Source organism: Nicotiana tabacum, chromosome 22, assembly GCF_000715075.1.
Source record: "Nicotiana tabacum cultivar K326 chromosome 22, ASM71507v2, whole genome shotgun sequence".
Taxonomy (NCBI): domain Eukaryota; kingdom Viridiplantae; phylum Streptophyta; class Magnoliopsida; order Solanales; family Solanaceae; genus Nicotiana; species Nicotiana tabacum.
This window is the reverse complement of record NC_134101.1, coordinates 121,800,372-121,861,319: the sequence shown is the minus strand read 5'-3', so window position 1 is coordinate 121,861,319 and position 60,948 is coordinate 121,800,372. Positions and strand designations below refer to the sequence as shown.

At 38.9% G+C, this 60,948-nt stretch overlaps 2 protein-coding genes and 1 non-coding gene across 3 annotated transcripts; 2 read left to right on the top strand and 1 right to left on the bottom strand.

Moving 5' to 3' along the window:
* The first annotated feature begins 6,036 nt into the window (after window positions 1–6,036).
* Window positions 6,037–9,305, top strand: LOC107830369 (RNA polymerase sigma factor sigD, chloroplastic). The gene is made up of 5 exons (XM_016657904.2): window positions 6,037–6,524; window positions 6,784–7,014; window positions 7,093–7,233; window positions 7,530–7,730; window positions 8,931–9,305. Exons 1-5 carry the CDS (start codon window positions 6,099–6,101, stop codon window positions 9,210–9,212), a joined length of 1,281 nt encoding a protein of 426 aa, XP_016513390.1. The 5' UTR covers window positions 6,037–6,098; the 3' UTR covers window positions 9,213–9,305.
* A 261-nt stretch (window positions 9,306–9,566) lies between these two features.
* On the top strand, window positions 9,567–9,638 carry TRNAG-UCC (transfer RNA glycine (anticodon UCC)). Its single transcript has one exon. It is a non-coding gene; the product is annotated as a tRNA-Gly (tRNA).
* Window positions 9,639–12,975: 3,337 nt separating this feature from the next.
* On the bottom strand, window positions 12,976–24,115 carry LOC107830370 (uncharacterized). The gene is made up of 6 exons (XM_016657905.2): window positions 23,979–24,115; window positions 23,385–23,826; window positions 22,884–22,961; window positions 21,971–22,070; window positions 13,892–14,034; window positions 12,976–13,269 (listed from the first exon to the last, which is right to left on the bottom strand). Exons 2-6 carry the CDS (start codon window positions 23,682–23,684, stop codon window positions 13,063–13,065), a joined length of 828 nt encoding a protein of 275 aa, XP_016513391.1. The 5' UTR covers window positions 23,685–23,826; window positions 23,979–24,115; the 3' UTR covers window positions 12,976–13,062.
* Window positions 24,116–60,948: the final 36,833 nt, after the last annotated feature.

Below are 60,948 nucleotides of genomic sequence, written 5' to 3'. Positions count from 1 at the left end.
AATCAAGTTTTCCAGCCTCTGCTCAGAAAATTCGTGTTGGTATTTTTTGATGACATCCTCATCTATAGTAAGTCTCTACCTGAACACCTGACACATCTGGAGGCAATGCTCAAAATCCTAAGAGCTCAGACCTTGTATGCAAATAAATCTAAGTGTTCTTTTGGGCAATCAAAGGTGGAGTACTTAGGCCATGCGATCTCTAATGAAGGAGTCTTTACTGACCCTGAGAAGGTCAAGGCTATGGTAGACTGACCCACTCCTACTACCTTGAGAGGTTTGAGAGGCTTTCTGGGATTAACAGGCTATTACAGAAAATATGTGCTTAATTATGGAGTTATTGCTAAACCCCTGACTGATTTGCTTAAGAAGGAAGCCTTCAAGTGGAATGAGGAAGCTACAGCTGCCTTTGAAGCTCTGAAACAAGCCATGATCAACACCCCAGTCTTGGACTTGCCTGATTATTCTCAAGATTTTATAGTAGAGACTGATGCTAGCCAGAATGGTATAGGTGTTGTGTTATTACAAAGGGGAAAACCATTACTTATTTAAGTAAAGTACTTGCTCCTAGACACAGAGGAAGGTCTATTTATGAGAAAGAATATATGGCTCTTTTAATTGCAGTAGAAAAATGGAGGCACTACTTGCAATATAAATATTTTATAGTGAGAACTGATCATTACAACCTCAAATTCCTACTGGAACAAAGCGTGACCATTGCCATTCAGCAGAAGGGGTTAACTAAACTACTGGGACTTGATTATGAAGTTCAGTATAAGAAAGGGGCAAAAAACAGAGTTGATGATGCACTCTCCAGACAGTTTGAGGGTTAAGAAGGTGAAATCTTGTCTGATCCAGCTGAGTTCATGGCCATTAGTGTAACCATTCCTACTTGGATTCAAGAAGTCAGTAATAGCTATGGAGGGGATACCTATGCAGCTGCCTTGATCTCTGAGGTAACAGTGGCTACTCAAGGACCTCATATATACCATTACACACCTGGAGTATTGAGAAAGAATGGTAAGATTTACATAGGGGATCATGGTCCACTCAGACAACAGTTATTGACAACCTTTCATGACTCACCAATTAGAGGGCATTCAGGCTAACTTGGCACTCTAAAAAGGCTTTCACAATTATTATATTGGCCTGTTATGAAACAGATGGTGATTGACTATGTATCTGCTTGTGATGTGTGCCAAAGAAACAAGGAAGAAAATGTTCATTACCTAGGCCTACTGCAACCTCTACCCATTCCAGACCAGGTTTGGAAACATATCACCATGGATTTCATTGAAGGGCTACCAAAGTCCAAAGGCAAGGAAGTGATTTTTGTGGTAGTTGATAGGAGGTCAAAATTTGCTCACTTTATGACTCTTACTCACCTTTACACTGCAGTGAATGTGGCTATCAAGTTTTTCAAGCACATGCATACCCTGCATGGATTACCTGACTCTATAGTTTCTGATAGGGATAGGGTGTTCTTAAGCAACTTCTGGCAGGCACTATTTAGGTTGTTGGTCACTCAACTTCATTATAGTACTGCCTATCACCCTCAGAGTGATGGCCAAAGTGAAAGGGTGAATAAATGGATTGAGAATTATCTTAGGTGCATGACTTCTCATAGGCAAGTACAATGGAAGCAATGGTTACCCCTAGCTGAGTGGTGGTACAATACAAATTTTCACACCAGCTTAGGGTGCACTCCATTTGAAGCCCTATATGGCTTTACTCCACCACAGTTATCAGTTGGGCCATTGTTAGATACTATTGTCCAAGCTACTAGTGATGCTGTTATGAGAAGGTCGCAGGTTCAACAACTGTTGCAGGATAATTTGATAAAGGCTCAAGAGAGGATGAAGTTATATGCAGATCAGAGAAGAACTGAAAGGGAATTTCAGGTGGGCGACATGGTTTTTCTAAAGCTCCAGCCTTATAGACAAACATCCTTAGCTCTTAGAAGGAACCTCAAACTTAGCTCCAAGTTCTATAGGCCATACAAGGTCATTGCCAAGGTGGGGCAAGTCGCTTACAAACTAGAACTATCTCCTACCTCCAAGGTACACCCTGTATTTCATGTTTCTCTATTGAAAAAGAAGGTGGGATCCAAGGTCACTACTCAGACTACACTGCTACATACTGGAGAGGATGGAAAGTTTTGGGTTGCTCCAGTTGCTATTTTACAAAGGCAAATGGTTAAGAAGGGAAATGCAGCTGTTGTTAAGGTCTTAGTACAGTGGTCGAACTTAGCTCCTGAGGATGCCACTTGGGAAGATTATGGAGATTTGAAATCTAAATTCCCTCATTTTGATCCTTGAGGTCAAAGATCCTTTCAAGAGGAAGGGAATGTCATGGTCTGTAGAGTCGTTATAATTAAAAATGGGGCAGAGTTCAATTACAAAAGGCGGAAGGACCTCCTTGTAAAACACGAAAAATTTAGATGGTTGAAATTTGTTTAGCAGGTATAGATCAAGGGCTCAGATTAATTCACAAGGCATCAAAATAACGACTGCATGGAGAAGGGAAGGCAACGAACTTCTGGTAACTGAATCCTTCTCTCTCTTCTGATTTCTCTTCCCTCAATCCAAATTCTCTTCTCACCTAAATCTATTCTTCTTCTATTGTAGATTTGAGCTCACCATCTATGGCGTTCATAACTTAGTTTGTTTATCAGTTCATTTTCTTTATTTTTAGTTGTAATACTTTCATTTCAGTCAATAAATCGAAAATTGTCCCAAAAATTACTTGTTGTTAAATTTCCTATAATTGTGGTTTTGGTTTGAAATCGAGCTAGAGCTTGACATATCCTTACCAGATGCACCAGGTTTTGGACAATTAGTGTCACTAGTTGATTTTCCAGGGTAAAATTGTAAGCTAGGTCCTATCCTTGTAGCACCACCTCCAGCCAGGATGTCGGGGAGTGGTCTGGTGGTAGTGGCAGCGATGTCACAATGGTGGGTTGTGGTTGATTTTTTGTCATTTTTTTGCTTTTTTATTTTTCTACTTTGGGTAATTGGGGGGAGGGGGTTATGTTAATGAGCCGGTTCATAATTTCTTCTTTTGGTGTCAAATTTGGGTCAGTTGAAAGGTCGTCGGTTAGTGTATTTGCAAAATAGATTCAGAATTAATGTGATATCTATTTGAGTGGACGAAGGGTGTCATGTCACCTGAGATTGGGTGGGTTCTCGGGTGAGGTATTTGAGTGTCCATGGAGTGTGGTAATTTTTCCCCATTAGAGTAGTCCGCTGAGAGAGAGGTTGGGACACGTAGGTGTTTGGATATGGGTAATTATTTGGGCTGGGTGTTTCCAATTAGGTGTGGACCCTAATTGCTTGTTTAGTACCAGCTTGGTAGTCCAATGCCATAACTTCAACATTATTTATGTCTGAGGTTGGGCAATGGGTAGGGGCCTCCTTGTAGGCATCCTTAAGTGGCCCAGAACACATTGGTGTCAGCTTCATCCGGCCCCATTCCCGCCTTGCATTTGGTGTTATACTTTTGTTGGGGCCGCGTGTATTGGGTTAATGGGAAGTGGGGGATGGGCTTTTGTTTATTGACAGGGCCGCTGCGCCTATTGTAATTTTTGGACAGGGTATTAGTGGACTTAGAATTGTATTGAGCAATTTTGATTTCCAGAAACTTACTTGAATTTGCATCAAACATTTTTACCTGGATCTTTTGTGCTTTTGATGCATGATGCTGATTGTTTCCATTTCCATCGTTCCTTTCCTTCATTTTTTGTTGACCTCTTTTCTTTCGCCTGGGGTAGGATACTGTCTTCCATCCATCCTCCTCCCCTTCCTTGATGTTTACCCCTGAGTTTTTCGGTACCTTTTGTGACAGTGGTGGTTGGAATTTTTTGAAGTTGCAATTTTTGGTTGTGTGACTAATTCTTCTACATGTTGTACATAACGTACCTTCGCCTTCGTAAATCACTGCTTGCTTGTGGTCTCCAATTATTACTGATATTTTCACTGGGGTTTCCAGGGGTACTTGAATATTGATGCGTGCGTATCTTCCTCTAAATGTAGAGGAGGTGCATGAGTCAATTTTGAGTAATTTGCTAGTTTCTTGCCAACTTTTTCCAGTATTTCTTTGTCGTAAAAGTCTGTTGGTAGTTGGGGTAGACGAATCTTTATGGTTATGGTAGAGAGGATGACTTCTTGTGGCACAAATTTTGTTCCCATTTATGTACTGATAGGAAGTTCCCAGAGACCAACCATGGCCCTAGATGTAGTTCTTTAGCCATATTTTCTTCTAGACTAAATTTGACAATAAAGAAATCTCATCCTAGGTTAATCAAGATTAACTGTTCAGATGGTTTTCATAAGTCAATTAGTTTAGAACGAAGATAATGGTGAGGCATTCTACGCCCAAAGACCTTTATGATAATAGAGAAGCGCCATGAAAGATATAGGCGGTTCTTGTCTCCTTGGAAAAGGGCGATTGAGCCTTCAATGTTTTTTCCTTTATTATCTTTGATGTTTGTGGTGGAATCCTCGTCGTAATATTCCGTTTGGCTAACTGCCGGTTTGTCGAGAAGCATTTCTTTATAGGAATGTGGTGTTGTTTCTTCCACGTCCATGTGGTTGTTCTTATCCAGCGATTCCGGTGGTATGATTGGTGATATAGTGGTTGCATTCATGTGGGTATTTTTGAGAGAGAGTTTGTTACCTCTCAATGGAATTAGTACTTAGCAAAACCCTCGCTTTGTCTTGCTTGTTCTCACACTTATGTTATGACCTATGCAGGGAAAGCCGGATTATTACAATTTGAGATGAGGAGTTGAGCTATTCCCTGAAAGATGGACAAAGATAATTCGTGTAATGCATAGCTTATCATACTCTTTTTGAAAGCTAATTCGTGCAAAATGACTTATTTATTTTAAGGGCGAGTTTGCTCAGAATATATTATTATAGGGAAAGTTAAATTAAAATTTCTAGTGTTCAGTTAAGCGCTAGGACGGGTAGGTCACGCCAATGCATCGGCCATGGCTATAATCATGCCATAACGCACAATTCCTTTTTATTGACGAATTATATTTGAGTAGAAATAGCAAGGATTGACCATAATAACAATTTAGTGGCTAGATCACATTGACATGTTCTTTTCTCGTTACACTCTATTATTAGTTATTGGTCGATGGAGATGAGTTAATTTTTATATCTATAGATTGATTTTTTATTAATAAATTAAATAGTAATGTAAAATTGCTATGATTATGCAAAAATTCATGATGGAAAGCGTTTTCTCCTTTAATTGGCCATATACAATATGAATTCGTGTGGATTCCAGATACGGATGCTTAACTTTTTTCTAAAGAAAACTTGTATGGGGTAAAATCGGTTAGCAACACGTAGATGAATGACGAGGTTACACGTGAAACTGAAGATACATAATATGTGAGCCAGTAAATAGTGGCCGTCGGATACAAATATGTGTTCGGTGCTGTATAAATTCCGAAGATATAGGAACCGACAGTGAAGATTTGAAAGGAAGACATCGGTTGAATAAGGCAACATCAATGAACAACCGTTACAAAGAATCTCTGTATTAAAGACCAACCGTTATACAATTATCTGTGGGGTTTTATTCTCATTCAGGGAGGGCTTGATTTTAGGATCTTGTCTCCCTTAATAGAGCTACAAATAGAAGAATTTGTATCCACTAAGGGACATGAAAATTCTATCCGCAAAAGCTAAAATCAGTTCTTATTCTATAAAATTGCTCTCTTTATTTTATTCTTAAGATTGTTCTTCTTACTGCTATCGGAGAAGCTAAACTCATAGCCAGACTTGTATTTTCTTTTAAGTTATTTTTATAATCTTATTTCTGTTCTTATTTATTTCATATTTCTGGATCAAATTAATTCGTGTGTCTATAAATCACGTTATAAATTTAACTGTACCATTTACGGGTAAACAAAACTAAACAATATAGAAGAGAAAATAAAAACAAGTTAGTCTCCAATAATGTAAAAGAAAGAAAATCCAACTAGTAAACCAGTGCACTTGAAAATATCTAGTAGCCACAAAGTATATCTACGGCAGCCTCTGGCGCTTAATCAAAGAGGAAAAAATTATTTTAACTTTGACATTTCTATGGCCATGGCTGCATGGTCATGTTCAAACCAATCTCCAGCTTCACTCTTTCCTTATCCTTCAAATTTCTATACTAAACCCCTCATTCATTATCACCCTCTAGCAATTCTCTATTGCCCCAAAAATGGTTCTTTTTTGGACGCAAGTTATGCATTGGCAATTGAAAGAGCTAATGAGGTACTGAGAATTGAAGCAAAATCTTTGGTTTTTGAAACCAATATTGAGGAGGAGAGTAGCAATAAGATTGAGATAATAAATGAGAAGATTGAGTTAGCATTGAGAAGAAAGAAGAGGAGGAAAAGAAGAAGGTGTTATTCAGAATGTTTGGACATGGATAAAGGAGATAAGATTTCCATTTCTAAACCTGTAAAGACAGGTCTCTACTTAACCCTCAAAGAAGAGTCAGAGTATTCTTGGTACCTCAAGGTGCGACTCTGAAAATCATCAATTACACTAATTCCTGCTTCATAGAACTATACAATTGATTTAGTTCGTTTACGTAAAAACTGTCTTTTTGTAGTATTATTTTCTAATAGCTTAAACTTCACAGAAATCAACTTTGTAATAGAGCAATTTGATTGGCCAGTTGAAAATAAATACTACTACATGTCCTATCCTTAGAACATGTTTAACTACTACATGGCTTTTTAGTTCATAATTTTTTTCCCCTTAAATGTTGTGGTAGGAAGAAGCAAGAATGGAGACATTGAGAAAGAGGGTTGAAGAAACAAGTGAGATTGAAGTAAATCCAAATCAATTAGCTAAGGCTGCAGGAATGAGCAGAAGAAGGCTAGATAAGGTCTTGATTAATGCTAAGATATCACAAAAGAAGATAATTAAATGCTATACAGGGCTTGTTGTATCTGTTGCAGCTTCATATCAAGGCAAAGGATTAAGCTTACAAGATCTAATTCAGGTTTCATAACTGTAATTTGGTTTCATTGGCATTGGATATTCGGTTTTCCTTAATTTCTTCACTGCCAATTAATTACAGGAAGGAAGCATAGGTCTACTTCATGGTGCTAAAAAGTTCAATCCTAACAAGGGGTATAAGCTTTCTACTTATGCTTATTGGTGGATTAGGCAAGCTATTACTAGAGCCATAGCAAACAAGTCTCGAGTTATTAGATTACCGGTAAGCTAATGCATTATTAATTAAGGTCTTCTGTTACTAGTATTAATTTTCGCCATTGTGATGAGTGTCAAATTTTGTGATGGTTCTGGGCAATGGCCATCAACTTCTGCAGGCAATGAAATACTGTTAATTCAGGCTCATTTAGTCTATTAACAATATGCACATTAGGCCAACTTCTTCATGGACTTTTCCGGTTAAGTAGATATATGTAACTGCCTTTCTCCTTTCTTTAAGTACATGACTGCAAGATAAAACTTGTAATTAGTGAAATGCATTGGTTAGTCTGTTATATGCAGGGGAGTATATCTGAGCTTGTGCCAAAGATTTGCAACGCCAACACTGAGTTAAGCAGAAAGCTACAGCGAATGCCTTCCTACGATGAAATTGCAGAAGCTCTTGATATGGATGTTTCAACTGTTAGACTAGTTATTGAGAGAAACCGAGCACCAATTTCCATTGATCAAATAGTAACTAGCCAAGGATACATGTCACTGCAGGTTTGCCGCAAGCCTTTGTTGTTTCTACAATTGTTTTTCTTTGATTAGCGTCGTTAATGAGAATTATTTGCTTATAAGCTGCTGGAAAATATTAGTCTTGCCTACATGGATTAACTTGTCTGCACTTCATACCTGTAGTACTTGCAATGAAAAGAAATGAACTACTAGTAAGTGAAATATAAAAGGTAGCATTTTTCCTCAAAAAGGAAAATAATCATAATAATAGAAATTTCCTTTTAACTAGTAACTAGTAATAGATAGAGTAGGAGGAACTAATGCAATATAGTTGAGGAAAACACATAAACATGCTACTAGACACCTTTCATTTATTTTCTTATTGCTCCAATTCTTATAGGGGATGATTGTTCTCAAGAAAATTGGGAGGAAACAGAGAGGACTAATTCACTACGTGCGAATAGATGGAAAGAAATGAAGGGGAGAGGATAGGAAAGACATACTTTTTAATCTTTTTGCTAAAAGATAGAGCATATTTCTCCTTTCTTTGTCAACTATTTAACCACATTAATATTAACTTTATTATTCCTTGTCCTTCCATTATTTCATACTTGGTTTTTCCACCTATTTCCTTTCCTTCATATTTTAATCAGTTGACTTAATCCAAATATATGAAGGGGAGACTTGGAGCAACGGAAACTTGTCTCTGTGTGACCTATAGGTCACGGGTTCGACTATCTGTTATTTTTTGCATTTCGATCATCTTACTATCTTATTATTTATGTTGTTTTTACATTGTTTCTCGGTGTTGTCCCATCTTTTTTTCTTTTTATTATTGTGGTGCATATGTTTTTCTGAGTCGACGGTCTATTAGAAACAACCTCTCCACCTCCACAAGGTAGGGCTAAGGTCTGCGTACACACTACCCTCCCCAGACCTCACTATGTGAGATTATACTGGGTATGTTGTTGTTGCTGTTGTTCGAGCCGTGGAAGCAGCCAATAATGCTTACATTAGGGTAGATTGTCTACCTCGCACTCCTTGGGGTGCGGCCCTTCCTTGGACCTTGCATGAACGCGTGATGTCTTGTACACCGGACTGCCCTGACTTAATCCAAATAGATCTAGTTATTGAGCTAATATTGATCATGCTTGACTGATAATTACACACGAAAAACCATGGAAATGCCCAATTAAGTATAAGTAAAAACTCATGCCTTTCCTTCAAATTTTGATTATCTTGCAGGATATTATATCAGGGCCTGAAGACATATTACCAGAAGAAATTTTGAAAAGACAAATGATGAAACAAGACCTGGAGAAGCTTCTGCACAATGTGTTATGTGATAGAGAAGCAAAGATTCTGAAATTGCACTTTGGCCTCAATGGAGATACCCCTCAATCTTTTGAGGAGATTGGAAAAGTACTTAAGCTTTCGAGAGAAAGGATCAGACAGATTAATTGCACTGCCTTGTCAAAATTAAGAGAAAGTAGTATGTTAGACAGCTTTAAAATGTACATAACATGAATATATTCTGTAAAGCCAAGACATTTGTTAACATTATCACACGCAAAATTGAATTGATATATAATACTAAAAGATCAACAAAGAGTTAATGCAGAACCTTTTGCTCTGTGGTTTAATGATTTATTTAATTACTTTGGAGTTAACTTAACCAAATGGAGAAAAAGAAAACTTTATAATCCAGTAAAACTATGAAAAATCTACTAAGCTGAACGTAAATCTTTATTATGAAATGAATCAATGTCTAACTCTATTCTTAACTCTTAAGATAGTTAAAAAAAAAACCGTTTTGGATAACCAAAAGTTAAAACAAGTTTGGAGCAATATATATTATTAAGAAAATATAACATGCAACTAGCGTTTGTAGTCCAACGGTTAGGATAATTGCCTTCCAAGCAATAGACCCGGGTTCGACTCCCGGCAGACGCAATTAAATATTTTGATAAGTTTCGCAATTGTTCCTTTTTGCTTTCCAATCATTTCGAACTCATCCATGGGAAAAATAAACTGTACATTCTGTAACTCAAGTCCATATGGAATGTAGTTGCATACAAATTTTTTAACCATGAATTGTTTGGCCAAATCAAGAAAAGGGTGTGTAATTGGAAAATGTTACTCAAAATAATATGGTTATTACAAGTTGTCTAAGTGTAGACGGGTGATTTTCCCTATCTTGAAGGGTGGACACCGAATTGTAATTTCATGGATTTTTTCGTTGCTATACAATATTTGAAACTTAATTACCAAATTTGTTCTAATTTTGTATATTACCCACCCTAAACAAGGATTACTTACAAAATATATACATTCCACCTTAAAAGACTCCAAATCCATTATTAGTACATTCAATCAAGGGATTTAGTTACACTTTCTTGTTTTTTCTCTCCTCTCTCCTTCTTCTCTCCGGATCAAACTTATATTTAGGGATTTTTGTTTGATAATTGTTGCAAAATACATTCGTCAAAGCCATGAGATACTGCTGAAGTTGTCATCTTTCTTTTTTTCTCTTTATTTTGCTGGTGGATTTAATAATAGAATAGGTGTGAATATTTTACAACCATTATTAGGCGGTGGTGGCAGTGTAGGAATAGAATTTCTGCGATCAAATTGGTAAATAAAACATCTGGGTTGTTGCCTTGATGGAATCTGCCGGGTTCGACTCCCTTAATTCTTTACATATATGTTACTATTTATAAAGATAAATAACGGATACTTGAAAGAGGAATTACATTGAGGAAGCAGAGCAAAGAACCAGCCAATGAACCCCCGATAGCAAGGAATGCCAGAAAATGGAAGCCAAATATAGATAAGGGAATATTTTTAGAATGACAAGCTTATTTCAGAACAAGTAGAGTAGACCTGCTATACTACTTAGGCAGCTTATACAGGAAGTTTATTGCATTGGTTTTTGAAGACTAGATTAGCAAGGGGTTTGGAGCATTTTGATTGTTATCTTAGCTAGAATGTAAGCTGATGTAATAAGATTGTGATAGAGCATATTTTTAGTTGAGTTGCTGGACTTGGTAATAAAAGTCTCTTTATTTACCCAAAAAAATAGATAAGTGAAACATACATCAGTTTTCTATTCATGTTGAACATATATTGACACTAGAACTCATTATCAGTTCTTGAGACCATCTTGCAGTGATTCTATGTTTGAGCATATACACCTATGTCTAATACAACACCTCATAGTCGTGAACTCAACACCTAAGCTACATGGCATGCATCATTCAATCATATAGTAATATTTTCTTGTTTGGAAATGAACAGTTTTGTATCATCAAAAATACATGCCTTGGCAGCAACAAGCGTTTGTAGTCCAACGGTTAGGAAAATTGCCTTCCAAGCAATAGACGCAACTCTATTTTTAATAATAGGGTTCGTCAAATTTTCCTTTCTCGCTTTAACTCTTTTCCTTTTTGCTTTCCAGTCACTTAGAACTCATCCACGGGAAAATAAACTGTACATTTTTAACCCGCGTCCATGTAGAATGTGGTTGCATACAAAACTGGGGCATTTTTCCTATCTTGGAGCGTGAACAAGGAATTATAAAATCACTTGATATGTAATTTTTATGGTTGTCTTATACAATTTATGACTCTTTCTAAAAGTAAGGCGCGGGTTTCTATAAATATCTTCAGAATTTAAAATGCAGCGCCATTATCTATTTTCAACCATTGCAAACACCATGCAAATTTTCCTTCTCATCTTCGCCAACTAATTTTCGAGATATCTGTTCCAAACATTGGTTAATCAAAAGGTGCCCCTGTACTTGAATAATATGATACCTCGTTGACACGGTAGAGGAAAGTGTCCCAATAATACTGTTTTGTGTAGGCTTGCTTCTTGTTGGATGTTGGGAGATAAATTTTGTGTTGTTTCTTTACTCTATGCTTAATGGTAGATGCAGCTGGAATATTCAGTTTTAGTACCGAAGAGCTATATGAGAGAAAAGGAAGTATTCTGCCCTCCACAAGTCTAGAGAAACAAACCCACCTCGTTTTTTTTCTTTCTAAGAACACCTCGGATTGGAATTCCATTTTTCTTTCATAAAAGAGAGTTATAAATACTGAATGAATCATGCAAGGTTTTCGGGGAATTTTTTTTTTTTTAAAAATACTAGCTTCAAAAGTTTGGAGGGAACCTTGGCGTAGCTAGGGGTGTACAAAGGAAACCGACAAACCGCACCAACCCGATAATCCGAGTCAAACCGAGAAAAAAATCCGACTATAAACCCGACTATGGTTTGGTGTTGGAAAAAAAAAACCCGACCATAATTGGTTTGGTTTGGTTTTAACTAAAGAAAGTCAAACCGAAACCAAACCAACCCGACATTACATATATAGAAATTTTAGATATATTTAATATATAAATATAATTATTGTGATGTAATTTATAAATATTTCTTAAAAGATTTCATAGTTTTATCTTTTGAGGTATTATTTCAAGGTTGGACTTAGAACTTTTGAATGTTCTAATAAGTTTTATAGCCATTAACATTAGTAAATTAAGTAGTGCTAGCAAAAGCCCAAACCAAAATCAAATCAATATTAATGCTAACAAAAGATATTCAATTCAATACTATGAACGGAAATGTATTGAATATCTATTTTTTGTTTTGCAAAAATTTAGATAAAAATGCATGACATTTTTATTTTTCCGTTAGCGTTTAGTCATGTAATTAATACTCCCTTATTAGTCTACTTATTTTAGCATGACTTAGTACTTTTAGATTATGTTTATTTTTATTATGGCTTTTTAATTAGCAATATTTATATTACATAATTTTATTGTCTTTATTGTTGAATATTTTAGAATAATGCCATGACATATCTCATATTTTGTATTATTTTCTTGGAAAATACTTTATATAATTGTATCTTACTAGGACTAAAAAAATATTTTGAGCACAATTTATTTGTTTTGTTCTACGAAGATTTTACCGGAAAAAAAAAATCCGAAAAAACCCGAATAACCCGAAAACCCGAAAAAAAACAAAAGTGAAAAACCCGAGTTTTATTGGTTTGGTTTGGTTTTTAGATTTAATAACCCGACACAATTGATTTGGTTTGGTAATTGTAAAATCCGAACCAACCCGACCTATGTACACCCCTAGGCGTAACTGGTAAAGTTGCTGCCATGTGACCAGGAGGTCACGGTTCGAGCCGTGGAAACAACCTCTTGCGGAAGTGCAGGGTAAGGCTACGTACAATAGACCCTTGTGGTCCGGCCCTTCCCCGGATCCCACGCATAGCGGGAGCTTAATGTACCTGACTGCCCTTTTTTTTTAGCTTCAAAAGTTTGATTACTTGGCTATACATACATACATGAGTATAGTACATGTCAACTATTACTCCTTGTGCAGATTATGGAGAATATACAAGGAAGCAGAAGACAAGAAGATACACACTGAGTAGCTCAACAGATCAGTACCAGTGGCTATAGTGACCATCTTGCTCCTCTCGAACATCTTGACAAGAAGAATCATGACAATTACATGTCCCACTTTGGTTTTTAGTTCATCAAGCGAACTGATCTTCATCCATTTTGGCCTCTCCTACATGGCAACATCAACTGATTGAAACTGGAGAACAAAACAGAAAACCCTATACCTACAAGCGCACATGTTTTGTGGTTGATGTATGCAAGATGCATTCATCTTCACAAGTTTACATGTTACAGCACCAATTTCTGGTCATTTGCAAACTAGACTAGAATTTCAAATCTCCAACGCTCGTATAGAGGGTCATAAGAGTAGCAGAACAAACGAAAGAATATTACTAGCTTTCACGAAACTTATGCTTCTTGTGATTATAACAATTTTCAACTGTTCAATTAAATCTTTAATACCTCTTTTGTTAGTCTTTTAGGGATATTCAGAGTAAAACCATGTTTGTTAGTACATTATGATTGAAAAGTGAACCATATTAGATCATGTGACATGGCTGCAATTCCAGCTTAAACAACTCTCTTCTAAAAAAAGTAGTTTCCATTTTGAAAGAGAACCATCATTTTTGCCATCTCCAGTTTTCTTCTACAGTAATCAAACAGGATTGAATAAACTGAAGTTTATGAAGAAGGCAACAATATATAGTGGAAGTATAAGAAACGTAAAATTGGTAAAGGGAATTGAGAAAGAAATAAGGTACATAAGTCAAGAAGATCCTGAGTGCGACTACCTTCAGAGCAAACATCCCAAACAAGGAAGACTGCTTGAGGGCACGATCACTGCTTGGATGCACATCAGGAGAGACATTAGTGATGAACAATCCATACAAGCCCATCCCAAATATTAACATCACGGTCCCAGCAAGATAAACATCTGCATTACAAGGATAGTAAACTCAGGAACACTTAAAGAAGATATTACACGTTTAGATGTAAGGTACTACACACCAGGTAAAGTGACATTTTGGTTGGAAGTTCTGCAACTTTTATGCAAGTGACAACTGAATATTCTTTCACAACCACAATTTTTATATAACTAGGCCGTGACATCAAGAGCAGTGCATCGAATCCATCGGAAAAAATACTTTGCGGATAATTTACAGGACAACCAGAGGAAGTTACAATAAAAGTGCAAGTGTACACCAACAAAGCCTGGAATAAGAGAAAGAGTAACAGGTCGTATACTGAAGCACCATAGACTCACTTTAAGGGAGATAAGAAAAGGATTTTCTATCCATCGTCTGAGAGATATTGAAGCACCGTAGATGACTCACATTAGGAGATGAGAAAAAGAATTTCTATCCTTCTTCCGAGGGATATTTCAGATGAATATCAGATTCTGGTGTAACTTTCAGAATTTTCCATACAGTTCTGAAGTGTGATAAGCTTTTTCTGGACTGATAAATTTTGCATATAATCTTCCACTGTAAGTGACACTAAGCTAGAAGACTGCGAGTAATCCAGATGATATAGCAGCAACTAACTCTAATGCCGTGAATTCAAGAGCAGTGCATTCAAACCAAGGTAGAGTTACTTCACGGATAATTTACAAGAAAACTAGAGGAGTATCAATAAAACAGAGTTAAATTTCAAAGTATACACCAACAAAGCTGGGAACATTAGAAAGAATAACAGGTTGTATTGAAGAATCATAGATGACTCACTTTAGGGAGATGAGAAAAAGAATTTATATCCATCGACTGAGATATATGATAAGAGCAAACCTGTTGTTGTATGTGAAAGAAAGAAAAGTCAAAGAGAGAAGACAAATGATAGGGGGAAGAATTCATCTTTGAATTCTTTTCTTATGACGTAAGCGCTTACGTCGGTAGGTTGAATTCTTTTCTTATAACGTAAGTGCTTATGTCGGCAAGTTGAATTCATTTCTTATAACGTAAGTGCTTACGCAGGGCATTCAAATGCCTATAAAAGGGGTATGCATTTTCACTTGCAAATGATCCCTCAACTTCTTCTTTCTCTTCAATTAATAAAGAGCTATTCTTTGCGTGGCTGTGGAGTAGGCAAAAATTACTGAACCACGTAAATCTTGTCTTGTGCAATTTATTGATTTTCTCTTTTAAATATTTTTTCCCTTCTATTATCCTGACGCGCTTCCCAATAACTGGTATCAGAGCACAGACAGTGTAACTCTGGCAGAAAAGCACGGTATTGGTGCATGTACTATTCACAAGAATAGTGCAACACTATTGATCATCATTACTAACATTATTCATTAATAGTGATATATTCACCAATTTTTGTGTGAAAATGGCATCGGAAGAAGGGAAGGTTAAGATTGACAAGTTCAATGGCAAAGATTTTGGATTCTGAAAAATGCAAATAGAGGGCTATTTGTACCAGAAAAAATTACACTTACCTCTGACCGAGGTAAAAACCAGAGAATATGGCCAAAGCGGATTGGGATCTATTAGATCGTCAAGCTCTTGGTGTGATTCGTTTGACGCTAACACGAAATGTGGCGTTTAACATCATTATCGAAAAGACCATTGCATACCTGATGAAGGCGTTATCAAATATATACGAGAAGTCATCTGCTTCAAACAAAGTCTATTTGATGTGTCGATTGTTCAACTTAAAGATGATAGAAGGTGGATCTGTCACGGAACATATCAATGAGTTTAATATAATATTTTTTTCAATTGAGTTCTGTTAATATAACATTTGATGACGAAGTCACGACATTGATTCTACTATCATCTCTACCGGAGAGTTGGTATGCAATGGTAACTGCAGTTAACAGTTCATCGGGAAGTACCAAACTCAAATTGAATGATATTAGAGACTTGGTTCTAAGTGAAGATATTTGCCGAAGAGAATCAAGTGATTCCCCAGGATCTGCTTTTAATACCGAAAGCATGGGGAAAAGCAACCAAAGAGGACAAAGTCATGGTCGTGGCAGATCAAAGTCAAGGAGAGAGGGCAATCAAAAGAAAGAAGAGTCAAAAGAGAAGAAAAATAATAGGTGGAAGAATTCATCTTTAATTTTTTTTCTTATGACGTAAGCTCTTACGTCGGCAGGTTGAATTATTTTCTTATGACATAAGCGCTTATGTCGGCATGTTGAATTCTTTTCTTATGACGTAAGTGCTTACATCGGCATGACATTCAAATGCCTATAAAAGGTGTGTGCATTTTTATTTGCAGATCATCTATCAACTTCTTTTTTCTCTTCAATTAATAAAGAGTTATTCTTTGTGCGGCCGTGGAGAAGGCAAAATTTGTTGAACCACATAAATCTTGTCTTGTCTTGTTCAATTTATTACTTTTCTCTTTTAAATATTTTTTCCCTTCTATTAGTCTGACACGCTTCCCAACAAGATATTCAGATGAATATCAGATTTTGGTGTAAATATCAGAATATCCCATACAATTCTAAACTGTTGATAAGCTTTATTCTCGACTGATAAATTTTGTATATAGTCTTCCACTAGAAAGTGACACTAAGCTAGATATGTTGGGAAGCATGTCAGACTAATAGAATGGAAAAATATTTAAAAGAAAAAGCAATAAATTGCACAAGACAAGATTTACGTGGTTCAGCAATTTTTGTCTATTCCACGGTCACACAAAAAATAGCTCTTTATTAATTGAAGAGAAAGAAGAAGTTGGGGGATGATCAACAAACGAAAATGCAGACCCCTTTTATAGGCATTTGAATGTCCTGCCGACGTAAGCACTTACGTCATAAGAAAAGAATTCAATCTGCCGACGTAAGCGCTTACGTCATAAGAAAATAATTCAAAAATGAATTCTTCTGCCTATCATTTTTCTTCTCTCTTTGACTTTTCTTTCTTTTGGTTTGTCTACTTTTCTTTCTTTCACATACAATAACAGATTGGCTCCTATCAATCTCCCCCTCAAACCTATGTTACATCAAGAAAGAAAATTTAAAAAAAGGATTTGCTATTCTCTGATGGTGCTTTCACGCTATCAGTCTTGAAGGCTAACTGAGGCAGTGCACAGCCTCAGTTTGTCAATACCGACAACTTTGGTCAACATGTCTGGCGGGTTCTTTGATCCTGGTATTTTTTTCAGGGAAAGAGTTCTTTCACTTATCAACTCTCTGATATGATGATACCTCAATTGGATATGTGCTTTGATCTTGCATGAAATACTGGATTCTTGGCAAGATGAATTGCATTCTGGCTATTGCTGAAAAGCTCACAATTGTCCTGCTCTTTACCTAGCTCTTTAAGAAAATTCTTAAACCAAATCATCTCTTTTCCAGCTTCTGAAATTGCCATGTACTCTGCTTCAGTGGTGGATAGAGCAACACTTTTCTGAAGTCTGGACATCCAGCTAACAAAAGTACCACCCAAGGTGAACACGTAGCATGTGGTACTTTTTCGACTATCCAGATCGCCGCCTAAATTTGCATCAGCAAAACCTTGTAAGATAATATTGTTCTTTTTAAAACAAAGTGTCATACCTGAGGTGCCTATGAGATATCGCAATATCCATTTTACATCTTCCCAATGCTCCTTTCCTGGATCTAACATGTATCTACTGACAACTCCAACCGCATGGGTTATGTCAAGTCTAGTGCAAACCATATCATACATCAAACTTCCTACTGCTGAAGCATATGGAACTTTGGACATGTACTTACTTTCTTCATTTGTCTTAGGTGATTGGTCCTTCCACTGATTAAGATGGCTTCCGAGTGGAGTGCTTCTGATCTTTGCATCATGAAGAGTGAACCTGCTTAGTACCTTCTGTATGTACTTTTCTTGAGACAATTTTAAGGTTCCTTCATACTTGTTTCTGTTAATCCTCATATCAAGCATTTGCTTGGCTGTTTCTAAGTCTTTCATTTCAAACTCCTCTACCAGTTGTTGCTTAACCCTGTTGATCTCATTTATGCTAGATCCTGCAATTGGCATATCATCAACGTACAACAGTAAAATGATATAGGATTCATCAAAAATTTTGATATAACAACAATGGTCCATCTCACATCGTGTGAAACTATTATTAAGCATGAATCCATCAAATTTCGTGTACTATTATCAAGAAACTTGTTTCAAATCATACAAACTCTTCTTCAACTTATACGCAAGGTTTTCTTTTCCAGAAACTTGAAAACCTTCAGGTTGCTTCATGTCGATGTCTTCTTCAAGGTCAACAAGCAAGATAGCAGTTTTAACATCTAGCTGCTCCAAATATAAATTTTTAGCAACTACGATACTTAGCACTAACCTGATAGTAGTTAATTTGACTACAGGAGAGAAGATCTCGGTGTAGTCAATTCCTTCCTTCTGCTAAAAGCCTTTTACTACTAATCGTGTTTTGTACCTCTTCTTACCATCATACTCTTCCTTGACTCTGTACACCCACTTGTTCTGCAATGTCTTCTTTCCTTTTGGTAACTATATAAGTATCCATGTTTTATTCTTTTGAAGAGAATTCATCTCTTCTTTCATGGCTAGCTTCCATTTATCAAAGTCTATCACCTGTATTGCTTCAACAAAATACTCTGGCTCACCAGCATCAGTCAGAAGTAAATACTGAAGAGAGAGAGAGTTAACCTATCTGGAGCATTCATGACTCTTTTAGATCTGCTTAATGTAGGTTCAAGAGTAACTGATCCCGAATTTGATTCAAGTCCTGACTCCAGATTTGGTTCTACATTTGATTCTATCTCTAGTTCCGATTTTGATCCAAATTCAACTTCTGGTTCTTCATCTTCAATTTCAGAATCAGTTGTAAACCCTTTAGCCACTTCAACTCAACTGTTTCAGATGTATGTTTGTTAGTGCTGGTTGGTTCTACTTCAAGCTTGTCCTTCTACATCACATTTTCATTATAAGTGACATTCCTGTGTCTTAGGATTTTTCTATTCTGATCACCCCAAAATCGATAACCAAAATTATCATCACCATAGCCATTAAAGAAACATTTCTTGGCTTTAGGATCAAGCTTATCTCTATCTTTAGAGTTTACATGCACATAAGCAACACTACCAAAAAATTTCAGGTTTGAGATAGTTACCTCCTTTCCTGTCCATACCTCAGGTTTAACAGCTTACCCCTGTTAATGAGGTAAGCTGTCGTGTTAACAACCTCGGCCTAAAAATACTTCGACAATCCAGAATGTATTCTCATACTTCTGTCTCGTTCATTCAGGGTTCTGTTCATCCTTTCAACAACGTCATTTTGTTCCGGTATTCCAGGAACTGTCTTAATCATTATGATCTCATTCTTAGAGCAGAATGCTTTAAACTCTTGACTATCATACTCTCCTCCATTGTCAGACTTCAGACATTTTAACTTTAAACTTATCTAATTTTCAACTTCAGTTTTCTATCTTTTAAGGGTAACAAACACATCGAATTTATTTTTGAGAAAATAGACCCATACCTTTCTTGTGAAATCATCAATGAAGGTGACATAATAGCGTGACCTCCCCGAGAAGTTACAAGAGTTGTTCCCCACACATCTGTATACACTAGTTCCAGCTTCTCTTTCTTTGGCGTCCTTCCTGCCTTTGAGAAGCTAACTCTCTTTTGTTTCCCGTAAATGCAATCTTCGCACAAACCTAATTCAACATGTTTTAGGTTTGACAACTTTTCTTTGGATGCCAACAACTTCATGCCTTTCTCACTCATATGCCCGAGCCTCCTGTGCCACAATGTTGTATCACGACCACGATCAACTGTTGCTATAGTATCTTGTATTGCAGTTGCATACAGTGTTCCCTTCTTGAAGCCTCGTGCCATAAACAAATTTCCTTTGGTTAACTTTCATGATCTGTTACCGAATGCTGTTGTATATCCTTCAGTGTCAATCTGACCTATAGATATCAGATTTTTCTTGAGGCCAGGAACATGTCAAACATTTTGCAATTTCCATAGCGTGCCTTGTGAAGTCCTTATATGAACTTCACCTTTCCCGACAATGTCCAAAGGTTCCCCGTCTACTAGATAAACTTTCCCGAATTTTCTAGCAATACAATTATGCAATAATTCTTTACATGATGTAGAGTGAAAGGAGGCACCTGAGTCTAGAATCCAAGATTCGACTAGACTGTCTTGCACAACAAATTAGTGCATTACCGACTTGTTCAACAATCACATTTGCTGAATTTTCTTCCTTCTTCTTCTTTAGTTCTCTGCATTGACTACTGTTGTGACCCTTTTTATCGCAATTCTAACAAGTAATGTCCTTGTGATTTTTGGATTTCCCTCTTCTCCTTGACTTTGATTTGCCATGACCATGATTTTGTCCTCTTTGATTGTTTCTCCCCCTACGTTCGGTATTAAATTGAGATCATGGGGAATCACTTGATTCTCTTCGGCGAAGATCTTCGCTTAGAACCAAGTCTCTAATATCAATTCAATTTGAGTTTGGTACTTCCCGATGAACTACTAATTGCAGTTACCGTTGCAGACCAACTCTCCGGTACAGATGATACTAGAATCACTGCCATGACTTCGTCATCGAATGTTACATTAACAGAACTCAATTGAGTTAATATTATATTAAACTCATTGATATGTTCCGTGACAGATCCACCTTCTATCATCTTTAAGTTGAACAATCGACACATCAAATAGACTTTATTTGAAGAAAATGGCTTCTCGTACATATTTGATAATGCTTTCATTAGGCCTGCAGTGGTCTTTCGTTAATAATGTTAGACGTTGCATCTCGTGTTAGCGTCAAACGAATCACACCAAGAGCTTGACAATCTAATAGATCCCAATCAGCTTTGGCCATATTCTCTGGTTTTATCTCGATCAGAGGTAAGTATAAGTTTTTGTGGTACAAATAATCCTCTATTTGCATTTTCCAGAATCCAAAATATTTGCCATTGAACTTGTCAATCTTAAGCTTCCCTTCTTCTAATGCAATTTTTCACAAAAAAAAATTATGTGAATAGTGCGTGTGAATAGTAACGGCGAATACTATTTCGTGTAAGAAAAAATATCCCAACCGTATAAGGTAGACAACAATCACTATTGGTGAATGTACTATCACTATTAATGAATAGCATTCGCAATGATGATCAATAGTGTCGCACTATTCTTGTGAATAGTACATGCACCAATACCGTACTTTTCTACCAGAATTACACTATGTGTGCTCTGATATTAGTTGTTGGGAAGCGTGTGAGGCTAATAGAAGGAAAAATTATTTAAAAGAGAAAAGAAATAAATTGCACAAGACAAGACAAGATTTACGTGATTCAGCAATTTTTGCCTACTCCATGACCACACAAAGAATATCTCTTTATTAATTGAAGAGAAAGAAGAAGTTGTGGGATGATCTGCAAATGAAAATGCAGACCTTTTTTATAGGCATTTGAATGCCCTACCGACGTAAGGGCTTACGTCACAAGAAAAGAATTCAACCTGCAGACGTAAGCACTTACGTCATAAGAAAAGAATTCAACCTGCCGATGTAAGCGCTTACGTCATAAGAAAAGAATTCAAAGATAGAATTCTTCCACCTATCATTTTTCTTCTCTCTTTGACTTTTCTTTCTTTTGTTTTGTCTATTTTTCTTTCTTTCACATACAACAACAGGTTTGCTCCTATCAAGATAGTGAGAATAATATTAGATAAAATAGCAGCAAATAACTCTAATGAAAAGGAAAACTATTAAGGCAGGATAGGATGGGATAGCATATGCACTGGGATTTTGCCCAAATAATTTCAAAGGACCAGTAGTCATCAAAAGAGAGGTCATTAAAGATCCATTGAAATGCAATCATTGACTGTCTTCCCTCACTGAGGTGCTCTTCTACTATTTTCTGATTACAAGCAGCATGATCATTCAGAAACTCACCTATAGCTTCAACCAATCGCAGAACCATTTGTCCTGTGTGAATTCCTTTGACACAGCTGCTCCAATAAACTTTGTAAGCGTCAACAATGTAGACACAACCCTACAAAAGAGAGTTTAACTGTATGAACAACTCATAGAACCGGTAAAAATGGCAGTATCTCCTTTCCTGATGATGATATGCATAAGAATGAAGAATAAGATGCAGATTAGCAAGGATTAAGCGTATGAACCAAAACCAATGTTTTATGCCTTAAAACACTAGAGAAATGCTTTTAAGAACGAATGTACCTAAATAAATAATTAGCCGAGGATAACTATATTGCACTTAAGTAAACTATGGTCAGAGAATTAACTGATTGTAGAGGTTAAGATAGAGTTGCCCAACAGATGAAGGATAAACAGTATATTACATCTGCCACTTCATCATTTGATATATTGGTGCTATAAGCTAGTGAAAGACTACAAATTTTCGAAATGCAGCAGAAATGAGCACGAATAGGACTTCGGAAGTGGATTAGGAATAACCGACTCCCGTAGATACTATGTTTTCTATCGATGCAAGTGTATGATAACTGATCAAGAATTACAATGGATTAATGTTAGTCTGATTCTCAACAGGCCATTTTCATCATACACTAAATTAAAACTAATCACCCTTTAGCATGTAAAGATCAAATAAAATCTATGAACCAACATCTTGTCAGTTTATAGATTATCTATTTTCTAGAAACAACAAGTGCACTAAAGTATACAAGTTCATGCCTTAATTACAGACTTAAAAAGAAGTCTTGCCGTCATAAATTTAACCAGGAAACACAAAAATATAAACTTTAAACACCTATAGCAGATGATATCCATATATTTTCGAACTTCACATTGAAAAAAATAAGGGAATGCTTGACAAAGGAATTACATTGAGGAAGCAGAGCAGAGAACCAGCCAATGAACCTCCGATAGCAAGGAGTGCCAGAAAACGGAAGTCAAATATTGCCTGCTCAAATACAGATGCGCAGTGAGCAAGAGATAATATGAAGCATACATCAGTTTTCCACTCATATTAAACAGATATCAATATTAGAACTCAATTCAGTATCAATTCTTGATACCACCCCAAAGGATAGAACAAACCATATCACTCTCCAAAGTCCAAACCTCAAGAATTATCTTCTGGTTGACAAACTAATAGGCTTTGTAAGCACGGTTACCAATTCAAGCAGATTAGTATTTATTCTTTCTTTGACCGAATAGATTTAAAACCTCATAATAATACTATAACTCTGTATTAATTCTTTAGACCCCCCAAAAAGAATGAAACCCACAACATCCTCTAATCCTCAAGAATTAGACAGTAAATAAACAAACAAATACTAGTAATAAGTACTATCAAGAAAGAGCAAAAAGATCAAATTTGTACCCTTTCAATAGCTGATTCGGTGTGCTGAACAAATCTAATAACTGGGTTTCCATTAGGATTTGCCAAAGCATAGTTGAATCCAGTATCCGGGATTTTAGAAGACTCAACAAAGGGAACTTTTGGTGGAGAATTAGTTGAGGATAATACACTCCCACTTTGTGTGGATGAAGATGATTCATGAGAAGGCGTAGCTGATGATGATGCAAATAAAGTAGGCAAACGTCTGTAATTTCTTGGAACTTGAAGGTTAGAGATGGAAAATGATACGTGCGCAACTGAAACTGAACTTAATGAAGCCATTGAAGCTGATCACAGAGATAATAAAATTGAGATATTTTTGTGAAGAAGAGTTGGAACTGCGTTTCTCAATCAGGCTTTGGCGCGTAGTAGTAAGAGTAAGCCACTTGGTTTGTGCTTCCGTTTTCTTTGTTGGAACAGGAACCTATTAAGTTAAAAATTAAATTACTTAATTGCCCTTTAAAAACCTAAAAATACCAAGCTTACAAAGAAAATTGAAAAACCCAATCTTAGCCAAAGGACGCATTGCAAAATTAAAAGACACAACGCTTAGGCCTACTAAAAACTCCAGGTTACCCGATGCTTCAGATTTGAAAAAGAGACATGATTGTTATTGAAGTTGTTCCTCCCTGCCTTGTTCTTCTTCTCCACAAAACAGTATTTTGGGGGTTTTAAGGCAAAACATCCAAACAAACTTAAGGTAAACGATTATGTTTCTTTGTGCTCAATTTTTAAAGAAGGATTGTGCTTTCTTCATTCTTCTAATTCAGTTTGAGATTATTGTGTTCTGACTTTTAGAAGTTCAGTATATGTGCGTGCGTATATTTTGTTCTTTGGATGGGTATCCGGATTGAGATGAGAAGTTACTATTCAGTTAGGTGTCTAATGGTTGAACCAGTGTATTATAAAAAAACGTTTTTTCCAAACTATTTTTTTAATGATGGTTTGGTCTATGAAATATATTCTGGTTGTTTGCTATTTTATAAAAAAATTTAACACAATATGGATTCGCAAAAGATTGATTAAAGTAGTTTTTCCTAATTATTAGTTCCAACATTCTTTTGTTATGCTGTATTTGATTCTTCTTTAGTTTCAAAAAAATGGTTGGAAATGTAGGAGATGAAATTAATGACTCACAACACTTTTGGTTGCAACTATTAATAATTAAATAGGGGCAATGCAATGTAACGATCCGACCAGTCGTTTTGGGTTTTTGCACTTTGCTCTTCAGTTCTCGGGCATGACTTATCCTGTGTGGTATATTATGACTTATGTAAATTATTGGTGTTGGGTTTCAGGTTAATCAGAATAAATTTGGAAGAACAATCTCAGTTGAAAGCTTAAAATTTGAAAGATTTGACTTGTTTGTATTTGATCTCGGATTGGAATTTTTATGATTTGGTTAGCTCTGTTAGGTGATTTGGAACTTAGGAGCGTGATCGGAATACATGTTGGAAGTACGTGGAAGATTTAGGCTTGAATTGGCGAAATTGAAATTTTGGCGTTTTCCGGTTGATAGGCGAGATTTTGATATAAATGTCGGAATGAAATTCTGAGAGTTGCAGTAGCTTTGTTGTGTCATTTGGGATGTGTGTGCAAAATTTCATGCCATTCGGACGAGGTTTGATAGACTTTTTGATCAAAAACATAATTTAAGAGTTCTTGGAGTTCTTATGCTTAAATCCTATGTTAATTTGGTGATTTGATGTTGTTGTGAGCGTTCCAAAGTTTTGAACAAGTTTGAACGATGTCATGGGATGTGTTGGTACAATTGGTTTGAAGTTCCGAGAGTTCCGTGTAGGTTCCGGAATGTTTTAGGCCGAAAATCATAGCTGTAGCAGGTCCAGAAGGGTTGCAGGCCTCAGAACTCACCCGCGCGGTCCGCACAAAATGAACTGCGTCCGCGGTATGTGTTGTGTGGACCGTACAAAATGAAGTGCGGCTGCGATGAGGAACATTTCGCTGGTCCTACTTCGGAAGCTCATATCTTTTGATATACAAGGAATTTTGAGATGATTCAAAAATAAAAGTTGTAGCCCTATGTCTAGTTTCCAGAAAGGTAAAGATATCGCAATTTATAAATCTGTAGCCAAAGTTATGGCCAAAATACTAAAGCCTATCATTGTAGAGGAAAACTTGTGCGGCCGCAGTCGTTTTTGTGCGGACCGCACTGGTTTTGTGCGGTCCGCAGAGCTAGAAATCTATGAGGTACTCTATAAATACGAGGTTTTAGGTTTTATTTGATATTTTGACCTAGAGAGCTCGGGTTTTGGCGATTTTTCGAAGGTTTTTCAAGAAATTCATCGTGGTAAGTGATTCTAACTCAGATTTGGCTAGAGTACATGAATCTATCATTGAATTCATCATTTAATTCATGATTTGGGATGGAATTTGGGAAGAAATTGTAAAATCATTCAAAAATGTAAAAGAATGATTTGAAGGACCAAATAGTATCGGAATTGGATAATTTTCATATGGTTAGACTCGTAAGAGTATAAAAATTCTAGTTTTGTGAATTTTGTCAAATTCCAAGATGCGGGCCCGGAGGGTCGGGTTTGACCAATTTCGGGGGATTTTGTGGTAATTTGATTATTTTCAAATGTGCTTTGTTCCCTTAGCATATTTTGATGGTTTGGTACTGATTTCGGCTAGATTTGGAGCATCTGGAGACCAATTCGAGAGGCAAAGGCTTTGCGGACTAGAGTTCAGACCGAATAGAGGTGAGTAATGATTGTAAATGATGTTCTGAGCGTTTGAAACCTCGGATTGCACATCGTATTGCTATATTGAGGTGAGGCACACACTTGACGATGAGCGTGAGGTCGTGTACTATTGGGGATGGTGACTTGGTCCGTCCCGATTGATGATTTTACCGCGTATTTGACTGAAACTTATTTGTTATCATCATGTTTTGGGCTGATTGTCATATTTGGGCTTCGTGCCAACTATTTGAACCCTTCAGGGATTTTTATTATTATTTCCTCACTGCTTTGACTTATTAATTGAACTCAGTCATGTTATTTTCCACTGTTTTACTACTCAGCCATTTGTTACTCTGTTTTGAGACTTAAATGATATTTTAAATGATGTTTTGGGCTGAGAAACACTGTTTTACTAATGCCCGAGGGGCTTGTGAGTATTTTGACTAAGTAAGGCCGATGGCCTAGTTGTGAGGAAACACTAATACTGATTGAGGCCAAGGGCCTGAGATATGTACGCCACGAGGTGGCTTGTTGATATTGTTTATGAGTCTGAGGGCCTGAGATATATACGCCACGAGGTGGCTTGATTGATATGAGTCTGAGGGCCTAGATTTGATGCCACGAGATGGCTTGATATTGCACTTGGACCGTAAGGGGACCCTCCTGGAGTTTGTACACCCTCAGTGAGTGCGGGTACCCATTGTGATGTGAGACATAGCCCGAGGGGCTGATATTGTTCTATGTGATAGCCCGGGGGACTGGTATTGTTCTATGTGATAGCCCGAGGGGCTGGTATTGTTCTATATGATTGCCCGAAGGGTTGGTACCGTTCTATGTGATTGCCCGAGGGGCTGATATTGTTCTGAGATATTGACCGAGGGGCGGAGTTGTTGACATTGTGCCCAAGGGGCAAACCTTTATATGTTTATCTTTCATATTTACTTGTCATTTTACCTGTTAAACTATGGTATTTGTGCCCGAGAGGCAGATTTCTGTGCTTATCTAGACTAACTGTTTTTGGCATTCATTTGTGTAACTCTTGGAAAAGTCATTTTCAAAGAAGTTTAAACTGAGCCAAAATATTCTAAAGAGATTTTACAGCTTCACTTTTGAACTGCTTCTATACAACATCTTGGTATGCTTTACGTGATTTCTTGCCTTCAGTCTTTAATTACATTTGTTACTCACTGAGTTAGAGTACTCACTTTACTCCCTACACCTTGTGTGCAGATTTAGGTATTTATACACCCGGTAGCGGGTTTTGGCTGATCGGAGGCAGAGTCATCGGAGTTTAGCAAGGTAGTTGTCGGCGTTCGCAGCACTGCTTCTCTCTCTTCATTTCATTAGTCTATATTTGTACACCTCAGACCTTCAGTTGTATTTATACCCTAATAGATGCTCGTGACTTGTGACACCCCGGTTAGTGCTGTGTCGGGGTGGATTTCTGCATTGTTATCTATATTTCCGCTATTCAGTATTATGTAAACCATGTTTAGACTATATTTGTGTTGATTAACTATTTTAAAAGGCGAATAGGGTTGAACTGGCTGGCCTTGTCTTCACGAGAGGCGCCATCACGATCGGGTTCAGGATTAGGGTCGTGACAGTTGGTATCAGAGACTAGGTTACATAGGTCTCACGAGTCATGAGCAGGTTTAGTAGAGTCTCGCGGATCGGTACAGAGACGTCTGTATTTATCCTCGAGAGACTGCAGAACCTTTAGGAAGAACTTCACATTCTTGAATTCTTATCGTGTGTCCTTGATTCAGCTTGAAAAGTAACTTTTGAAATTCCTTCCACGCATTCGTATGCGCGCATGAGCGCTCAGTATAAGATATACATCTATGGCTTGTGATTCCCCGATCAAGGGGCGAGATATGATCTCTGTGTGTTGATGTTGGGCCTAGTCTGGAGGACTTGAGGCCAGATTTTTGCCTATATCTTGAGCACCGAGGTGCTGATTGTGTGAGCAAGTGCTTTTGAATTTATATGTTCGGTATTTTTCCCTATTAGTGGAAGTGACAGCTGGATGGCTATGTAATGAGAATGTTAGTGTTGTGAGATGTATTCGTATGATTTGGAAGTGACGAGAAAGGTCTGCTGGAGGATAGAAGAACTATTAGGTGCTTGATTTCTGTCTTGATTCGAGTTATAGCCCGAGTTATGGGTGTGTGAAGAATCTTTTCATGTCTCCTAGTTGGAAGTGGGGTAGATTTCATGTTGCGGTATGAGTTCAGACTCAGGAAGACTAAGTGACTGCGTAATGGTTATGACGGTGGAAGGTATACATAAATGTTAGTTTAAGACGAAGCAGGTGGGTTATCTCTTGCGAAGTGTTCTGAAGTTGTGTGATCTTTATGTTGTTTGTTAGAAGATCCCATTTACAAGTGAAATATATGTGTGAATTTAATTTGGGTCACTAAAGAGAGTGGGTTTAATTGTTACGAGAGTAAATGCGAGATTTGTAGAAGATATGAAGTACCAGATGGTCCATGTTCCACGAGCTTATGAAGGATTGAATTAATCTTACTATGGTGTTATGGCAGCAATAAAGCGTATGCGTTATGAGTTATGGTGCGTGTTTTGATCTATGGCTTCGAGCCAAGTGGTGGAGTCCGCTATTGAATAGTTGATTGCATGATTATATGCTCTAATGGTTCCAGCTCGAGGCGTATTTGTGAATCAGTTATGGCTCGAGTAAAGGAAATTTCAATAAGGGCTATGTTATGCTTTATAGGTATACGAGAATCAAGGAATGACTTGAGTTGTGGTTGGTAAGGAATGCTCGGTGCATAGGGCAGGAAGTTTCTTGGTTATATTGGAATGAGGTTACATTCTGAAGTGTCAGAGTGCTAGTGAAGCACAGGTTGTTTGGTTCGTTTAATCAATCTAACTGCGGTTTGAGTAGAGTGGATGACTCTAGAGAATGATCCTATTGTGTTCAAAACTCTACATGCAATCATTGGAGGCTTTCAAGTTGTAATTATGGCTAGAAACTGAGTTTTCAGTGGAAGATGGCAAGACTTGTGGTATTTTCTATATTAATTATGGAATTCTATATATCAGTATCGGGAAGGTGAAGGTAATGGCTGTGGGAAACATTTAAGAGAGTACTCAGCGGCTTATGAGCCTTAGACTGTGTGGTTTTATGCTTGGGTCTCGTGTAGTAAGTCTGGGTTGAGGAATTGTGGTACTACAACAAGAGGGGATATCAAGTTGAAGGTAAATCAGAAGGAAACTCGGATAGATGGGATAGCTGGGTAGTAGGCCGGATCGGTATGGTAAGGATATGATTAGTTCCTTGGGTGTGTACGGGGTAATGAGTTCCTACAGGTATTTCACGGCAATGCTCTTAGGTTTTGATGGCTTGCGTAGCTTGGTCGAGTTAGAAGGATTCAGTCCTGGCAGGTCTGGTTTGTGCAAGGGGAACTCGGAGAATTCTTGATAGTTTCTACCTCGGTTGGAGATGTATATTTTCTATGGGCATGAGGAGCATGGGATGCATAGTGATTTTTTCTAGATGGGATCAATGGAAAGTTCTTGACTAGTGTAGTACATAGATGTTTGTGGCTCGGAAGGGAGATGAAGTTCTCATGTTATCCTAGGATGGTATGGTATATGCGGTATGTTGTGGAGGATTGAGATTTGCATGTGTAAGGTTACAGTTCAGTTCTGAATGGAAGACCATAAAATTCTTAGGCAGCACAGGCAGTTTCAGATGATTAGAGAAATAAGCTTCAGATGATTAGGGGGATGATCTCCAGATGATTAAGGAAATGGGAGTGATTTAACGAGGGTATATGTTTCAGAAAAGGCAATGTGATTAAGTTGATGGTACTTCGGTAGAATTGCCGCACTTTCTTGTTAGATCGATTGCTGATATTCGAGTTTGCTTGGTGACACAGGGGAATTTTACAGTATCTTTCGTGGAATGATTGGGTATTTGAGGTGCGGTATGCATTCGGACGGCGGAATTGGGATCAAGTATGTTGATTCATGTGCCATATTGATGTGGAGACAGGGAAGTTCTCACATTCAGGCTATGTTGTAATTGTGAGTCGTGTGTATCGACACTATTTAGTGACTATCGGGGTTTGGAGACCCGAGCGGATTTTTCGTTGCTGGGTATGTTAGATTTTAGATGTGATATTGGGTTCAGACTGGTTGTCTTCGCGTTGTGCCATTTTGGACTATTGCGCTAAGGTGGCGCTGTTGGCTATGCCGGAAATGCCACGGATTGAGTGGCGAGGTTTGATGGAGTATGTCCTAGTGGAGTGGTTTTATTTTTCGAGGACCCAGCGGACGGTTGGGAAGAATTGTCTTTCTTAGGTGGGCTTTCGTGATAAATGTCAGTGCAGAGGCTTCTCCCATTGATTCGGTTCCGGTGGTGAGGGACTTTTTGGATGTGTTCTTGTGGTCGGGCATGCTGCCGGGCAAGGTTATTATTTCGGTGTTGATTTGATAACGGACACTATATCTTATGGCACCGGCAGAGTTAGAGGAGTTGAAGGAACAACTTCAGGATTTCCTTGATGGGGAGTTCATTGGAAGGCCAATGTGGATGCGTGTTCTAACTTGAGTCGGCTTGGTTGGCTCCGAATTGTATTGCTAAGAGAGGTGTTGTGATTTTTCGGTTATAGGCATCTAGGGTGCGGTTTTATTGGGGTTTCATAGTGGAAGTCGAGCGGGAAGAGAAATTGGGTGTTACTCGGTGAATGGTGTATTGGTTATGTCCTTTCGGGTTTGTGTGGTGTAGGTTATTTGCTCTACCATGGGTATGATGATTTTCTTTGGTTCCAGACATCAAATTGTGCGTGGTTGTCGATTTCGAGCATAGTGACTTGAGGCGGTTCATGTAAAGCAGTGTTGGATAAGATCGCGCATCGCAACAAAGTTATGTGAAGGTATGACCTTGCAGGTTAGATTCGTGTGTCCTGTTCCTATGATGCGAGACGGGTTCTCAGCCTTGTGTTGTGGTGGCACTAGTGAGCTTGAGGTGCAACTCTTTCATTTGAATCATTTTCATGATTGGAGGTATGTTCTGAATGTTGCTTATTTGTGTGTGTATTATGCAAGTGGTGGCTTAGGCCTGTACTGATGTGTCATGTCACCAGAGTAATGTGTTGGATTAGAGGAGATCATTAGGATCATTAATGAATACGAACAGATTCGATTTCAGCATGTTGGAAGGATAATATCGAGCTTCGGCTCAAAAATTTGTTGTGGTACTTGCCAAAGAAGGAGTGGCTTCTTGAATGGTTGATCTGGGAAATGGTTATGGTTTACCGCATGTTTTGGTGATCATTGACAGTATATGAAAGTATTGGGGTGAGACTTTAGTTGATAAGAGTTTTTCTATCGGTATTCGGGTGTTGTGTGCAGCTGCTGTAATTAGAAGTTATCACTACAAGTGTTTGAGTCATGTGGTATATCAAGTGATTGCACCTGAGATTGCAAGTATGGGTGATTACAACTTGTTCGGGCTTATGCTGAATATAGATGCGAGATTCTAATCTTTTGAATGATTTCAGAAGTGGAAATGTGGTTCTAAGGCTTATGGGTTAGATTGGGTTGTGAAATTTCAGTTAATGTGTGTTATCGGACCTATGTGAGATAGGGCGACGTGGGATCACCCCCAGGTATGTTCATGGTGAGGTTATTCAGCAATTGGTTGGTTTTTGGAACAACTCCGGGCACGTTCGAGGACGAACATATGTTTAAGTGAGGGAGGATATAACGACCCGACCGGTCGTTGTGGGCTTTTGCACTTTGCTCTCCAATTCTCGGGCATGACTTGCCCCGTGTGGTGTATTATGACTTATGTAAAGCATTGTTGTTGGGTTTCAGGTTAATCAGAATGAATTTGGAAGAACAGTCTCAGTCGAAAGCTTAAAATTTGAAAGGTTTGACCAAGATTTGACTTGTTTGTATTTGATCTCGGATTGGAATTTTTATGATTTGGTTAGCTCTCTTAGGTTTATTTGGGACTTAGGAGCGTGATCAGAATGCATGTTGGAAGTCCGTGGAAGGTTTAGGCTTGAATTGACGAAATTGAGATTTTGGCATTTTCCGATTGATAGGCGAGATTTTGATATAAAGGTCGGAATGAAATTCCGAGAGTTGCAGTAGCTTCGTTGTGTCATTTGGGATGTGTTGCAAAATTTCAGGTCATTTGGACAAGGTTTGATAGACTTTTTGATCGAAAGCATAATTTAAGAGTTCATGGAGTTCTTAGGCTTGAATCCTATGTTAATTTGGTGATTTGATGTTGTTGTGAGCGTTCCGAAGTTTTGAACAAGTTTGAACGATGTCATGGGATGTGTTGGTACAATTGGTTTGAAGTTCCGGGAGTTCCGTGTAGGTTCCGGGTAGGTTCCGGGATGTTTTAGGCCGAAAATCATAGCAGTAGCAGGTCCAGAAGGGTTGCAGGCCTCGGAACTCACCCGCGCGGTCCGCACAAAATGAAGTGCGTCTGCGGTATGTGTTGTGCGGACCGCACAAAATGAAGTGCGGCCGCGGTGGAGAACATTTCATTGGTCCTACTTCGGAAGCTCATATCTTTTGATATACAAGGAATTTTGAGATGATTCAAAAACAAAAGTTGTTGCCCTTCATGTCTAGTTCCCAGAAAGGTAAAGATATTGCAATTTGGACATCTGTAGCTAAAGTTATGGCCAAAATACTAAAGCCTGTCATTGTAGAGGAAAACATGTGCGGCCAAAGTCGTTTTTGTGCGGACCGCACTGGTTTTGTGCAGATCGGTCGATTTTGTGCGGTCCGCAGAGCTGGAAATCTGTGGGGTACTCTATAAATACGAGGTTTTGGGTTTTATTTGATATTTTGACCTAGAGAGCTCGGATTTTGGCGATTTTTCGAAGATTTTTCAAGAAATTCATCGGGGTAAGTGATTCTAACTCAGATTTGGCTAGAGTACATGAATCTACCATTGAATTCATTATTTAATTCATGATTTGGGATGGAATTTGGGAAGAAATTGTAAAATCTTTCAAAAATGTAAAATGATGATTTGAAGGACCAAATGGTATCGGAATTGGATAATTTTCATATGGTTAGGTTCGTGAGAGTATAAGGATTCTAGTTTTGTGAATTTTGTCAAATTTTGAGATGTGGTCCCGAGGGGTCGGGTTGGACCAATTTTGGGAATTTTGTGGTAATTTGATTATTTTCAAGTGTGCTTTGTTTCCTTAGCACATTTTGATGGTTTGGTACTGATTTCGGCTAGATTTGGAGCATCTGGAGACCAATTCGAGAGGCAAAGGCTTTGCGGACTAGAGTTCAGACCGAATAGAGGTGAGTAATGATTGTAAATGATGTTCTGAGCGTTTGAAACCTCGGATTGCACATCGTATTGCTATATTGAGGTGAGGCACACACTTGACGATGAGCGTGAGGTCGTGTACTATTGGGGATGGTGACTTGGTCCGTCCCGATTGATGATTTTACCGCGTATTTGACTGAAACTTATTTGTTATCATCATGTTTTGGGCTGATTGTCATATTTGGGCTTCGTGCCAACTATTTGAACCCTTCAGGGATTTTTATTACTATTTCCTCACTGCTTTGACTTATTAATTGAACTCAGCCATGTTATTTTCCTCCGTTTTACTACTCAGCCATTTTTTACTCCGTTTTGAGACTTAAATGATATTTTAAATGATGTTTTGGGCTGAGAAACACTGTTTTACTAATGCCCGAGGGGCTTGTGAGTATTTTGACTGAGTAAGGCCGAGGGCCTAGTTGTGAGGAAACACTGATACTGATTGAGGCCGGGCCTGAGATATGTACGCCACGAGGTGGCTTGTTGATATTGTTTATGAGGCCGAGGGCCTGAGATATATACACCACGAGGTGTCATGGTTGATATGAGGCCGAAGGCCTAGATTTGATGTCATGAGATAGCTTGATATTGCGCTTGGGCTGTAAGGGGCCCCTCCCGGAGTCTGTACACCCCTAGTGAGCACGGGTACCCATTGTGATGTGAGACATAGCTCGAGGGGCTGATATTGTTCTATGTGATAGCCCGAGGAGCTGGTATTGTTCTATGTGATTGCCCGAGGGGCTGGTACCATTCTATGTGATTGCCCGAGGGGCTGGTATTGTTTTGAGATATTGACCGAGGGGCGGAGTTGTTGACATTGTGACCGAGGGGCGGAATTGTTGACATTGTGCCCAAGGGGCGAACCTTTATATGTTTATCTTTCATATTTAATTGTCATTTTACCTGTTAAACTATGGTATTTGTGCCCGAGAGGTGGATTTCTATGCTTATCTGCACTAACTGTTTTTGGCATTCATTTGCGTAACTCTTGGAAAAGTCATTTTCATAGAAGTTTAAACTGAGCCAAAATATTCTAAAGAGATTTTACAGCTTCACTGCTTTTTTACTGGTTTTGAACTGCCTCTATACAGCATCTTGGTATGCTTTACGTGATTTCTTGCCTTCGGTCTTTATTTACATTTGTTACTCACTGAATTGGAGTACTCACTTTACTCCCTGCACCTTGTGTGCAGATTCAGGTATTTATACACCCGGTAGCGGGTTTTGGTTGATCGTAGGCAGAGTCATCGGAGTTTAGCAAGGTAGCTGCCAGCGTTCGCAATACTGCTTCTCTCTCTTCATTTCATTAGTCTGTATTTGTACACCTCAGACCTTCAGTTGTATTAATACCCTAGTAGATGCTCGTGACTTGTGGCACTCCGATTAGGGCTGTGTCGGACTGGATTTCTGCATTGTTATTTATATTTCCGCTATTCGGTATTATGTAAACCAAGTTTAGACTATATTTGTGTTGATTAACTATTTTAAAAGGCGAATAAGGTTGAACTGGCTGGCCTTGTCTTCACTAGAGGCGCCATCACGACCGGGTTCAGGGTTAGGGTCATGACATGCAATTTACTTTCATATATATTTTTTTAGATTTTGATAGCAAGAAAGACTGTTTAATTATTTAAATCCAAGATGCTTGACTCCTTTTTAAAAAAAATATGATTAAGATAAAAGTAATCAATATTTATTTATGTTTGTTCTTGAAGGACATATAGATAGTGGTATTCTGAATGAAAAATAATTCGAAAAATATAATGTCAAAATTTTAGTAGGATGATAGAATCTGTCTAAACTACTTTTACGTTTTGGGTTAAGACCATCTACGCGTCTCAATTACAATTGCACCATTGTTCCAATTACAGGTTCAATTGCCACCCATGGATAGCTGGAAAAACTGTTACGACTTCATTAATGAATGTTGTCTGTAGTTCATTTTAGCTGAAGGCTTGTTTAAAATAAAAGATGTTTGATAATCTTGAGACCGGAGGCATAACTACTGATCCATAACCTTTGTAATTCTTGTTGTTTCCATCTTTCATATTAAACATTAGTAACTTCTTTTCACATTCTTCACCATACTATAGTGTACAATTTGGATCATAGTTAGCAACATATTATTCTTGATTATGTGATTTCTTGGAAAGTTGTAAAATTAAAACAAAGTATTAATGTGAATATTGTCATGTTATATTCAAAGATGCAATTGTAGACTTGCTTAGGTCCTTTTTGGATCATAGCTAATTGACTACTGTCACACTTACCGCGGAATATGTTTGTTGAGAATTTTTTAGTATTAATATTGTCAATATTATATGCAATTAGCTTGTGTTGCAAGTGTAGACTTCCCTTAAGTACTTTTTGGATCATAGCTAATTGAACACTATAGTACTTAGCACAAAATATGTTTGTTACAGATTATTTGGTATTGTCACAGCAAAATTATTATTAAGTTCCATATAGACTTAAAGCAGTCACTCCATGTAGGAAACACATCAAATGATTTATTTGTCTTAATTCTAATGCCTTATTATTTAATATGAGTGTTAAATTCGTTATCTACATGAAAACTAAATTTTGATGTTATTATCCTTCTAACATATTTCTTGGTAATTATGCTTGAACTTCATTAAGATATTCATATATGTTGTCAGCTAAAGTTGCTCGCTTTTCCAATCAAACCACAAGATCCTAGAGCCTAGATTACCTGATTATTCGAAGATTAGTAGAATAGTTTAGCTAATTGATATTTTGGCTTTCTTTTCTTTCTTTTTTCTTCATTATTTCTTGTTATTTAAATGATTTTCCCCATGTTTTGGCTGGTTTCTTCCGTGGCATATTTCAATTAAAAGTTTTAAAATAATTTTTTTTTGTTATTCTTTATCAAGAATTTATGTACAAAATAGTTATTGATTCATCTTGATTAGTGACTAAGCTACCCGACTAAAAAAAGTGTATTATGCCACTTTTTTATTTGATCTACTTTAACTCATTTTTTTTGTTACTATGTGACTTTAAGGATAGATAAAGTATTAGACTACAGGGCGCGTCATGAATATTAGATTTGAAATATGATTGTCGTGCTATATTTATACAATTATAAATTATAATTCAATTCTTTTGTTAAAATGACAGATGAAAGGGGTCATAATTTCAATCAAGCAAAGGTTTCTTGTACGTGCAACAATGATATCAATAATTTTTTTTTGATATTAGTAATTATTAAATATCTCTATTATAAATAACTAAAAAAAATTTAGCAGTTTTACACCATGAAATGAATTATGATTTACTAGTCACCCGAAGGAAGACCTATGTTGATCGAATTTCTATACAACTTCGACAAGTTACAACTTTCATCCGACAATAGCTTCTTGATATGTATGCGACTGTAAAAGTAAGAAGTCTTCAATTTCTTAAAGACAAAGCAAGAATTTCTAGACGTGAAGTATCCGCAACTATAGCTGGCGTTGCTCATATTTAAATGTAAACTACATGTTGTCCAAATATAAAGAGGCAAGGAAAATATCAAATTAAATATTTGGTATGACAATCGTATTTATATAACTAATATTTGTTGTTTAAATAATATTTAATCCTGTTATATTCAATAATTTATTAAGGCAGAGCTTCTATTTCCTTATCGTACATATATTTTAATATTATTTACATTGTTTTAAAATATTTGTACTTATTACTATGGGATACACGTGCAACGTACGTGTCCAAAGACTAGTACTACTATAAAAGTGGGAAGCCATAAACTTAAAAGTTGAATTACTAAAATACCCTTATAAATTAATTACATATCTCAATAAAAAAATATCACGTTAATTTGAAGGTTTGTAATCTTTCACATTAATTACTAATATTCACAATAGCTTTAAACTAACTGTTCCTATTTTAAATTTGTTTTCCAACCGTTGCTAATTTCCTTTTACAAGCATTCAACTTTTCCTTCACAAATTACATAGATATATTTCAGACAAGAAGGAGAAGAGTAGTTCCAATGTTCGAGTGGTTGAAAGTTTTATCAAGAAAACAAGGGATAGTAGTGAATAAAAGTTTTTACTATGAAAAAGTTGAGGTCATTGTGATTTATGGAACGAAGGTAAGAACGGAAATATAGACATATTCTTGCCTTCTTGGGACGGAAAGAATTCCTAACAATTAGTAAGAATCTACAATTTCACTTCCTCTTTGTCCAATTCTGATACTAGAAGTTTTGTTTTATAATTGGTGAAGAAAAAAAATTATATAAATAAAGGAGTATTTGTTCCATAATAAAAATTTCTCTATTATTTTTCCTTTCATGCTTGCCTTTTATTTTATGTAGACAAGAAACAATATATTGAGCCTAAGTCATTCATCATTAAATTCAAACACCAATCATGGTGCGTATAGATAAAAGAATATACTCTGATACCAACTTGTCACGACCCCGGTTCGCCCTTCGTGAACCATCATGACGGCACCTAGTCTCTACGACTAGGTAAGCCTAAATTGCAGAAGAAAAACCAAAATTTGCAGAAGTAAACAATTTAAAACAGAAATAAGGTAATAATAGTGTTTAAATGTGCCACTCAGCATACACCATGTTTAACTCTCAATACCAATACGTAAATCCAAAACCCGAAAACTCACGAATCACAAGCTAAGATCAATACTACATAGCTCTAACTCCAGAATGTCTAATAAGAACAGAAAAATACAGAAGGCCTAAATACTAAAATCAGGAATAGAAAGGGATTTCTCGGTCTACGGACGCGGCAGATGTACCTCAAAGTCTCTAGAGCAGTCGTCTCCTCAAGGATGATATGCCTGAGTAGCGGTACCTGGATCTGCACATGAAAAACATGCGCAGAAGGTGCATGAGTACACCATAGCGGTACTCAGTACGTGCCAAGCCTAACCTCGATTGGGTAGTGACGAGGAAGGTCAGGGCCCAACTGAAATTAAATAAATATAAAGATGACAGGATAAGGTAAGTAGTACAATTGAGAATTTACAGTAAGAATCTATATAGGATAATAAGAGTACAATAACGGAAACAAAAATAAAGGCAAACACCAGGAAATACCACTCATAACCAGGATGATAGCCGGGGATCTCTTGGTATCCCGAGGATCTCTTGGTATCCCGAGGATCTCTTGGTATCCTCAATATATGTTAGGGATCTCTTGGTATCCTCAATATACGTGTCAGGGATCTCTTGGTATCCCGAGGATCTCTTGGTATCCTCAATTATATGCTAGGGATCTCTTAGTATCCCGAGGATCTCTTGGTATCCTCAATATACGTGCCAGAAATCTCTTGATATCCCGCACCTCAGTTCAGATCATAAATACGTACAGGGGATCTCCCGGGATGCCGTCCCGTAGTCCCACAGTAAAAACACACAGTAGCCACACAAGAATACCCAATTAAGCTAAATTTTGTACCAAGTTAACAGTTAATTCTAGCCTAACATGCTTCACGCAATGCAATTAAGGCAGTTTAGGCAAATAGGCAATTAAGTCAACTAAACATGCTTTTCTAAACTAGCAACATGCTAAATTCGCAAGTACAATAAAACAGGAAAAAAAACTCAATTGAAATACTTAAGGAAAAACTGGATTTTTAACAATTAGCTCAAGTACGTGCTCGTCACCTCACGTACAAGGCATTTCAATTATCAAATATATCATATCCTAAGGGGGAGGTCCCCCACACAAGGTTAGACAAGCCACTTACCTCGAACCAGCTCAAAATCAACCTGAAACCACGCTCTTGCCACGAGTACTCGACTCCAAATGGCCCAAATCTATTCAATTCAATTTCATAATGTAAATAACACTTCAAGTAACTTATTCTATAATTAAATTCTAAGTTAATATGCGAAATTATGTAAAATGACAAAAATGCCCCTCGGGCTCACATCTCGGAATCGAGTGAAATTTATATTTTCAGAAATCTCGTACTCCCACGAGTCTATACATAATAAGAACACTGAAATCGGAGTCCAAATGACCCCTCAAATCCTCATTTAAAAGTCTCTTAAACTCAAGCCCTAATTACCCATTCTTCCCAAATTTTTCACCACTAATTAGGTCTTTAATCACATAAAAACGAGTTATGAAGTCAAGTATGTTACCTCCAAGTGATTCCCTTTTGTTGTCCTCAAGAATCTCTCTCAAAAGCTTCAAACCCGGATGAAAATGGTGAAAGAATAGCTCAAATTCGCGAAGACAACTATTTATATGTTCTGGCCAGTGATTTTTGCATCTGCGGCCCTGGGACCGTATCTGCGGTCCCGCTTTTGTGGAACAAAAGTCGCATCTGCGACAATTCATTAAAATCCCAAATTCCGCACCTACGACCTTCTCATCGCATCTGCGGTTACGCAGGTGCGTAAATCCTTCCGCATGTGCGGCCTCTGCTACTCCTCCTTATTTTCGCTTCTGCGGTGACAACGCCGCTTCTGCGGCTCCGCACCTGCGGTTCCCAAACCGTAGGTGATGTTCTGACAGGCACCAACAAGTCACAAACAACTATCCAAACTTGTACCAATCCTTAGAACACCTAAAACAATATCGGAACCACGAATTAACCATGGACTCAACCCTAAGAACTCCAAAATTCTCAAAATATGTTTTCGATCAAAAGGTCTATCAAACCTCATCCGAATGACCTGAAATTTTGCACACACGTCACATTCAATACTACGGAGCTACTCCAACTTCTGAAATTCCATTCCGACCATCGGATCAAAATCTCACTATCGGATCGGAAACTCAAAAAATTCAACTTTCGGCATTCCAAGCCTAAATTAGCTACGGACCTCCAAAACATAATTCGATCACGCCCCTAAGCCCGAAATCACCCAACGGAGCTAAAGGAACCATGGGATTTCCATTCCAAGACCGTCTTCATACTGTTCCGACTACGATCAACTTTCCAACACTTAAGCTTTCATTTAGGGACTAAGTGTCCCAAAACTCTCCGAACTCAAAACCGAACATCCCAGCAAATCAAAATAGCATAATTAAACTTGGGGAAAGAAGTTAATAGGGGATCGGGACATTAATTCTTAAGACGACCGGCCGGGTCGTCACATCCTCCTACACTTAAACATTTATTTGTCCTCGAACGAGTATAGAGACATACCTGAAGTAGTGAAAAGATGAGGGTAACAACTGCGCATATCCTGCTCGATCTCCCAGGTCGCCTCATCGACCAGCTGACCCCGCCATTGAACCTTCACTGATGCAATATTCTTTGACCTCAGCTTTCTAACCTGGCTGTCCAATATTGCCACTGGCTCCTCAACATAAGATAGATCCTTGTCCAACTGGACTGAACTGAAATCCAACACGTGCGATGGATTACCATAATACCTCCGGAGCATCGAAACATGGAACACCGGATGAACTCCAGCCAAGCTGGGAGGTAAGGCAAGCTCATAAGCAACCTCCCCAACATGCCTCAATATCTCAAAAGGGCCAATAAACCTCAGACTCAGCTTCCCTTTCTTACCAAATCTCATAACGCCCTTCATAGGCGATACCCGAAGCAGAACCCGCTCTCCAACCATATAGGAAACATCACGAACCTTCTGGTTCGCGAAATTTTTCTGTCTGGACTGGGCTGTACGGAGTCTATCCTGAATCACCTTAACCTTCTCCAAAGTATCCTGAACTAAGTCTGTGCCCAATAGTCTAGCCTCACCCGGCTCAAACCAACCCACCGGAGATCTACACCGCCTACCATATAAAGCCTCATATGGTGCCATCTGAATGTTGGACTGATAACTGATGTTGTAAGCAAACTCCACCAATGGCAAGAACTGATCCCAAGATCCTCCAAACTCAATCACACACGTACGGAGCATATCCTCAAGAATCTGAATAGTGCGCTCGGACTGTCCGTCCGTATGAGGGTGAAATATTGTACTCAACTCCACCCGAGTACCCAACTCATGCTGAACGGCTCTACAGAACCGTGATGTGAACTGAGTACCTCTATCTGAAATGATGGACACTGGAATACCATGCAGACGAACAATCTCCCGGATATAAATCTCCGCCAACTGGTCTGAAGAATAAGTAGTACACACGGCAATGAAATGAGCGAACTTGGTCAGTCGATCCACCATCACCCAAATAGCATCAAACTTTCTCAAAGTTCGTGGGAGCCCAACTAGAAAGTCCATGGTGATCCGCTCCCACTTCCATTCCGGAATCTCTATCTGCTGAAGCAATCCACCCGGTCTCTAGTGCTCATACTTCTCCTACTGACAGTTGAGGCACCGAGCTACAAATCCAACTATATCCTTCTTCATCCGCCTCCACCAATAGTGCTGTCTCAAATCTTGATACATCTTCGCGGCACCCAGATGGATGGAATATCGCAAACCATGGACCTCCTCTAGAATCAACTCTCGAAGCCCATCAACATTGGGTACACAAATCCGACCATGAATCCTCAATACCCCATCATCACCAATACTCATATCTCTGGCATCACCGTGCTGAACCTTGCCCTTGAGGACAAGCAAATGAGGTTCATCATGTTATCGCTCCCTGATACGATCAAATAAAGAATATCGAGACACCACGTAAGCTAGAACCCGACTAGGCTCCGAAAGATCCAATCTCACAAACTGGCTAGCTAAGGCCTGAACATCCATTGCCAAAGGCCTCTCCGATGCTGGTATATAAGCTAAACTCCCCAAACTCTCTGCCCGACGACTCAAAGCATTGTCCACCACATTGGCCTTGCCCGGATGATACAAAATAGTAATATCATAGTCCTTTAGCAACTCTAACCACCTTCGCTGGCGCAAATTTAGATCCTTTTGCTTGAACAAGTGCTGCAAGCTCCGATGGTCAGTATAAATCTCATAGGGAACCCCGTATAAATAATGGCACCAAATCTTTAGGGCGTGAACAATGCCAACTAACTCAAGGTCATGAACAAGGTAATTCTTCTCATGTATCTTCAACTGTCTAGACGCATAGCCACTCACCCTACCGTCCTGCATCAACACCGCTCCGAGGCCAACCCTCGAGGCATCACAATAGACCGTATAAAACTGATCACGGCCTACTCCGCACTACTATTGAGTAGCAAGAGAGGGTCGGAGCAGCTTTTACCCGATTTAGGGTCGGGATCGATTTCCACAGAGAGCTAGACTTGGTAATCGAGTATCTATGTAGTTTAGGATTGCGTATATGTTACAAATTACACTTCTAATCATTTTTGGGGTTTTCGTTTTACTTCCACTATTATCAAACTACAAATGATAAATGCAACAAGATTAAGCTAAGAGTTAATGCTACGGGTTGTTCAAATTGTTTAAAAGGCACTAGGGCAATGACGTTCGCCTAGGTGGTCAATTGATGGGTACTTGAATCTAAGGCACAATTGACATAGTTGGGGAGTATGATATAACCGTTGCACAATATTACTCACTCTACACCTCTCGATGGTTCGAGTGATTTTGGCCGAATTGACTTTCTCAAGACCAATTGGGTATGCAAATTTGCACAAGCAACTAGGGTTCAAGTCGGGTATTACTCTCTCGAGGTTTAACCCTTTAATTGGGGTATCAATCTCTTGAGTATGACCCAATTTCGGAGACTTAGGCTCTTTTTCTCAAGAAGAGCCCAAGTCAACTAAGCACAAACTAGTGTTTGCAACCACTAATTCAATAATTAACCATGAAATGGCACAAATATCAAACACCTATAGTCAATCTAGCTCTAAAATACAAGACCCATCAATTACCCACACTAGGGTTGAGCCATAATCTTAGCTTATGGGTCTAGCTACTCATAATTGAAGAAGAAAAATAAGAAATAGATGAAGAACAACTCATATTAATTAATTGCTAAGCTAAATAACAAGATTCAATGACGAAAAGTAGATAAAATTACCCAAAATAGCTAAGAATCTCGAACTCATGAGTGCAGCTGCTTAATTACAATATCTGATACCCTAAAAAAATGGAAAAGAAGCTATTTATACTAAGCTGAAAATTTTGGACAAAAATGCCCCTGCGGGGTTAGTGCGGATCGCACAAAATGGTGTGCGGCTGCACTAGGGCTCTGAATCTGAAGATCTGACTCTCTGAACTCAGGCACTGCGGATTGCATAGAATGGACTGCGGCCGCGGAGGCTTCTAGTGCGGTCCGCACAAAATGGAATGCGGACCGCATTGACTTGAATCCTTGAAATTGGCACTAAACTGATCTTGGGTTCTGCCGCACTGAATTGAGTGCGGCTGCATTGCCTTCAGTGCGGACCACACAAATCCTAGTGCGGCCGCATTGCCTTCAGTGCGGCCGCATTGCCTTTATGCCTTGAAAGTTATGCTCTCTGAACCTCACAGTGCGGACCGCACAAAATGTAGTGCAGCCGCACTAGCCTTGCTTTGCTTGATCTTTGTCTTGTCTTGGTACTTGTGCAAGTTTCACTCCTTTTGAGCTGATCTTTGACATCTTGTCACTTTGTTGATCAAACCTGCAATTAAATACAACTTGTGAGCCTTTTGGGACTATTTTGTATGAATTTCTATTCAAAACATAAGCAAGAAGGAGTATAAAATGCGTTAAAATCCCTAGTTATGAACTCCCCCAAACTTAAGCTTTTGTTTGTCCTCAAGCAAACAAAATAAGACCCACCCCTTAAGGGAAAATCCAAGAAGTTTTCAGCTGACCTAAAGTAACCTCATATAGCATCAATTGGGACTAACAATTACCCTCAATACAAATGAATCATTAACAACTTTTACTCTTTGAAACACCATGGATTAAGTACGACACAAGAGCATCAAGAGTTGGCTCAACACATCAAAGGACTCTTTCTATTACTTTGGTCATTGTGGAGCCCAAACTCACACATCCTCAACTCTCCCTAAACAAACCTCACCTTTAGAATAGTGGCACTCAAAACAAGGTTAATGTAAGTTCACTCATCTCTCTCAAGAAAAAGCCACAAGACCGGCTCTAGGTACCATATGTTTGCCCCTTATGTGAGTATCCACTAATGTAAGCTTCATTTAACTCAAGATCATATAGGGCTTTTATGGAGACATTGTGAAGGTTTTTGGTTCGGGGTAGGAAATGTTTTGGTCTAAGTAAGTTCCATCTTCCCTTAAGCACTTCTTTAGATTCATTTGGCACACATTCACTTGACTCTTTGAGTCATTTCACTTCTTTCTAAGGGGTTAGAAAGACACACTGTCACTCTTTCTTATGCATTTCAAACCTTTTCTCCTTTTCCAACTTTCCACACCTTTCATTCTTTGCTTTTCTTGAATCCCTTTTTATTCTTTTTCACATTGAACATTCTTTTTGTCCTTTTGCTTTTCTTTCTTTTTCATTGTTTTTCCTTTTCTTCATTTTTGTGCCTTTTTACCACTTTGTTGCAATCCTCGTCTCTCCCCCCAAACTTATACTTTTTCCAAGTGCTAAAGGAAAGATCGGGTGCCAAGAGAGGGTATCTTTTAGAACGAGTATAGGCTTGTATCATGGTTCTTGAAGAAAGAAGGTCTAAGGCTCAAAAGGGTTGACTAGGGATCTTATCATTGGTAGGTTATGGAAGTGTTCAAGCTATCATTTGGACCAAGGAGAGCCTATAATCATGTCTCAAGTCAAAATTCACTTAGGATTTTGCCTCAACAAACATTCAAGGAAAGTTCTAGACCAATGGCTCGGGACATGGACTTGCAATACGATTACTCACCACACAAGCTATGGGATTGCTAAAGACACAGAGTCAGGGGCCCACAACGACCTTAGATAAGATTTGAGGACACAATGGTCCTGAAAAACCACTTGATGATTATCTGTCAACACAAGAGTCTCAAGGTCACTACTTTCACCATCCTAAATACAACAATTTGTTTTTTACCATAAGATCAAAGGCAAATGTGCTAGGCCCAAGTGAAGCTTTGCTTGAGGCACCCTTAACTACTAACAACTATAAACGAAAAGAAAAAATGGACTCAAACCCTTAAGAAGGTTGTCACGCCATCCATCATTGGGAAGAGCCACCCGGTTCACACAACACTCCACCTTTGGAAAGAACCGTGACATTAAGAAAACTAAAGGCTTATTGCAAACTTGAGAAACAAGAAGCTACGAATCACAAATAAGAAGCTAAGAACGAAAAATTTGCGGAAAGTAGAATGAATGTATACAAGAGGGGATTTGAATATACAATAGATGAGATGAATATGTACAACGTAACATAACTTTATATACAGACCCAAAGTAAAATAAAAGTGCGATAAATGTACGAGATGTTAAAATTATATACAACCCAAAGGTGAAAAGATAAAGAAAGCATAAAAATGTAAATGTCAAATATATACAATCATCCGAATGTAGGGTCTACCCCTCAAATGAAAGCTGCTATTGTCCCCAATGCCAACTAAACCAAATAAAGCATCAAAAGAGAAAGGAAAAAGGATATAGGGACTCCCTATGGCATGTCTGTATGCATAGGCTCCTGAGTGGTCCTAGGGTCCTCACTGTGCTCGGGAACCTCAGACTGGTTCCCGGTGGCCTGCTGCTATGCTACTAGGACCTGGGCCTGGACCTGGACAGGCTCCTGAAGTGCATCCCGAGGCTGACTGGAGGAAGCCTCCGGTGGGTCGGCCAACTGGATGACTGCATCATCCGCTCTAGGAATCATCCTCCTCCTCTTAGGAGGCCTCTGTGACTGCTCTGGCTGGGAATGAGCTGCGGGTACTGGGTCCTGGAGCAGTAAGTCTAAATACAGCTGATCTGCCTTCAGTTTGTCAACATCAGCTCTCAACGCCTTCACGGATTCCTTGGAGGCCCGTGTCTTCCTCAACTTTTTGTGCTCCCGAGCAAGCTCCTTGAGAGCTTTGCTATATGAATCAACTGCCTCAGTCAGTACATTCTGAGTGTCGAGGAATTTATTTTGGTTTTCTAAAATCTCTTTCAAAGCATCCTCTATCGACTGGGAAACCTATGGGGCTGGAGGTGCTGACTAAGCCTCTACCGTGGTAGTCAGGATGGACAACTTAGATGAGGCAGTCTGCATCCAGTTGTTGATACTTAGAAGTGCCTAGTTTAGTCGGTGGGTAGTAATAGGATGGTCCAGGGAAGATGGAATCTTCGGGTTCGCTGAGGTGGATAGACCAGGAGGGGCAGCAGTGGAAGTAGAGGCAAGCTCGGCTGGAGTCACTACCACAACTGGCTCTTTAGACTGGCTAGTTGGAGCAGTAACTGTACTCTTGAAGTTCTTGCTCTTGGGGTTGTCATCCCCTTGCATGCTGTACCAGGAGAAAGGGGCCTTCTCTTTGACTTTGATATCGAAGGACCTCTTATCCACTTTCATGTCCCGGAAGTACATAGTGAGGAAACTGGGGAACAAGTAGTTTCTATCATGCTCGGCACCCACAATAGTAATAATCCACGACATCACATTCCCCACATTGATTGGGTACCCCACCATGATCGAAGCCACTAACACAGCACGGTGGAAAGGGATGGAGTTGTCATGTGTCGTGGGGTCCAACCTGCTACATACAAAGGTCTCCCACCCCTGTGCCTCAAAGTTCAAACTCTGTCTCAAGATCTTGACTCCAACAGTCAACCAGTCGGGGGTGGTACCTGGGATTGCTAGGTAATGTGCTAGCCGGGGACGAACCTCCTCGCCCATTTCCATCTTTACCATGTACAGGGTCTCATCTTCCTCATTAAACCCAAGATAGTCATTGATTTTCTTCCCGTCGAACAACACCTTCAGATTTTGAACCTTGGTCACTTTGGAGCCCTTTTTGATGTAGGCTACGTTGCTGTAAAATTCCTTGACCAAGTGTACGTTGGCATCCCCACACTCATCTAGAAAATGTTACCATCCCACTCTTGTCATAAACTGCCTACTCACGTTGGGGTTGTGAGGTAGCAAGTCTCTATCAATAAAACTCCACTCCGGGATTAACTTCCTCACCGGCCACCATTCCCGGAATTTGTGGTATGCTACCTCACTAACAAACTGGTCCTGCCACACCTCCAACTTCCTAGTTCGGGTAATAACCCCCACTTATGGTTCACCGCCTTCTCCTACTTCTTCATTTACCCTACTTCCTCCTCATCTCCTACTGCACGCTCTCCAGATAAAGAAGCTGTGGGAGAGGTGGAGTATTGCCCACTACCATCACCTGAGCCCTCAGACAACCCAGAAGAGATGTTCACTAATGCTTGGGCAGTGGGGGATGCTGGAGGTGTATCTCTCAGTCTATGTCTCTCCAGCTAGTCAGGGATGTATTCTGGCACAGAGTCCGAAGAGATCTCTCGGGAGGGCTCGACTCACTCCCCGACATGTAAATGGCTCTGTTAGCAGCTTTTATCGCCTTCCACATGTTTTTGATGTTTTGCCTAGCTTGGGGAGTGAGTCTAACCATTTTGTTCCCCTCCCCGGGAGGATCCTCCTCTAACTGGTTGTTTAGATCCTTTGCCTCGTTTTACCATTATCTGAAAACACAATTCAAATGACTTTGTTAGTATCTATAGCAACAGGCAAGAAATAGAATTGCAGACAGAAGAAAAGAGTTGCAGACATGTTGCAGAAGGTACCCAGTGCGGACCACACAAAATGGTGTGTGGCCGCACAGGGGCCAATGTGGACCGCACAAAATGGCCATGCGGTCCGCACAGGGGTGGGATTTAGACTACCCACCCTCTGTATCTAGCCAGTGCAGATCGCACTACCCAAAGTTCAACTTTCAGAAGTTTCATCAATGTGATCCGCATAAAATGGTACTGTGGACCGCACAGAAACGACTGTGGTCCGTGTTGAGTGCCCAGTTGTGGCACTAAGTTAGGGTTTAAAGAATTTTTTATTTTAAGCATAATTAATACCTAAACAATGCCCCTAAGTGATTTCCCATTGTTTTTAACTACAGGAGCCTACTCTAATCAAGAAATTTACAACCCTAACCTAATCAATCGAAGAAAAACTATGGGAAATATAAATAGGGAAGCAAGAAGAACTAAAATTAAAAGAAATTAACAATTGAACAATTAAAAGGCAAGTAATGGTACCAGATGTGAGATGAAATGAAGTCAATCAGTTCCAACATTTAATTACGATCAAAGGAAGGTGATAAACAGTGTTTGTATTAGTCTGAGAGTAAAAAGATCAAAAAGTTTGAACAGGAGGGCCTCAGGCCCTATTTATAGAAAAGGATCTGGGCCCAGTCTCACCAACTAGTGTGGACCGCACAAAATGGACAGCGGTCCGCACTATATTGCTTTTGCCAAGTTCGACCAAGTAACCCACTGCGGTCCGCACGAAATTGACTGCGGCCACAGTGGTCCACTTCGGACTGCACAAAATGTAGTGCGGTCGCAGTGGCAATCTTCAGAGAGGTCATCATTTCACCCTTCACTGGTGCGGTCCGCACTAAATGTAGTGCGGCCGCACTAACAACTTCAGAGACCTGACACTTTTTTCTACTATGTCCTGCACTACACCAACACAATCCTGTAACATCTCACAACCAGTTAGCCCAAAAATAAACCCTACAATGAAAATCAAAGAAAAACAAGAAGAAAAACACATGGATTGCCTCCCAAGAAGCGCCTGATTTAACGTCGCGGCACGACGCATGTTACCATCACATTATTTTAGATGAAGAAGCGCCACCACATGGCTGTCATCAAATTTTCCAAGATAATGCTTGACCCGGTGCCCATTAACTCAGAAGACTTCACCATTTTTGTTATTTAAATCAAGAGCACCAAACGGGGTCACACACACCACTTCAAACATGCCACTCCATTTTGACTTGAGCTTTCCTAGAAACAGACGTAACCGGAAGTTGAACAAGAGAACCAAATCACCTACTTTGAACTCCTTTCCATGAGCATATTTATCATGAAGGTACTTCATTTTGTCCTTATATAAGGACGAACCGGAGCAGGCATGAAATCTGAATTCATCAAGTTCATTGAGCTGCTCCACACGAAGATTGGCTGCAACATCCCACTCAAGATTTAGCTTCCTCAAAGCCCACATGGCCTTGTGCTCTAACTCAACCGGTAAATGGCAAGCTTTCCCAAACACCAACCGATACGGAGACATACCAACCGAAGTCTTGTAAGCAGTCCTATAAGCCCATAGAGCGGCATCCAACTTCTTCGACCAATCGGTCCTATTTGCATTGACCGTCTTTGACAATATGCTCTTGATTTCCCTATTGGAGACTTCAACTTGACCACTTTCTTGAGGATGATAGGCGGTAGAAACTTTGTGATTGACACCATATTTTGAAAGTAATGTGTCGAAAGCTCTATTGCAAAAATGAGACCCCCCATCACTGATGATTGCACGCGGAGTACCAAACCTTTTAAAAATGCTTTTCTTGAGGAATGCAACAACACTCCGGGCCTCATTGTTAGGCAAAGTCACGGCTTCAACCCACTTTGAAACATAGTCAACTGCCACAAGAATGTAAGTGTTCCCACAAGAGCTAACAATTGGGCCCATGAAATCAATGCCCCATACATCAAAAATATCAACCTCAAGGATTGTATTGAGAGGCATCTCATCTTTCTTCGAAATTCCACCCACTCTTTGGCATTTGTCGCATCTCTTCACAAAATCACCCACATCTTTGAACAAGGTTGGCCAATAAAACTCACAACTAAGAACTTTAGAAGCCGTCCTTGCCCCGCCATGATGGCCACCATAGGGAGAGGAATGACAAGCCTCCAAGATATTAAATTGCTTCTCCTCCGGGACACACTTTCGGATCACACCATCCGTGCAAATCTTGAACAAGTACGGCTTATCCCTATAGAAGTCCAAACTATCCTGCTTGAGCTTCTTCCTTTGGTTAGAAGAGAGCTCACACGGGATTATACCAGTCACAAGGAAATTAGCAACATAGGCAAACCATGGCATATCATTCATCGACACCGAAAGGAGTTGTTCGTCGGGAAAGGAATCATTGATCTCTAGGCCATCACGAGGCCTCCCCTCCTCCTCCAAGCGGGACAAGTGGTCTGCCACTTGGTTCTCACTACCCTTCTGGTCCACAATCTTCAAATCAAACTCTTGAAGTAATAAGACCCATCACATCAGTCTAGCTTTGGAGTCCTTCTTCGTCATCAAGTACCGAAGTACGGCATGTTCTGTATGAATAATAACCTTAGCACCGAAAAGATACGGCCGGAATTTTTCCATAGCAAACACAATAGCCAAAAGCTCTTTCTCAGTCACCGTGTAGTTCACTTGAGCATCATTCATTGTCTTGCTCGCATAGTACACCAGATGAAATATTTTGTTCACTCTTTGACCCAAAACCACCCCAACTGCATCATCGCTCGCATCACACATGAGCTTAAAGGGCAAGCTCCAATTAGGCGTGGTAATGATAGGAGTGGTGGTCAACTTATGCTTGAGAAGTTTAAAGGCTTGCATACACTTTTCATCAAATACGAACTTAGCATCTTTTTCCAATAACTTACACAAAGGATTCACTACATTCAAAAAGTCTTTGATAAAATCTCCGATAGAACCCCGCATGCCCAAGAAAACTTTGGACTCCCTTGATGGATGTAGGGGAGGGAGCCTTGAAATCACATCGATCTTTGCTTTATCCACCTCAATGCCATGCTTCGAAATTTTACGCCCAAGAACGATTTCTTCTTCCACCATAAAGTGGCATTTCTCCCATTTGAGGACAAGATTGGTTTCTTCACAACGGGCCAACACCCTATCAAGATTCTTCAAGCACTCACCAAATGAATCCCCCATAATACTAAAATTGTCCATGAATACCTCCAAAATGTCTTCCACCATATTGGTGAAAATGGCCATCATACACCGCTGAAATGTAGTCGGTACATTACACAACCCAAAAGGTATCCTAGAGAAAGCAAAAGTGCCATATGGACAAGTGAATGTGGTCTTCTCCTAATCTTCCGGCACAATCAAGATTTGATTGTACCTAGAATACCCATCCAAGAAGCAACAGAAGGCACGCCCAACAAGTCGGTCTAACATCTGGTCAAGGAAAGGCAAAGGGAAGTGATTCTTGCGGGTCACTTTATTCAATTTGCGGTAGTCCATGCATACTCTCCAACTAGTGAATGTTCTTGTAGGAATCAACTCATTTTGAGAATTTGTAACCACGGTCATGCCACCCTTCTTCGGTACACATTGCACTGATGAAGTCCAAGAGCTATCAGAGATGGGGTACACAACCCCGACATCCAACCACTTGATCACCTCTTTTTTCACAACTTCTTGCATTGCTTCATTCAATCTTTTTTGATGCTCCAAGGAAGGCTTTGCATCATCCTCCAAGATAATTTTTTGCATACAGAATGCAGGGCTTATTCCCCGAATATCAGCTAAAGTCCATCCAATTGCTTTTTTCTACTTTTGAAGCACCGCCAATGTGGCATCAACCTGCATGTTAGTAAGGCAAGAAGAAAGAATAACTGGCAAAGTAGAATTTGAGCCTAAGAACTCATACCTGAGGTGTGGAGGAAGTGGTTTCAACTCCAACACCGGAGGCTCCTCAATTGACGGTTTGGTTGGTGGAGTCTTTCTATTCTCGAGATCCAAAGACAATTTCCTAGGCTCATAAGAATAAGAGCCCACTCCATGTAAAGCATTCACGCACTCCACTCGGCTTGCTTCCTGATTGACATCAAGATTCAACAAAACAGCCTCTTATGGGTCCTCCACATTGATCATTGCACTGGTGTCATCAATTATCACTATTGTGATGAGGTCAACAAAAGAGCACACCTCGGTACTGTTGGGCTGCTTCATAGATTTGCACACAAGAAAGATCACCTTTTCATCACCCACCCGGAAGGTGAGTTCCCCTGCTTCCACATCTACCAATGCCTTCCCCGTAGCTAGGAAAGGTCTGCCCAGTATGATAGGAACTTCGTAGTCCACTTCGTAGTCCAAGATCACAAAGTCAGCTGGAAAGATAAATTTGTCCACACAGACAAGCACATCATCAATAATACCTAAAGGTATCTTCATTGATCTATTCACTATTTGTAACCTCATGGAAGTCGGCCTAGGTTGCCCATTACCCAAAGTTTTGAAAACTGAGTAAGGCATCAAATTGATACTAGCTCCCAAATCACATAGAGCCTTGGAAAATCCGCACTCCCAATGGTTCAAGGAATGGTGAAAGCACCGGGATCTTCAAGCTTCGGGGACATTGAATGCACTATAGCACTAACTTGGTGAGTTATCTTTATAGTTTCACAATCCATAGAATGCTTCTTTGTGACCAAGTCTTTCATGAATTTTGCATAGCCCGACATTTGTTCAAGAGCCTCCACCAAAGGGACGTTAATGGACAAGCTCTTCATCATGTCAATGAACTTCTTAAACTAATTATCATTCTTTTGCTTCGCAAGCCTTTAAGGATAAGGTGGAGGTGGCCTTGGAAAAGGTTCCTTGGCTTTAGGCACAACCGGATCCTACATGTCTATTAAGTGTTCCCTAGACGGGTTCACGTCATTTTGAGTTTCTACCTCGACATCTTGAATATCAATCCTCACTTCATTGTTCACATTTTCATCAACCACATCTTCAACTACCAAAGGGACTTCTTCTTCTTTCAACTCAACATCATCACCCAAAACTTGCTTTTGCTTAGAGGCATTCACATCACCACCTCTCCCACTTCTTGTTGTAATTGCCATAACATGCTTATTCCCACCCTTTGGGTTTACTACCGTATCACTTGGTAGAGCACCCTTAGGGCGAGTATTTAAAGACTGAGAGATTTGGCCTAATTGCACCTCCAAATTTCTGATAGAGGTATTGTGGGAAGCCAACTGTGCATCAGAATCAGCATTCTTTTTCATCATTTGTTCGAACATCATTTCAACTCTACCCAAATCATTGCCAGAAGGACTAGGACCTTGAGAAGGAAAATGGGGTGGATTGTTCGGTTGTTGGTACATTGGGGGCCTTTGAAAGCCTTGCCCCAGTTTCCTTGGATCCATCCACCTTGATTGTTATTGCCACCCCAATTGTTGTTATTACCATTCCAATTTCCTTGGTTGCCTTGATTGTTGTTCTGATTGCACCAGTTGTTGTTTTGGTTGTTGTTTCCCTAATTACTATTGTTTTGTTGTTGATTGCCCCATTTGCTATTTCCTTGTCGTTGATTGCCCCAATTTCCTTGAGGTCTCCACTGTTGTTGGTTGGAAGAGTTGCCCTGTTGGCCTTGATAATTGTTTACATATTGAACTTCTTCACTTTGTTCATCATAACCATCATTTTGAAACTCATCACAGTCATCATCAAATTGCTCAGAATTCCCTTAGTTTTGTTGTCTTCTTTTGTTGACAAGCATATTAACATCCTCCATGACATTCACTTGGCGAGGATTTTGAACTTGTTGCAACTGTGCCTTTGCCAATTGGTTCATAGTAGTTGTAAGCTCAGTATAGCTTGCCCGTGATTATGTAGTTCCTTGTGCAAATGAATAACTGTGGGGTCACGTTGAGGCACATTGGCTCTACTTTGCCATGCAGAAGAAGTGTCAACCATCTCGTCAAGTACATCGCATGCCTCATCATATGACAGCTTCATAAAATTGCCCCCGGCAAGTTGGTTTACTATGCATTGGTTTGTGGTATTGATGCCCCGGTAGAAAGTTTGTTGGATCATAGCGTCGGTCATATCATTGTTGGGGCATTCCTTCACCATCGTTCTATACCGCTCCCAAATCTCATGCAAAGGTTCCGTGGGCTCTTGCTTGAAAGCCAATATCTCATCTCGAAATGCCTCCATATGCCCCGGCGAGAAAAATTTAGCAATGAATTTATCCGCCAACTCATACCAAGTTGTGATGGAATAGTTGGGAAGTCTCTCGAGCAATCTAATACCTCCCCCCGAAGTGAGAATGGGAAAAGTCTCAACGTAAGAGCATCCTCGGACACATTTGTCTGCTTGCTCCCCCAGCATGTATCCACGAACCCCTTGAGATGTTTGTAGGCATTTTGATTTGCAGCGCTCGTGAAATACTCACGCTGCTCAAGTAAGGTCAACATTACATTGGTTATATGAAAATTGCTCGCCCGAATTCGGGGTGGGACAATAGCACTCGCATAGCCCTGGTTTACTCTGGGAGCCACTCTTGGAGGTGACGGAGGAGGGTCTGGAATATCACTATTCGGATTAGCATTGACATTGCGGCCTCTACGTTGTCTTTGAGGTACAATAGGAACCTCATCTCCCCTGACATCATTTACCTCCTCCCCCACAATCACGTTTCCAAGAGTGTCATTAGCGTTGTTCGCTGCCATTAGGTACCTGAGTTGTGACACAAACAAGTAAGTAATAAAGAAGGAAATAAGAATAATACACAAAACTAACTAAATAGATAGCCAAAACCGTTAGCTCCCCGGCAACGGCGCCAAAAAGTGATCACGGCCTACTTCGCACTACTATTGAGTAGCGAGAGAGGGTCGGAGCAGCTTTTACCTGATTTAGGGTCCGGATCGATTTCCACAGAGAGTTAGAATTTAGAATCGAGTATCTATCTAGTTTAGGATTGCGTATGTGTTCCAAATTACATTTCTAATCATGTTTGGGGTTTTCGTTTTACTTCCACTATTATCAAACTACAAATAATAAATGCAAATAGATTAAGCTAAGAGTTAATGCTACGGGTTGTTCAAATGGTTTAAAAGGCACTAGGGTAGTGACGTTCGCCTAGGTGGTCAATTGACGGGTACTTGAATCTAAGGCACAATTGACATAGTTGGGGAGTATGATATAACCGTTGCATGATATTACTCACTCTACACCTCTCGGTGGTTCGAGTAATTTTTCCCTAATTGACTTTCTCAAGACCAATTGGGTATGCAAATTTGCACAAGCAACTAGGGTTCAAGTCGGGTATTACTCTCTCGAAGTTTAACCCTTTAATTGGGGCTATCAATCTCTTGAGTACGCCCCAATTCCTTGTTGGACCAATTTCGGAGACTTAGGCTCTCTTTCTCAAGAAGAGCCCAAGTTAACTAAACACAAACTAGTGTTTGCAACCACTAATTCAACAATTAACCATGAAATTGGTACAAATATCAAACACCCATAGTCACAAGACCCATCAATTACCTGTTGATACCCAATTTTTCCCTATGTATTTTTACATGCAAATACTTTCAAAATAGGATATATATGCATATATAAGTATGTCCAAGTGTTTCAATAATTTTCCTAATTTCTAAAAGATTTTTAAACTGATTTATTGCCCATTTTAGCAGTACAAAAACCAATAATTATTCCCAAAATTATCATTTTGGTGAATAACTTACCTTATTCTCATATTTATACCAAAATATAGCTAGGGTAAGTTTTATACATTTTTTACAAATTTATTTGGTATTTTAAAAGCTAAATTGCATATAATTGCAATTTTAGCCTATTTTAAGATTAATAGCATTTTATAATTATGAAATTGGTTCTAATATTTTTAAATTAATATTTGTATATCATTAATTGACTCAGTACCTTTAATTTATTTTCAGAAGTCATTTTACTATTTTTATAAAAATAAAAAGGGAAAAGTGGCTATTTAAAATCTGGCCCATTTTGTTTCAATTATAGCCAAAATTGGTTCCCCTAATTGACCCAATTTCGGACCAGCCCAATTCCATTTAACCCAACCCTTAACCCATTTAAAACTACCTAACCCAAACCCCTTTTAATCCAGGCCGTTGATCAATTTGATCAACAACCACGATTTCTCCTTTCCTTTTTTAATCCATCCACACCCCTAACCCTAACTCATTTCATTCTATCAGCCGCCGTTAACTCTCTCGAAGGTTCTTGAAACCCTAATCATCTCCTACTGTCTTCTACCTTCAGCTCATCGGAATCCATGGCCTCTCAGGCCATGGATGGCTTAATCTCATCTCCATCTGCTCTTAAACACTTGGTGTTCGAAATTTTGAGGTCTGACCTCAATGGTGTCCGTTCAGATCCTCTCCGATTCAAGGTTCTATGGCCTCTCCGGCCTTGCTCTAGCATATCCAAGCATTATGACCTATTTCTAACTTATCCGACTTAGATCGGACCTTTTCCAAGCCTTTATCGCTTTAGGGTTCCTCTGAAACCCTAGCTATTCGAGGTTTTCTCTGATTGTTTTCTTAAATCTGTTCTATATTTGTGCTCTACTTGAGTTTTTAAACGTTTTCCCTAATATTTCTTGCAAAAATTAAATCTTTCCGATTTAGGGTTTCTCTGAAAAGCTTAAAATGTTTCTCTGCCTTTTCTTCTTCTTTTCTTTGTGTGTGTTTGTCTATACTATGTTCTTATGTTTTCTTTTCTACCACACATGTTCTTCTACTATGTTCTTAAGTTTTCCTTTATCATGCATTTTCTTCTGTGCTTTATTTTTCTACTGTGTTTTGTACCATGCTCGCATGTTTATCTTGCTGTATTTTCCTATATGATCTTTTGCTATGCTTTTCCGGTATTTTTGTGTTCTTCTACTATATGTATTTCCTACTGAGTTCTTAAGTTTTGTGTGCCTTCTACTGAACTCTATTTAAGTCCCTTCTAAAAGGTTTTCTTAAACACGTTTCTTTTACTATCGTGACTATTCTCTCATTATGCTCCTACGCTCTGTCTGCTTTGAATATTATTTGTATTTTCTTGTCTTCTCATGAGATTCTGAAAGGAAATCTCTGAGCCTGTTGCCTCCTCATCTCTGTATTTGACTCGAGTCGAAAACCCTAGAATTTGGGGGTTTCCTCCGAGTTTGGTCATATGATCAAACTAGGGTTCTGCTTGAGGACCCTAGACTCTTTCAGACTTATTTCTGGGTCTATGACAAAGTGTGAACTTCTTTTGTTTGCACACAATTCTGATTCTCCTACACTAGACTCTTCTATTGAATAGCATGACAAATTTGTTCATGTTTAACGTATCTGTGTGCTTTTATATATGAGGAATCTTTCTTCAAAATGGTTTTCCGACTTGTGATTGATTCAGAATTCCTTTTAATAAGTTTAACTGATTGGTATTGATTTTCCTTAAGTCAAAATCCTTCCCATCTTTCTGACCTGGTTCATTCATACGAAATCCTCAATTTCTGATTTACTAGCAGTCAACTGATTTCCTTTCCTTATTTGCACAAACCATGTACTATCAAGACTTTGTCCTTAAATAAACCTCTATGTATTTACCCCTCTTGTACTGCTTTGGAAAAGTGTTTGATTGACCCCTTTCCTTAATTATTTTGCCCGTTTGAAATCAGAATCCCTTAATTAAAGGGAGACCTTGTGTAATTGATTTTCAAACTATTTTTATTACCTATTTCTACTTGCTTTCTGCACTATAAAAGGGCACGACCCTTCTGCACTTTAGGACACCTTCAATTCAATACTTCTACACTTCACACTTCACAATTCTCTTCTAAACTCATAGCATTCTGATTGCTCGTTTGCACTTTGGCTTTACAAGACTACTGCTTTCTCTTTGTTTGTTTTCTCTGAAACTGGTATGTCCTAGTTTTAGTTTTAGCATCACCCCAATGTGTTTACTTAAAGTTTTTATATCCATGGCTACTTTACTGCTTATGTAGAGTTCAATATTTAACTTAATATGCCTATGTTCTACTGCCTGTTTCTACTGTGAATCTTTGCTCCCTACCCCATTACCCCTATGTGTTTGTAAGTGGTGACTTAGGGCATGGCAACATGAGTTGTTGCCCATGACTTGAGTTCTGAACCAATGAGGTCCTAACCTCTAACAGGCTGGAGGGTGTGCCAGCATATCCCATTGTTGAGTATGCCCATCAGCCTGCTTCTCTTGTGTTCTTGCAAATTCCCTACTCCTCTATACCCCTATATGCACTGATTTTTAAGTTGTTCCCTTTTCCCTATTTTCCCTTTCAGAACTTCACTTCTGCACTTGTACTCTTTCCTAGCTTCTAGGTTCTGCCCCCTCTTGTGAACCCTACCTTGAGACCTTGAGTTCCCTCTGAACTTGGACACTTGAGGGCTGACCCTTCCACACTGCACTATGTTCTTAATCTGGTAGCATTTGGGTGTGAGCACTGCCCGGAGTCCATATGAGGCTCTTAGGGAACTCTGACACACCCAAAGATGAGAGAAAGGCTTTGGATCATGATCTTTAGAGTTGGTTCATCTCATATTTCAGACATGGAGTCTGAATTAGGCTCCCCTTGGTTGTACCTTTAATTTTTCTTTTCTTATTTCATTCTGGGTTGTAATAACTTGTAATAACTATTGGGGATGGCTAGTGAAAAAGGAGGGAATCATGCCTGCAAAGGGGTAGATATCATGTTCATAGGGAATCATTATACTTCTGTACTTCTGCATTTCATATAGATATCATGTTCATAGGGAATTATTATACTTCTGCACTTCTCCATTTCATATAGATATCATGTCTATAGGTTTCTGCACTTCTGCATTATATAGAGACCATGTCTATAGGTTTCTGCACTTCTGTATTATATAGAGACCATGTCCATAAGTCATTTCTGAAATTCTACATACCATATAGATAATATGCCTATAGGACTTCGTGCAATTTGCATGTGCATCTATCATTAGGCAAACCTATTTATAGGAGTTAAATAACTAACTGCATATAGATGACCTGCCTATAGGATTTCTGCATGTCAATAACAATGTTTTTTAAAGTCAACAACGCCTAGAAAGCATGCCTATAGGAATTAACAACCTAGTAGGAAACGTTTTCCTTCACCTATAAGTCTAAAATCGGCAATATCATTGTCCAACATCTGCAGAATCTTTTGTCAAACTCGTCTTCCCTGAATAACTGACGACCTCTTCTAAAACCAGTACACTTCATCTTTTCTGAAACCAGTAGATATCATGCCTATAGGTTTCGTCTAACACTTAGGCAAGCCTTAGGATAAAAGTTATGACTGCACCAGTTTTCTTTGTTAATTACAACCAGCGGGAAGGTCTAATTCGGACTTCTTATCTGAAAGTATGTGATAAATCAGCCTGCTTTCCCCTTTTAAGTTTTAATCAGACCTTATCAGTACATGTAAAACTTGCTAAACTAGATGTTTTTCTTTGATTTGAGGAGGTTTATTTGAGCCATACCTGTCTATGTGTTTTCCCAATACTTGTTATACATGTTTTGTTTGTCGCCTTAGTATTTTTACCTTTTGAAACCACAAATAAGCCAACTTTTCCACCATTATAGGATTAGTAGTCCAAAGCACCTCCGGGGCTGATAGAATTGGGGCGGGAATAGCATGCAATAAGTAAACGAGACTATTCCGTGCTTTAGCACCTTAACGGGGTGGGAAAGGGTAGATATGGATGTGATGACCACGCGATAATATCACGTGTAACCCCTCGTCGAGGAGGGATTACCGGACATTGTGTGGGGTGATCCATATTATTTATAAACTTAGGACCCCCCCCCCTTTCCTTTACTTGTTTATTTCGTTGTTTACCTTTCAAAATTTTAAACCGTTTTTCTCAAATTTCAGCTTGCCTTTCGCTTCTTTTAATTTTATCTATTTCCAACCCGTATGTGTAAACCCTCTCATATTTGAAACACTTATTTTCTTACTTAAAGTCACAATTATAGTATGGCCAGAACTACACTAGTGGATCCTGAGGGGTTCCTAACACCTTCCCTTCGGGAAAATTTCAAACCCTTACTCGATCTTTGGTTTTCCTAAATAAAACTCTTCTTAGTGTGCTAATGTACTTTAATCATTAGGTGGTGACTCTTCCCTTTTAATACCCGTTAAAAGAGTTGTCAATGTCATAAACCCTATTTCGCGAGAAAAAGGGGGCGCGACAGCATGGCGACTCTGCTGGGGACATTTAGGCTTTTACCATTTCAGACTATTATTGTGATTTATGCTTCTTTATGCGCAATTATTTGTTTATTTCTATTAAGCATTCAATTATCTTTTCGATTGCGAAACTGACTCGTCTCTTGTTTCTTTCCCTTGTCTCCTTTACCGCTTTCCTCTACTGCACTCCTTTATGACTGTTTTAAATTATTGTAATTATTACTTTATGAACGTGCAAATACGTGATAACTTGTTTAATCATTGCATAAACATGTTTTCAACATCATATTCCACTCGTGCCAAACAAATACCATAGCAATGCTTATAATGAGTGGTTGCGATCTTTCGATATTTTCACCCTTTAAATCTAGCAAAGGCGTATTTGCAGTAAAACCGGTCGATCAACGGTGTAGTCGATGGTTTTGTGCCTTTCCCTCTTGAGTTGTCCGCTCAAGGGTATCAGTCTAAAACCCATAGAAACCTTACTCTGTTTAATTGTGCATGCATCATGGTCAAACCTAGCTGAGTCAATTATGTTGTCCGCATAATGACTCTTTAAGGTAGCTTTATCCAAAGTCCACTGGGTTTCCCAAAAAATCAAACGGACACTATCACGTTTTGTGCATTTATTTGGAGAATTAAATACTTTTATGCCAATTATTGGTA

Bases quoted from the DNA above. Each gene is read 5' to 3' on its own strand.
- LOC107830369 (XM_016657904.2), top strand. From the start codon at position 6,099: ATGGCCATGGCTGCATGGTCATGTTCAAACCAATCTCCAGCTTCACTC. The intron at 6,525-6,783 runs GTGCGACTCTGA...ATGTTGTGGTAG, and splicing joins AGTATTCTTGGTACCTCAAG to GAAGAAGCAAGAATGGAGAC. The intron at 7,015-7,092 runs GTTTCATAACTG...AATTAATTACAG, and splicing joins GCTTACAAGATCTAATTCAG to GAAGGAAGCATAGGTCTACT.
- LOC107830370 (XM_016657905.2), bottom strand. From the start codon at position 23,684: ATGGCTTCATTAAGTTCAGTTTCAGTTGCGCACGTATCATTTTCCATC. The intron at 22,962-23,384 runs GTACAAATTTGA...GTATTTGAGCAG, and splicing joins CCGAATCAGCTATTGAAAGG to GCAATATTTGACTTCCGTTT. The intron at 22,071-22,883 runs GTAATTCCTTTG...TCTCTTTTGTAG, and splicing joins CTCTGCTCTGCTTCCTCAAT to GGTTGTGTCTACATTGTTGA.